Source organism: Pinus tabuliformis, chromosome 4_1, assembly GCF_031772625.1.
Source record: "Pinus tabuliformis cultivar Carrire ecotype Pingquan chromosome 4_1, CPIR1, whole genome shotgun sequence".
NCBI lineage: Eukaryota > Viridiplantae > Streptophyta > Pinopsida > Pinales > Pinaceae > Pinus > Pinus tabuliformis.
Genome location: NC_142303.1, coordinates 760,972,365 through 761,044,453, shown reverse-complemented (window position 1 = coordinate 761,044,453; position 72,089 = coordinate 760,972,365). Strand labels below are relative to the sequence as shown.

General features: G+C 38.5%; 3 protein-coding genes across 4 annotated transcripts; all 3 read right to left on the bottom strand.

Annotated features, from left to right (window-relative positions):
* Positions 1–38,115: 38,115 nt before the first annotated feature.
* Positions 38,116–38,565, bottom strand: LOC149178381 (uncharacterized). The gene is made up of 2 exons (XM_089423644.1): positions 38,289–38,565; positions 38,116–38,229 (listed from the first exon to the last, which is right to left on the bottom strand). Exon 1 carries the CDS (start codon positions 38,499–38,501, stop codon positions 38,292–38,294), a length of 210 nt encoding a protein of 69 aa, XP_089279770.1. The 5' UTR covers positions 38,502–38,565; the 3' UTR covers positions 38,116–38,229; positions 38,289–38,291.
* Positions 38,566–43,324: 4,759 nt separating this feature from the next.
* Positions 43,325–43,760, bottom strand: LOC149178380 (uncharacterized). Its single transcript, XM_089423643.1, has 2 exons — positions 43,510–43,760; positions 43,325–43,405 (listed from the first exon to the last, which is right to left on the bottom strand). Exon 1 carries the CDS (start codon positions 43,720–43,722, stop codon positions 43,513–43,515), a length of 210 nt encoding a protein of 69 aa, XP_089279769.1. The 5' UTR covers positions 43,723–43,760; the 3' UTR covers positions 43,325–43,405; positions 43,510–43,512.
* A 16,597-nt stretch (positions 43,761–60,357) lies between these two features.
* LOC149178379 (uncharacterized) lies at positions 60,358–67,483 on the bottom strand. 2 transcript variants are annotated; one of them, XM_089420327.1, is made up of 2 exons: positions 66,889–67,483; positions 60,358–65,317 (listed from the first exon to the last, which is right to left on the bottom strand). In XM_089420327.1, exon 2 carries the CDS (start codon positions 65,256–65,258, stop codon positions 61,002–61,004), a length of 4,257 nt encoding a protein of 1,418 aa, XP_089276453.1. In that variant the 5' UTR covers positions 65,259–65,317; positions 66,889–67,483; the 3' UTR covers positions 60,358–61,001. The 2 variants fall into 2 exon arrangements, with proteins under 2 accessions (XP_089276453.1, XP_089276452.1); XM_089420326.1 differs by having other exon boundaries at positions 66,998–67,483.
* Between the last annotated feature and the right edge of the window lie 4,606 nt (positions 67,484–72,089).

Below are 72,089 nucleotides of genomic sequence, written 5' to 3'. Positions count from 1 at the left end.
CGGAGGAATCGTAATGGATCATTGAATCCACTTGAAGGATCAAGAAATGCCTTGAAGTGACATAGAACAAAGGAGCATGCGAAGTTAAGCTCAGGAGGAAGAGTGCGCAATGAAATCGCAGAAGACCCAGAACCTTTCTAAGAACCCGAACCACAAAGAAAAATTGAAGAAATAGTGTAAAAACCAAGTGAAAGGGACGAACAGAGAAGTGAGGTGCCAGTACACAGCGACCGTTGATCTTATAGATCAATGGTCAAGATCATGTCGCATGGGGTAGTGTTGAAATATCGCATTGGTGAATTTTAACAAAGAAAGGCGATTTAAACACACAAGTGGTATTTCAGACGAGTGAGAAGTGGTGAGTGGTATTGAGGAGTGAACACCCGATCCCACTAGCCAAGCAACACATAGCAGCGAAGGAGAGAGGGAAAACTGCTTTTTCAGGCAGTTGTTCTCCGTGCCTATGGACCATTGGATCCACTAAGTGTAGATCAACGGCGGAAGACTGTCAAGTGACTTTTGGAACGGGGAAGGATCTCGACCGTTGGATCGATTTCCAAATCAACGGTCAATATTTAATTAGAGCTATTGGAACGAGGTTGGAACAGCCCTTTTAAATATGGCGATAGCAATAACGATTTAATCGCAACCGTCGGATCAAAATCCAGATCTAGATTCCTGATTTAATTGGAGATCAGCGTAAGGAAGGAGCAGCGCTTTGGAAATGGTTGAAAGGTGCAGACCCGAAAGCTTATATAGGCGGACTCAATTCCATTTGAGTTCCGGCCTTAAGCTTTGGAGCAACGTTCCGTGTATTTCTTGTGTAATGTGAAGTTCGGAGGAAATGTGAGAAGGCTTATGGAAAAGGTGGACCCGATAAAGTATTGAGGCGCGGTTAATAATATTTGAGATCTGGTAGTGCGTTATCGCATATCGGATGCGATAGAGCCAGTGTTAACGAAAACCCGTGGAGGATCCGATACCCGATTGCAATCAGCGATAAAGGTGTACCTCATAAACTATGCAGAGGCTTTAAAAAGGCAGAAAAGCTAAGTTTATGCCATTTATGTGTATTTCTATGTATAATAGAAATAAAGCGTCGATTGAAGGTTTGGTGGTTAAGTCCGCATTAACCAAAGGTTAAAGAGGGGTTTGTTATATATATGTGGCTGCAATGCTATGAAGGCCTAAAGCGTAGATAAAGCTTAAACTAAAGTTTATAAAGGGTGATTGAGTTCTGATATAAAGGAAAAGGTGAGTTAAGGGTTAGACTTTATTAGTCTATAAATCATTCCGCTTGAAACTATGAAAGGGGCCAAAACCTTAGTAAATGAAGATTGGACTCCTTAGAGAGTTTTGAAATTCCTGGTACAAATGTGTTTATGCATTTTACATGCATATTGTGGGTGTAAGCGGGGGTAACCCTGCATCATTTGGTATCAGAGCAGAATTGTAATCAGAGTGGGGAAAGATTTCCTATGAAAAGGAGTTTGCACACAGAAGAAGGTAATGTGCATAAGTTAATTGATGAATGATAGAGACTACAACAGAAGATTGTAAGGGGAACTTTTGAAGTTCTTGAGAGATTGTAGCAGTTCCAATAGAGGCTTGGAGTAGACAGGAACAGAGGATTCCTTGAAGAAAAGTGAGAGCAAGATTGCTTAGTACAAGTTCTGAAGGAAAGAGGACTTGGAGACCAAACAGAGGACAATCCATTCAAAGTGCAGGAGAATGGGAGAATAAGATCATACATAGATCTTGGAGGTAAGATAGTGTGTTTTGTTTCAAATTGAAATTGAAGATTGTGGTTGCAGATGAAGCATCTCAGCAAAGGACAGCAAGAGAAGCTGTGAGAAGAGAACCAGATGTGTTCTTGAAGGCAGAGTAAGGAAAACACTCTGAAGGAGAAGTGGCAGTGAACCTGAAAAATCCAACAAGAGGTTGGACAGAGAGAGGACAGTTGAAGTGTTCTCAAGAGAGAGTGAAAGATTGCAGAAGCCTAGAAGGAGCAAAGGTGTTGCTCAAGAGGAGGTTCCAGACAGAGGACCCATGCTTACCAAAATACTGAGTGAGGAGAGCTTAGTGAGGTAAGATTGCAACGAGGAGGACTAGCTGTTGCAGAGGCTTGTTGCAGATGAGTGAGGAGCTCATGAATAAAGAGGAGAAGAAGAAGAATATTGATAGTCATAGCAGAGTTTCAAAGAGAAGCCACAACAGAAGATATGAGAAGAAGAATGCCAAAGTAGATGGCAAGAGACTGAATCAAGAGGAGATTTACAAGGAGTTGGCAGAGATAAGAAAAGAACTTGATGTGTTAACAATGCAGCTAGAAGAAAACCAGAGACAAGGTTGGGTATTAAGGAAGAAGCCAGTGGAGTGGCATGAGATGAAGAGAAGGCTACAACAAAAGCAAGTAAAGTGGCTGAGGGAAAAACTCAAGGAGGTTGAGTTGGAAATGGAAGAGTACATTTGTGAACTAGAACTAGGAGAAATTCTGGGAGAAAGTGAAGACTACACTGAAGATAAAGAATGGAGATCAAGTGAAGATCTCATGGACTATTGGGATAGTTCAAAACAGCATGAGGAGATGTTGACTGAAGATGAAGAGGTGATGTATAAGGCCATAAAACCTTGTGTTTTTGAACCTAATGGTTTTGGTGTGCTTGCAGGATGCATAGGAGAGGACACATAGTCTTGTGAAGTTGTCGAAAACATGGAGGAGTATCTTACAGAAGATGAATACTCTGAAGTGAAGCTGAATAGAGCTCTTGAACTGAAGTATGAAGAGCAATGTTTTTTAGGGGATAAAAGGTACTCTAGAGCAGCAGAGTATGATGAAGAAGACCTCTCAAAGGAGGAAAGTATTGAGTTGTTACAAAAGAAAGAACTCATTGAAAAATTAATAATTGGAGCTCTTACAAGACAAGAACCATTCCTTGTGAAGGAAGGAGATGAAGTTGACCCTGAGGAGTTGAATCACGTAAAAGATTCATAGCAGCAAGGAAATGTGATGACTAAAGAGTCGAGTAAGATCGCCAGGTATTATGGTTTTAAAATTAATAATTTGTGGATGATTGCAGGTACATCACATGAGGATGAACAAACTTTAGAGTTTGTCAGAGAGAAGGAGCAGAATCTGAAATCTGTTCAAATCAAGACTAAGATGGCAAGATCTCAGAACCAGAAGGAGGCAAAAGAGTCACTTGGGAGTAGGCAGCAGAATGTTATAATTGTCATAAAGGAGGAAGATGGAAGTCTTATTCCATTGAAGACTGAAGAAATGTTGTCCCAAAGAAATGATCCAATGAATGTCATTGGGGAAGGACAAAGATTGTTTGAAGATGATATGGAGATTCTTAAAGAACAAGAGGGTAAGGATGAAAGGGAGGCAGTAAGAATAAAACAATTTCAAAGAAGAGTTAACCAACAGCAGGCTAAGGAAGAAGAAGTTCACTACTGTGAACAAAAGCAGGGAGGTGTCATTGAAACAGATGATGTGGAGGAGAGGCTAATTGACAGTCTCATGAATTCTTTTGAGAATTCAAAACAACATACTGATGTGTTGACAGAGGAGAAAGAAACAGAGCAGCAAACTGAATTGTTGCCAAAGGAAAATAAGGCACTGAAGCCTTATATTTTTTTTTAACAAATGTTTTTTGAATGCAAGTTTAATTGTAGATGCTAGAGGAAATTTGGCACAGATGAGCAGCGAAATAAAGATGAAAGAAGAGGATTCTGTGGAAGAATTTAATCCATGGAATAGAGATGCTCAATTGCTGGAGAGAATGCTGGAAAGTCAGAATTCAATGCAGAAATTAGATGTTGCAGAGGGAGATATCCTTAAAGATATTCAGGAAGTTTGGGTGGAGGCAATGTCTACAATGGTAGCAAGAGAAAAAGTAGAAGAAAATAAACAACAATTTGAAGAGTTAGTAGACAGCAACAACAACCTGAAGCAGAGAGAAAGAGGTAACAGTGAATGGAAGAATATGGACCAACCCAAAGATATGCTAGAGATGGAGATTGAAGAGTTATGGCAGTTAATGATGAAGCAGTCCATATGGAGGAAAATGATAGCAGCAGGAAGGATGATCAATCAGAACTTGAACCTGATTGACAAAGAGAGGAAGATGAAATAGAAGACAATAGAAATACAGTAGCAACAAAGGTGCAAGACACTTGGGCAACTACAAACTAAAGTTTGGGACCCTGGAGGTTTTGTATCAACACATGAAGACACATGATCAGAAGATCATGAATATTTTCTACTTTGGGAGTCTGATGCAGGAGCATTCAACCCAAGGAAAGTCATTGTATTTTAGTAGACATAGAGGGGTCATGTATTTTATAGAAGTTAGTGTACTAAGTGTTGAATTAATGTAATATTTAGGCTTTTGAGTGGGTAGAATAGGAATTAATTAGATGTGTGAGGTTGTTTGTAAATGCTATCGAATAAAGGAGAACATGAGTGGTTAATAATGATGAGAGAGTTAGAAGTCAATTATAACTCTCTAGGTAGTTTCATGATTCGAGGGACTAGAAAGAGTTGTTAGGAATTAAATGAAGTTAGAAGTGGACATAGAGGATTTAGGAGTCAGTTTAGTAGATTTAGGATTGGAACCAGAATTAGTTCAAAAGAGCCTTTCTGGTATAAATGTAAGCCTACAGGCAGAGTGAAAAAAAAAAGAGGCCACTGATATCGAAGAGTAGGCCTGAGAGAAAGAGAGTCTCGACATGTAATCAGTTGTTCATATTTATATATATACAGAGGTTATTCCAAAACTGTGTAAATGTGTGAAATAAGTATGTAATGATTGATTTATGTGTGAATTCGTAGGTTCTGTAATAGAGGTTGCAGGCAGAGTTCTGAAAAACTACGCAGAGGAGAAGAACAATTCGGAGGAATCGTAATGGATCATTGAATCCACTTGAAGGATCAAGAAATTATCTAAAGTGACATCGATCAAAGGAGCATGCGAAGTTAAGCTCAGGAGGAAGAGTGCGCAATGAAATAGTAGAAGACCCAGAACCTTTCGAAGAAACCCGAACCACAGAGAAAAATTGAAGAAACAGTGTAAAAACCAAGTGAAAGGGACGAACGGAGAAGTGAGGTGCTAGTACACAACAACCGTTGGATCTTATAGATCAACGGTCCAGATCCTGTCGCATGGCATAGTGTTGAAATATAACATCGGTGAATTTTAACAAAGAAAGGTAGTTTAAACACATAAGTGGTATTTCGAACAAGTGAGAAGTGATAAGTGGTATTGAGGAGTAAACACTCGATCCCACAAGCCGAGCGACACATAGCAGTGAAGGAGAGAGGGAAAACCGCATTTTCGGGCGGTTATTCTTCGTGCCTGTTGTCTATCCGAAGTCATCGTGGACTATTGGATCTACTAAGTGTAGATCAAAGGCGGAAGACCATCAAGAAACTTTTGGAACGGGGAAGGATCTCGGCCATTGGATTGATCACCAAACCAATGGTCAAGATTTAATCGAAGCTATTGGAACAAGGTTGGAATGACCCTTTTAAATTTGGTGATAGCGATAGCGATTTAATCATATCCGTCGGATCAGAAGCCAGATCTACGGTCCTGATTTAATCGGATATTGGTGGAAGGAAGGAGCAGCGCTTCGGAAATGGTTGAAAGGTGCAGACCTGAAAGCTTATAGAGGTGGACTCAATTCCATTTGAGTTCTGGCCTTAAGCTTTGGAGCAACGTTCCATGTATTTCCTATGTAATTTGAAGTTTAGAGGAAATGCGAGAAGGCATATGGAAAATCCGAACCCGATAAAGTATTGAGGCACGGTTAATAATATTTGAGATCCGGTAGTGTGTTATCACATATCGAATGCGATAGAGCCAGTGTTAATGAAAACCCGCGGAGGAGCCAATACCCGATTGCGATCAGCGATAAAGATGTACCTCGAAAACTGTGCAAAGGCTTTAAAAAGGCGGAAAAGGTAAGTTTATTCCGTTTATGTGTATTTCTATGTATAATAGAAATAAAGCATCGATTTAAGGTTTGGTGGTTAAGTCCGCATTAACCAAAGGTTAGATGGGTTTGTTATATATATACGGCAACAATGCTATGAAGGCCTAAAGCGCGAATAAAGCTTAAACTAAAGTTTATAAGGGGTGATTGAGTTCCGATATAAAGGAAAAGGTGAGTTAAGGGTTAGACTTTATTAGTCTATAAATCATTCCACTTGAGACTATGAAAGAGGCCAAAACCTTAGTAAATGAAGATTGGACTCCTTAGAGAGTTTTGAAATTCCTAGGACAAATGTGTTTATGCATTTTACATGAATACTGTGGGTGTAAGCAGGGGTAACCCTTCATCAAGTTCCATGGCGGAGCTTTGTCTCCAAATACCATTTCATGGGGATTGTGCCTAAAGTATGGCAAAACAAGTGTACCCACTCCGGCTACGGCTGCGTTCCATAAGCTTTAGTCCACTTCGCTAGACGGTCGCGCGGATCATTTCTCCCATTGTATTTTTCATTCAATCGAATGTTAGGTCGACCAAACCACAATCTCATCATTCTTTTGTAGTCATGCCATCCATCAAATCTATCCTTTTGTGTACCCCACCATCATGCAGGCGTAGCACACAGTGCCAAATCTAACACTTGGAAGCGATGATGCTCAGGGACTTCACGCTCAAATTCATCCAAAAACTTATCCATGTCAGTTAAACCATCATAATAAGGTAAATTCCTTAATTCCAACGAAACGCAGCGCACCGATTTAGTCTTCATGTTGCAAAGCAGTGTAGATACTTCAAGGACCGATTCTACCAATGCTCCAAATATTCATCTAAATCAACGGTGCAGGAACTCTCTCAGTCCCATGCAATCTGTCCATCAGTTGTTGAATTGATCCAGTCTTGTTCTCGTGCTGTTATTTTGTAGATCTAATCTAATTCATCCTCACTTTCTTCATAATCACGGACCAGTTTAGTGTAGTGCACCCCTTCTGCCAGGTCCAATGGCACTATAACTCGAAGCGATTTCTTTTCAAATGAAATTGTCCTCTTCTTCAAGTTGATGACTCCATTCATTTCAATGGCCCAATCAATTCTGAGGAGCGCGTGGTACGAATTACTATCATCAACGATCTCTATTACTCCAAAATCAGCTAGCGTGCTCGCACCTTCTATATCCATTGTTACTCCATGTAGTTGTCCAATGGGGAAGATCTTCTGTAGGTTTTCCATTCTAAGCTAGATCAGAGACCACTACAACGCGGGTCTCCCCATTCTCTCCCAGGTTTGTTTTGGAAAAAAATTTGCATCCGACCCTAGATCCAAGATAACCTGGTCCATCTCATAATCTCCTATCTGCGCGGTGAGCCTCATCTCACGCCATGTTCTTGCCTTATGTTTTCCAATTTTTCTAACTAGGTGGTGTCCATCGGGGGTATTTTCTTTGCCAGCGCATTTGTTTATTAACTCCTGCAGGCCTTTCACAGCTTTGTTATCACGCAGTAGTTTCATACAGGTCTCCAAGAATGTGGTAAGCATAGAGATATCAACCTTTGTAGGTGTGTTGGTTTATGGTACTTTGTTATGGCTTCCTAAGGTGGAGGCTTCAATGAAGCTTCTCTTGGCTTCCAAAAAAATTTTCCTTAGTGCGCGCCAAATCAAAACCAACTTCTTTTTTTGGGGCCTTGCGGACCCATCCATCCTCTTCAGGTTGTTTTCCTTTATCATCACCAGTTTGTATTCCGCTTCTCGACACTATGTTCACTCTTTGGTCCTCCTCGCAGGGTTCATCTCTCATCATCTGTAAGTTTTGCGTAGGTTTTTGAGGCTACGACTTTTTCTCCAGCATCTTAGCTATCAGTATTGGGCATTCTTCTATAGTGTGATCAAATTGACTGCATTATTGACATGACAGGCGTGTTTGATTCTGACATTCCTACGCGTAGTGACTGGGTGTTCCTCGGTTATAACAAATACCCTGACCTCGGCCTCTACCAGGTCTTCCTCCTCCTTAGCCTTGTCCTCGTCCCTGATATCCTCCACGCACTCCTCTGGTGCCCTACTCTGGAGGCCGAGTTTCTGCTTGCATTCGGTAGGTAGGCGTTCTTTCCATCATCAGTTCATAGCTGTGACATAGCGCTCATCATGGCCCACTGATTTTCAGAAGTCGCAAAACAATTGTTGTGGTGTATAAACAAAATTTTTAAGCAAATGACAATTATCCGTTGCATGTTTTCCAGCCACCTGAAAAATAGTGCACCATAGCGTATCCCCCATGCTCAATCCTGCTAGAGCTTCTGGTCTCAGGGGAATTGGTCCCCCTCGTGTGATATAGTTTGCAAATACGGGACAGTGGTCTTTATCATGCCCCTGGCTCTTACATTTTAGACACCAGACTTTCGCGCACACCTTTGTCTTAGCCTCCTTATCTTTCTTCAATCTCTACAATTTTAAGCATAGGCTCTGTAACTGAGAATGGATTTTTTGTACCCCCAAGGTCACATTCTGCATAGGCATTGCATGCAACCTCATCGCGATTTCCAGGGCTTATTCCTGAGTTCCTATCTTTTGTTGTGACAAAGAAATCCTTAGCTGGGGTAGAGGCAAGGCTATAAACCACTCATGATGCTAACCATATGTGAGTTTCATGTTAGCTTCGTGGATCACACATTTCAACCTTTGATCTAACTCCTAAGGCGTCTTATCAACCCTCATCATGATCTCCTTAAATCCAACTACTTACTGCGAATCAAACTTAGGATTACTAAAATCTTTGTTTAAAGTAGCCTTAGTCTATGCTAGCGTTGCCACAGGATGATCAGAACAGTACTTAATATACCACGTCAGCGCGCGAACCTAAAGAGTAGTAACTAACTGTGCATTCTTTATGTTGTCATCAGTAATCTGTTGCACTATCCACACAGCATTCGCAATAAACTAGAACAGATCTGTATCCTTACTCCCTATACCTTTGAAAATTAGCAACTCCATTGTGTTCGACATGTTGAACGGTGGTGGTGGTGGTGGAGGTGTGGGTGAAGGTGTATGCGGTGGAGGTGGACGTGGAGTGGATGGATGATGTGTCCATAGAAAACCCTGCCTTATCAACTGGATAGTACTCTGCGGTGAGGCCTGTACCGCTCCCTCGTCGTCGCTCAAAGGAGGTCCAATCAACGAGCTATATTCAGGACTTGATCTTTCTCAATCTCTAAATATTTTCCCACTTCGCGTAGCTTTGAACATCAAGGCAATGGCATAACCCATTTTTCGCATAACAGCATCTTAATCAAGGTATTCAAAGATCTTAATACTTACTTCACGGTCCCTTGAAAAATCTCTGCTCCGCTTCGTTGTAATTGACTGAGGTGTCAACTGCAAATTCTGTAATGAATCCTCCTATAATTCAATCAAGCCAGTGATCAATAGCCCGCATGATTGTCTTCATAGGCTTGTAATCGTCGTACAAGTTCTGGAGTCCACACTATTGGATTGTCAAGCTTCCACCTCCCTTGGTCGTCTGCCAACTTAGCTAACCACTCATATAATTCGATCGAGAAGGTGCAGAAGAAAATTTTGTGAATTTCTGTATACAAATATCTATACAACCACTTCTCCTTTGACAGGTGCGAATTCTTGTTTTCCTACACGGGGAATTCGTGAATCTTTTTGTCCAACCACTTTTCAATTTCCTTCTTGGTCGGATTCCAATGATGCGACGTCACACGTCTCCTTCAAGAAAATCCTGGTCCTGGCAACGGAACCATTTGTTGGCTTAGGGGGTCCTGACCTAGGTTCAGAGTTAGTTGTTCCAACCAACAAATCCCTACACTATTGGCCCTTTCGGCAACAACCCGCATAACGCAGGATGCAATCTCACCCAAAGCAGTATGTGGGGATGCAAGAACCAAGTTTCTACATCTAGAGATGAGTGTGATGTCTTTTAGTGCCCTAGATCTGCCTTCACGCATATCTACAAGCCCCTAGGGCTCGGTACTGCAACTCTATTAAATGGCCTTCAGACCTTCGTGAAGGTCCACGATCAGTCTTTACGAACCCTTAACAGTCTATTTATCCACTTACGTGCATTAGAGAACTACTCTAGACTAGGGCTCGCGTAGATAAGCTCAGGTTATTAATAAACATTAGATAATTCATCAAATTCTTCGCATAATTACATAAACATGCTTGCGTACATCATCTAACAATTATTCAATAGAATCGCGCGTCATTAGATCAATATTTCATAAAAATATCATTTCATCAACGGCATAAGTTATAAACAAAAGTAAACAGCAATACACAATATTTCTCCAGAACAACTTCTTTATTGATTTCCATTTCAGAATATAGACTCAAAACTTCCCTGTGCACTCAGCTGCAAGGGTTCACGCACTCAGTTGCGGACTCTACCTAGGCCTCTGCGCACTCAGCTGCAAAGCCTTTCTCTCCTATCTGACCCACTTCTCTGCGGTAAGACTTCTCTTCTTTTCACCCATTACATCCATCATTACATTAGATCTCTGCCTTAGACTCTCTAAGACACACCTACTTATAGCTTTTTACATATGGGTGGATCTCAAAACCAACTCAATTTTTACATAAACAAGGGGCTAAAACTCCTTTGACTCCTAACCATCTACGTGCTCCACATCCATTAATCCCAGAGACTTTACATCATTTACAACAATTCAATCAAAACTTGGGTTTTTAACCCCAAAACTAACCCAGGAGACCTCATCCCAAAAATGCATGTTGTTCTAAATTGTGATTTTCATTCCGCATATCAGTAGAGTAGAATTATGTCACTTGTTTTTCAGTTTGAAATCTTGAGTAGTTGCAGTTTCTATCAAAATTCTACATGGTAGTTATCAAACAAGATTCTTTGATCCTGAACCAGGTGGCGGTGGAGGCTAAAACACAACGTACATTTTTCTCCATGTGAGCCAATATGCCTTCAAATCGATCTAATTTTTCCTATAGACACCACTCACCCCTTTGCAGACTCACTAATTTATCATGCATTTTCCACTGGTTGCGTTGGAGATCATTCATTAATGATATGATCGTATTTTGATCATTATTTTGTCTCTTACGAGTTGTTCCAAAAGCATATTGAGATTTCCAATATTATTGCCATTTTTTTTATCACATGCAGGGTCATTAAAATCAATTCTACTAACAAGGTTGGGATCTATGGCCTCACTCCGACCATTTCTCTCTAGGTGACATTGGCTTAACTCCTCTCGTTCTCCAACTCCATGCCTTTCTCTACCTCACTGACATGGCATCTTGTATTTCACCAGAAAACAAAAAAGACTCGAATACAAGAACATTATGGGAAAACTAAACTAAAAAAACCTTTTATGTTAAACAGAAAACCAAGCCAACCAAGAACAACAACAACCCACCCTGCGTTGCAGTGTAATGGACCAGGACATATTCCCAAAAGGAATTACCTAAATGAATTTTCACAGGTTGCAAAAGAAAATATATAGGCCCACCAAGAAGGCACTTAAAATGAATATACACAACCATAAAGATAGTCTCTTGGAACTTCTTACTCAGGCCAAACCTTCAAAACTGAAACAAGAAGAGAAATATGCAAATTGTTATGTTACCCAATGATAATAGAGAATAGTGAAACGACTCAATTAAAAAAATGAAATACAACAACAGTGATCAAATGAAGTCGGAAGGCATGCCTAGAATTGTATGAAAACCCTCTTCCAGATTCCTAGTTTGATAATGAGGTAAGGAAAAACACTTCTATGCTCCGACTGGTAACATGTATCTATATACATTTTTTTTAATTCGTTGGCTATACCCTACGTCAATGTAGATCACCTTTGATTTAGCAGTTGTCGTACTTCGACTGAATATATATATATATATATATAAAACCAAAAAAAATCCCTAATTTCAATCTATTTCCCTAATTTAATTTATGTATTTCAAAGAGCTTGCAAAACAATTTTAAAAGGGAAAAAAAAGAATTGTGTAATTAGTAGCTCTAGAAACTCTAACAATGGCTATAATGATTGTCATCATTGATTTTCAAATATCCTCAATCTAACGGCGGAATCTTGATTTGCAAAGATCCACGGTTCTCGTACATTGTGGTGGGGGCACAATCGTGGTTAGGCTACCTTCCTGGAACTCTACTCTCTAACACAAATTCTATCGTTAATTATCAGCAGTTTGATTATGACCCACACTATTGATTTTCAAAGTAGATGGACAAGTCTTGGTGTTAGCAAATTGAACTATAATCAAAATCGAGAATGTGTGTCGAAAAAAGAGTGTGTGGAAGAGGATGTATATGCATGCGTGAGAATGGATGTATGGATAGAAACAAAGACTTTAAAATAGAAAATCACACAAATAATCGAGAAATCAAAAAATACTCTAACAGTTTAACTTATTTTTTCATTTTAAAATTTTACATATTCATTTATGTGGAATAAATTATGTATGAAATAGTGGATATGTGTGGGAGAATGTTGTACGAGAAAATAGTGTATATGAACATAGCTTGAATATCCAAGCATGTGTTCTAGATATATCTACTATTTATTAACCTTGTATAAATAGTGAACTTGTATATGAAATTTTATGGACTTTATAATGTTATGTAAATGAGATGAAAAGTTAAATTGAATATGTAAAAGTTTTATGCCTACACATATTCTCCCTCCGCACACTTAATGTTAATTTCCACGTTATTTAACACAGATATTTCCCCATTGTGCAATAATGTTTTACAAAAACTACTCAACATTGACATATAGTTTGATATTAATAATTGAGTCGATTTCCTCTTCTTCTTTTTTTCCTAGGCAAGAGATTCAAATCTTAAACGAATATTTGCAATGACAAAACTGAACTTGTTTTATCAATTTTCTACTTCCAAGACAGAATATGCATGATAATCTACATGCTCTACTAGTTTCATTTATTTTCATATTTATCGAAACAATTGTAATGGAAAAAGAACAATTAATTCATAATTATTTTATATATATAATCATTGCAAATTTCAATATTGACATAAATACAGATAGTGAAATTAGTAAACAGTAACTAGATTACATGCAATCTGAACAAATTCCATAATTCATGAAATTTGTACAAGTTACAATTGATTCTTTATTACATTTAATGTGATTCTGCCTAAGTAGTCATTCTAGCAGATAGAAATATACGCACATGGATTCTAAGGCAGTGTTCATGAAGTGATCATCCTGATTATGTTACTTCAGAAACGTTTGTTCATATGCAGATGACCTAAGTAAACACAAATCTCAAATTGATTCCTTTACACATACGTACGTATTTTTCCCATTAAATCCTGGAGATTTTGTCTCTCCATTTTCTAATTTCTTACCTTTAATGGCTACTAGCTTTGAGTATTGAATAAACTACAATCGCAAATAGTTCCTTTTTTTTGTATTGCATTATAGAGGTCCCTCAGATTTTTCATCATCCTTGTTCACAACAAGACAATCGCTAAGCAAATGAGACAAAGAGTACTTTAAATTTTCATGCCATAAAGAGTACATCTATAACCTATGAGTTTCTTAGAGACATCAGTTGAACTTGTTGCTTCATTCCTTTTGATGTACTAAAATTTGGCCTTTGATATTGTAAAGGTAATGGGTTTACTTAATGATGTGTATTGTGTCAAGTTTCTTTTTGCAATGCTAAAACAAGAATACTTAAACCTTGTATTTCATTTCACATATGGATTCTTAAAAAGGGTCCATGTTTTGTTGGCCTATGTTCCCTTGTTTATTGTGACTTGGATAACCTTTAGGCAACAGAAATCTGTTACAATTTTTTCTTACTAGCAAAATTCAATAGCCTTTTATTCGCATAAACTCTAAATATATGATGATTTTACCATTACTCTAGTACGAACACTTATTATTTCAATAGTAGTTTCCATTAAGATCTGAAAAAGATATATGTTAATCATGGAATTAAGCCTTAAATAAGTATCAAATATATGCTAATCTGCATTGCAGGAAGTTTATATGTATGGAGGGGTAATGTATGCAGAGGTGTAGAAATGAGGGAACAAATGTTCTCCCGCACATATCCCTCTTGCACACATGCTTATAATCTACTAGAATGGATATTGGTTGCAGAGCCAAGTAGACCTTTTGGATTTGTTTATGACCAGTAAATATTATTAAGCGCTCAAGCGATGTCTTGATTATTTGTCGATTCATCAAATAAATGTCAAAAATACTATTGTATAATATTGATGGATATGATCTTCCTGATTTTTTAACAAGCAATAATCATTACACGGTGCGTTAGAGTAAATATTATGTCCCAATTGCACGTTGATTCACCGAATAAATTCTTATGTTTACTGGGAAGGGAGATTTTGTTAATTGTAGGATTAAGAATTCATTAGAATGATGTCCTAGTTACATTTCGATTCATCGAATAAATGTCAAACAGACATACATTACCAATGATAAAGTTGTTATTAGTCATAAAGTTAAGGCTTAATTAATTGTTTTTATATCTGCTAATATATTCCATAAGATGTTGATTGAATCTATGTAACAATTCGCCAAAACATTGTCACCAAACAAGGAAATGTGCACAAGAAGTGTGTGGAGGGGGTACACACAACGTTTCAATATTCTACAGCAGGTACTAGTTGCGGAGCCTTATGCATCTTCTTGACTTGTTTAGAAGCAGTAAATGCTATTAAGAAAAAAAATAATGTGTTGATTACTCATCAATTCCCCAAATAAATGTCGAAAAATATTATTTTATAATATCAATGGATATGATATTCTTGATATGTTTACAACCAGAAACCATTACACAATACATCAAAGTAAATGTTATTAATAGTACGACTAAGTCTTAATTAATTTTTTAATACTATGTGTGGTGTCGTTTGCACAGCAGTCAATGTCTATCACTACAGATTCTTGAACCTTCGCAACAATTTTTTGCTTCGACACAATTTTGCCACACATGGTTGCCTTGCACAGTAGTCATTTCTCACATGTTTTTCTCCAAAATTCTTTCAATATTTTGTATGCCACCTGTATTCATTACAAATATTTCATTGATTAATGCTCTAATTGCAAATATTACGATTTTATCGGTATATGATGAGTATTTTTAGTTGTTGACGTGTACAAACAATATGGATAACATGCTTCATTTAGTCACTGTAACAATGACGTGTTAATCAAATAAACACCCACACTAATTCTTCGGTTAAACGACATAAAGTTCATCGTATTATGGATTTTGTTAGGTTGCGCTTTCCACCAGCTCTAAACAGTACATTATAAATTCATGGCGAAAACGAATAACTAAGTCTCATGTCACTATTATGTTGTACTGCCATCTATTACTTATTTTGGAAACATAAGCATCTTGCCACATTTGCTTGTTTTGGGCGATAATTCATTACCCTACACCCGATACACACGTAACCCAAAATTTTCATGCCCAAAACCTTAATAAGCCAAAAGCACTAATTAATTTATTGATATGTAGTGTGCAAGAATGTATATGGATGTGTGGATCAATTTTTTTGTTCCTTGATCCGTACACTCGTTTTCCTACACAACACTTATTCCTCACACGCAATGTTGATTTTGATTCTCTAGTAGACTAATTCTCTGCATAAGTATATGGGAACGTTGTGATCACGATATATCAATAGTTAGAATAGCATAGAGACAAGTTGGCCTCCAATCACCTTCAGCTTAGGATATGTGGAAGACGAGTTATTCCCCCAGTTTCGCACCTCCATATAGACATTGTTTCAATTTGTTACGACGGATACTGGCTGCAAATCCCTCGCATCTTCTTGATTTGTCTACAAGTAGTAAATGTTATTCAGCAGTTTATCAATGTGTTGATTACATGTCAATTCACCCAATAAATTTTGAACTTGATATGTTTACAACCAGTCATCATTATACAATATGTTAGAATAAATGTTATTAAGTGTTGAATATATGTTAATAGTAAATTGAGTTAATTTTATTGTGCGGAGTGTGGAGGTGTGGAGAAAGCACAACGAAAATGATATATTAATTATGCAACTTAAATTTCTGGCTATACACTTGCTTTATATATAATATTGCTAAGTGTTTGTCTCGCCTCCATTTTATCCAGATACTTAATCCTCTATCCTTGGTGTTTCGACAGAAACTGATTTTTTTGGGCGTTAATTTCATTGTATGAAGTGTGGAGGTACGATTGTAAAATTTCCATATATCAGGGTTTAGCTTTCATTGTACAAAGGTGTGGGGGTACAAAAGAAGCTTTCATTGTGAGAAGTAAAGAATTGCGGTTTGCGCAAATGATTCTGTTAGGTCACGCTCTTCATCATCTCTAAACTATACATTGTGAATTCGTGCCAAAAGCGAATAACTAAGTCTCATGTCACTAGTGTGGTGTACTACCATCTGTCACATATTTTGGCAACATAACATCTTGTCACATCTGCCTATTTTGGGCATTAATTTCATTGTGCAAAGACTTGTAAATGTACAATTGCAAAGTGTACATATCTTAGGGTTTAGCTTTCAGTTTTTGGAGGTGCGGGGGTACAAAAGATGCTTTCATTATGAGCATAGAAAAATTACAATTTGTGTAAACTATTATGTTGGGCCCCACTCTCTTCCAGTTATAAATGATACACTATGAATTTGTGCCGAAAACAAATAACTAAGTTCCACATCGCTAGTGCATTGTACTATTATCTACCACCTAGTTTGGCAGCATAGGCATCTTGTTGTGTTTGTTTGTTTTGTACGTTCATTTCATTGTGTAGAGAAACCTTTCATTCTGCATAGTGCAAAGGAAGCTTCCATTATGCAAAGTGTGGAGAAAGAACAATGAAATCGATATATTGATTTTGTGTGACTTAGATTTTTGGCTATGCACTTTCTTTATATATAATATTGTTAAATGCTTTCCTGGCTGCTCCATTTAATCCAGCTACTTAATTCTCTATACCTTTAGCAATTTGGGGTAACTTCTATAACGATTGCAAAGTGTGCAAATCTCAAGATTTAGCATTCATTATACAGATTGCAGAGGTGTGAAAGAAGCTTTGATTGTGAGCAGTGTGGAATTATAGCTTGAGGAAAAAATTGCGGGAACAGATCATTCTCAAATAACGAAAAAACACGGACCTAGCACAAAGAGGCAGGGATTATGTTGTTACAGATCTATTACCCTTGTTATTTATTTTTTTGTGTAAATTAGTTGATATATTAGATCACAGAAAATTACATATGGTTACAAAAGGTGTCTACCAATGCCAGAGAAAAAGAGAAAGGCAAGCCAGACAGGACAAAAGACTGTTTACAGACGCATTATGGATCAGTAAAAATATTTCTCTTAAACTGAACTGCCATAACAGAGTAGTGGTTAAACATGGAGAGACCCAGAAAATGGCCAACCATGCAGGGCTGCCAGACATAGCTATAGCCAAAACTTAACAGAGAAGGCCTCTAAATGGCCTGCCATATGGTATGAACATCAAACAACAGAAGAGAAAAACTAAGCAAACAACAAAAATACAAAACTAAAGCACAGAGGGTCGACTATAACTCGCTATGGAAAGCCGCCTCCTTGAAGCCCTTATGATCAATTTTTGTGACTTCATGAGCCGCAGCAACACTTGGACCAACTCCTTCATCCTCCTTGGATGCACTACGAGACTTGTGGCATTTGATGGTGGTGGCTTTGGAGTCATCCTCAGGAATGTCAATATCAACATTAAGCCCCTGGCGAATAGAAAGCTTGAGGAGCCGAATGAAAGCTCCCAGGCTCTATGCCAGCATTCTTAGTTCCTCCGTGAGGGAGTTCATGGTGATTTCCATCTTATCCAACCTTGCAGAAATCTTGGCTGAGGCTATAGAATTCATTTGGTAGGCATCCTTCAAAGCTGCCCCTTGCAAGCTCAGGTTTTAGCTAGCATAGTCTTCATTCGCCATGTTTCGCTCTGAGTTCTGAGGAACTGGGTGGCCCTGGTTGCTGGGGTACCCAGGTCCAAGATCCAGTCAGTCTCCTCACTGATAGTGTAGATTTCCATGTTGCTGGGCTTTATTTACCTCGTCTTGGATCTCTTCAATTAACTATTTGCCTTTCGTTGAGACTGAAGCCTCATAAATCTCTCAAGCTCTTTTCAACTCCCTTGAAGCTCTAGCGCTACGGCTATTGTTGTTTGCCATAACACTATTGTAGGTTCCGACAGTTGATAGTCTGGAGTCTAAAAACCACAGAGTATGCGCAAGGAAAGGCTCTGAGAAATAACTAAGGCAGGTGAAATCCATCTTGGAGTTCTGTGTATTAATAATAGCGGGCATAATGTGAGGGATCGTGATCCTTACTGTTAGGATATTCCGACACATAGGATATAGTTAAGTTCAACTTGGTCTAGTATAGAGTTAGGTTAGAGTTAGGTAAAGTGTGTTTCTTTACCGTTGTACATTTTGTAACTTACAATCTGACGGTCACGATATGTAGTGATCCGACGGTTCACTCTCACCTCGGTATTACCGACACTTGATCCGTGGCTTGACACCCGATTGGTCCATGAGTTCTATTTAAAGCGCATGGAGGGTCATTGTTCGGGTAATCCGTGCATGAGAGAAGCTTATGTAAATTTTCATTCTTTGATTAATAAATTGCCTGTAGTACCCACGTTGGGACAGGCCGTGGACTGTTTCCCTCCTTGCACTTTGAGGGTTTTAACCACGTCAAAAATACTGGTGTATTGATTTGAGATCTGGTTGTGAGCGGTGTCCTTTTGGTGTTCTTTCTGAGGAACTTACCCTGTAAATTCCTACATGGTATCAGAGCTATTTGAGGGCCGCGTCCGTTGGTGATCCAAATCTGAAGCCGGTAGAACTGCATGCGGCTGTCGTTTCCTAGATCTGTTGTTTCTGACTGCTTTCGGGCCGAGAGGACTGCTCTGTTGCGTTCGGAGCATCTGTTCCAGTGAGGAACCCCTTTCATTTCACGCTAAAAGGTTTCTGGTAGCCCTAGCTGCGTCATTTTTCAGATCGGGAGGTATACAGTGTTTTTTTTTGCAGTTTACTGTTATTTTCTCTCTGCTTATTTCGGTCTCAGTTTATTTAGCCTTTTTTTTAACCGTATCTATACCTTTCATTTCTGCGTATGCTCTTTGCCCTGCGACTCTGTGCGATCTGGGCAAATCAGAAACAGAAAGGAAGGATTTTTCTCATGTGTATGCTCTTTTCCCTGCACCTTAGTGTGATCTCGGAAAATCAGAAACATTGAGAAAAATATTTAGTTTTTCGGCTAAAGCTAACTTTGAGATTTTTTTTAAAAATTTCTAGTTTTTTGGCTAAAGCTAACTTCGAGCCGCAAGGTTCGTTTTTCTTTGCATATTCGTGTTGGGTTTTGTGTTTTGTGTTTTGTAGGGAAAAAGAGCTTTCTCAAGGCAAGCACGCAAACCAAGGCCCCCCTCTCTCTCTCTCTCTCTCTCTCTCTCTCTCTCTCTCAAATTTTTTGTATAGATCAATTGGTTCAAAGCTATTTTAAGAGAGTAGAGGTCTTGGGTTCAAGTCTCCATTTTGTGGGGGCGGATCTTTTTTTCATTCCCGCACATTCGCGCACTTTGCCGGCAACGTCAACAATTTTTTTTCAAAAAGCCATAACTTCTTCATCCGGAAGCCTTTTTCAGAGCCGTTTTTTTTAAAACCGCCTATTTTTTCGAGATCTATCCATTGGAACACTTACTTTCAGCATCTTCAGCTTCAATTTTTTTTTTTTTTAATGGAAAGTCCATGCCAAGTCATTCTTGACAGCACTAACTACTTCCAATGGGTAGCCTACATGGAAGATTTACTTAGAAGTAAAGGTCTCTTCAGAATAGCCACAGACCAAGAGAAGAAACCAAAAGATGAAGACAAGGTTGCAAAATGGGAAAATAGACAAGATCAAGCACGTGGTTTGATAGGGATGTCTATTTCTCCTGATCTTAGATTCCACATTGCAGACCTTGAGACTCCTCATGAAGCATTAGAAAAACTCACTAAAGTTTTTGGGATTAAAAATGAAATTAGAGCCCATCAACTTGAAAATGAGCTGCTTACTTTGGATCCTAATAATTTTTCTTGCATTGAAGATTTCTTGTCCAAATTCAAGACCCTTAGATATCTCTTGGAAGGTGTTAAAGTTAAGAAAGAAGATGGTAACCTTATTTATTCCATCCTTACTAAGTTGGGACCAGCCTACTCTGTATTTGTTTCCACTTTCCATTCTACAAGGGAAGCTTTCATTTGTCAAGGAAAAGACTACAAGGCCCCTTCCTTTGACTCCTTTTGTGATTCCTTAATAAGAGAACAAGAAAAACTCTTACACCTTGGTCTTCTTAATCTTGGAAACTCTTCCACGAAAGCGTTAGCCGCCCAGCAGCAACCAAATTCAAAGAATCCTAAGAAGTCATATCCTCAAAAGAATGGTCCTAAACCATCTCAGCCTCAAAATGAAAGATCATTTCAGCAAAATGATAAGACCAATAAAAACAAATGGAAGAAGACTGATAGACATTGTAACTTTTGTAATCGAGATGGCCACTTAGAATCTAAATGCTTTAAGAAGATGGAAGCCTTGGAAGCCGCAATGAAGAAACATAACATCCATGTGGAGCCTACTTCAACTTCAACTTCCGGAATGGCACTTTCTGCATGTCATTGTCAATCATCTCAGTCTGGTTATGCATTAAATGTATCTTCTTCTTCTTCTCATTCTCATGAGTGGCTCATTGATTCTGGAGCCTCTTGTCACATGGCCAAAAACCAAGCCATGTTTTCTTCTTTAAATGATTGTAACACCAAAAATATATATGTTGGTGATGATAGATCTCTTAATGTTGTAGGGACTGGAACTGTTCATCTAGACAATGGTCAGTTTAATGATGTATTATGTGTTCCAACCTTATCCTGCAACCTTCTATCTGTCTATCAGATAACTCATTCAGGTGAAGGTAAAATTGTTGAATTTTCACCTCATGATGTTGTAATCAAGGATCTAAAAGATCCTAAACAGATTCTAGCTACTGGTCTTGCTGATGATTCCAAAAGGTTGTATAAGTTTCACAACTTTGGGTCATCAAATCTTCCCTCAGTATTTATTGCTCATAATGATGAAGTGAGCAAACTTTGGCATGAGCGATTTGGTCACTTAAACTATCGCTCCCTTCAGCATCTATGTAAAGAAAATATGGTGACAGGTCTTCCTATGGTATCTTGCAGAGATGGTGTTTGTTCCGGATGTGTACTCGGAAAACATCATCGGGACAGTTTTGACAAACGTGCCTCTTGGCACGCCTCAGCCCCTTTACAGCTTGTGCACAGTGATTTATGTGGTCCTCTTCCTGTTGCTTCATTCTCTGGCTGCAAGTACTTCTTAACTTTCATTGATGATTTCTCCAGACGCACTTGGGTATACTTCTTAAAACTCAAGAGCGAAGTATTTAACACCTTTTTGGCCTTCAAAGCCTTTGTTGAAAAACAATCTGGACATCAAATTCTTAAGCTAAGAACTGATAATGGTGGAGAATATGTTAAAAACACATTCATCAACTTTTGCACCGAAAATGGAATTCAAATGCAACATACTGTTCCATACACTCCACAACAAAATGGTGTAGCTGAAAGGAAAAATCGCACCTTAAAGGAAATGGCTAATTGTATGCTGCAATCTAAAGGACTCAGTCTTAGTTTTTGGGCCGAAGCAATTAATTGTGCAAATTATATAATCAATCGCACTCCTACTAAGGTTCTAGAGAATATCACTCCAGAAGAAGCTTGGAGTTCCATTAAACCAGATGTAAGTCACTTTCGTGTGTTTGGAAGTGAAGCATGGGCCCATATTCCAGATGAAAAGCATAAAGCTTTAGAACCTAAGAGTGAGAAATGTACTTTTGTTGGATATTCTGAAGATGTAAAAGGTTATAGACTTATTCCATTTAAGTCCAAAAATGTTATCATTAGAAGAGATGTAAAGTTTGATGAAAATAAATCAGCCTGCGAGCCTAGTCCGGCGGATGTGCCACCTCTTTCTATCTCTTCTACTTTTGAAAACATTTCTTCTTCAGATGATGAAAGCGAGGATGATAATCCTCCCCCACCTTCTCAGGATCCTCAACTTCCACGATGGGTCCGTGCTACTCGGGATGCAGCAGGTGATCTTGCCGGTGATCCTACAGATCAGCGACGTACACGTTCTCAATTTGAAAGAGCCTCTTCTTTACTGGCTCAAGCTCCAGTAAATCATGATCCTGACACTTTTGCAGAAGCTTCAGGCCATCCACATTGGGAAGCAGCTATGAATGAAGAATATCATTCATTGATGACAAATGATACATGGGATCTTGTTCCTCTACCAAAGGGACGCAAACTTGTTAGATGTAAATGGGTTTACAGAACCAAGTATGGACCAGATGGGAAAGTTGATAAACATAAAGCTCGTCTCGTTGCTAAGGGCTTTTCACAGGTTGAAGGCATTGACTACACTGAAACCTTCTCCCCTGTTGCCAAAATGAACTCTATCCGCCTTGTTCTTTCCCTTGCTGCCTCTTTAAAATGGGAAGTCCATCAGATGGATGTTAAATTTGCCTTCTTGCATGGGGACTTGCAGGAAGAAATCTATATGGAACAACCCATTGGCTTCATACAAACAGACTCTAGCCTTGTTTGTCGACTTAAGAAATCCCTTTATGGCCTCAAGCAAGCTCCTCGGGCTTGGTATGCCAAAATGGATAGCTTTCTTTTAGAATCTGGCTTTTCTAGGTGTCATTCTGACAATACTGTCTACACCAAGAAAGTGGGCAACTCTCTCATCATCCTTGTTCTTTATGTTGATGATCTTATTCTTACTGGTAGTGATCCCAACCTTATAAACCATGTGAAGTCCAGCCTTAAAAAGAAATTTGAAATGACAGACTTAGGACACTTACACTATTTTCTCGGTCTTCAAGTCTTGCAATCCCAGGAGGGTATTTTCCTTTCCCAGTCCAAGTATGCTTGTGATATTCTTCGTCATTTTCACATGGAAGACTGTAAGCCAGCCCCTTCTCCCTTTCAGTCTGGAGTCAAACTTTCAGTCTCTTGTACTTCTCCTGAAGTTGATGCTACCTTATACCGTCAACTTGTCGGAAAACTCTTGTATTTAACCCATACTCGTCCTGATCTTTCCTTTGTTGTTGGCCTTGTTGCTCGTTTTATGCAAAACCCCCGTGAAAGTCATTGGAAAGCAGCTAAAAGAATACTTCGTTATGTTCGAGGTACAGTACAGTTTGGGATTCATTACAGTGCCAAAGCAGCTCCTCTGTTAGTTGGTTTCACTGATTCTGATTGGGCTGGTGACCCTGATGATCGGAAGTCTACTGCCGGTTATGTCTTCACTCTTGGTTCAGGACCTATTACATGGGCTTGTAAGAAACAGGCTGCCATTTCTCTTTCGTCAGCAGAAGCAGAGTATCGTGGTGCCGTGGAAGCTAGTAAGGAAGCCTTGTGGCTTCGTCAGATCCTATCAGAGTTTGGCTTTGAGCAGCAGCATCCAACCACACTTTGGTGTGATAATCAAAGTGCCATTCAGCTATGCAAAGATCCAGTCCAGCATCAGCGCAGCAAACACATTGAACTACACATGCACTTCATCAGAAAGCTCATTCATGACCATGTTCTTGAAGTGCAATATTGTCCAACAGATGATCAGGTTGCAGACATCTTCACAAAGGCTCTCACAGAGGCGAAGTTCACTAAACTTCGATATATGCTTGGAGTTCAGGAAGTTGTCACTAAGGGGGGATAGGCTCTAGTGCCTCCTTCCTTCTCCTATTGTGTCATATTTGTAAATCCTTCAATCCTATCCCAAGTTGTTCTTAAGGGGGGATGTTAGGATATTCCGACACATAGGATATAGTTAAGTTCAACTTGGTCTAGTATAGAGTTAGGTTAGAGTTAGGTAAAGTGTGTTTCTTTACCGTTGTACATTTTGTAACTTACAATCCGACGGTCACGATATGTAGTGATCCGACGGTTCACTCTCACCTCGGTATTACCGACACTTGATCCGTGGCTTGACACCCGATTGGTCCATGAGTTCTATTTAAAGCGCATGGAGGGTCATTGTTCGGGTAATCCGTGCATGAGAGAAGCTTATGTAAATTTTCATTCTTTGATTAATAAATTGCCTGTAGTACCCACGTTGGGACAGGCCGTGGACTGTTTCCCTCCTTGCACTTTGAGGGTTTTAACCACGTCAAAAATACTGGTGTATTGATTTGAGATCTGGTTGTGAGCGGTGTCCTTTTGGTGTTCTTTCTGAGGAACTTACCCTGTAAATTCCTACACTTACCGAAGCCTCCGCAATTTCTAGGTACCTGACAACCTGCGTCCATAGCCAGTGATCGACTGCCTTCTCATTATTACAATCGATTACACTCAAAATACCACGCTTGTTACTGAGGATACGAGGCCACGTGTACTCTGATTTGTGATATGTGAATTGACCTCTGCCTCTGTGGTGGATCTTCCACCTCTCCCGTGGTGAACCATAAGACTCCCACCCGTGGTGCCATTTCTAGGCATGATGGATTAGGTAGTGATCACTTATGTCTGGCCACATAAATCATTGATTAGCGGCCCCATGTATGTCGTCCTGCTCACCTGGCATACCTGTGAGGTCGTGCCTGGAGATTTGTAAGCATTTGTTCCTAAGATTTTCACACGCGATGTTCTGCCAACAGGTGTCCATGCTATCATTTCGATGATCGACCGCGTGGTTTGCAAGGCTATCCACCAAAGCATTTGAATTTCTCCTGATTGCCTGCAAAACCGCCCCATCTAGAACATAAAGATGTTTAGCTATGAGCTCAGTTACCATGGCTAGTCACCAGTTCTTTGTTACCTTCTCGGCCCGCGAACTAGTTTGTAATTTCCTCGTTGCATTGATAGCTAGGAGTGAGTCTCCTTCCACAACTGTTGCCCCCTTCCCCAAGCGGATTAGGATTATTAAACCTTGCTCTAGAGCCGCAAATTCGGCTTCGTTATTGGTAGCTTCTCCCAGAGAATTGCTGAAGATGTGGAGAATTTCGCCTTTGTAGTTGCATATTACCCCTCCAAGGCTGGCAAGGCCAGGGTTGCCCCGAGAGGCCCCATCAAATTTTAACTTGTGAAATCCCGGTAGAGGAGGTTGCCAGGAGAGTGAAGAGGAGCCGGGCTGAGGTCGCTGAGCCAGAGAAATGGGGTCCGTTGCTGCAATTATACCGAAGATCTTCAGAATTCGCCTGTCATTTGCAGATGGCCTGATCTCTTGTTCTGCTTTACACCTGGTAAGGGTTGTCTCATGCATATTTTGCATGATATTAGTTTTAATAGTTTCTAGCTGCCTGGAATCACTTTGATAAATTCTTTTGTTTCTCTCTTTCCAAGTAGAGTAGACTATAAAACCAGGACTTAACTTCCATAGGATGTTGACAGAGTTGCATTTTGAATAATTTGTTCTCTAGTTGGTTATGATATCTTGTATAAATTTTCTAATTATGTCTGTTTGATTAAAGATTTCCTCCATCCAAACCCAAATTTTATTGGTCCATTCACAAATGTTGAGGAGATGATTCATCATTTCCTCTTCCTTTCCACTGAGGGGGCATTGGGATGGACCGATACATCCTTTTTTACGCAGGTTCTCCCAAGTGAGGATCCTACGATTCATTAAGATCCATAAGAAGGTTTTTATCTTCAGCCAGATGGTGGTGTCCCATACATTGTTGTGCCAATCCACTTTCTCTGCCTAATCCCTATTTTCTAGATAAAGTCTGGCTTCCTTTAGGTTGAATGAGCCACCATCCAGCTTGCCCCATCTCAGTTGATCCTTATCCTGAGAGTAACGGATCTTCCTTTTATCCAAACAAGAGTGCAAGGATAAGAGAAGGTTATCTATTCCATTCACATGTGGGGTAGTGTTTATGTCCCAATGCCTCCAGTGCTGATCCTCAATATTGTTTCTCCAGTATTGGTTCACCGTTAGTTTTCCTTACGCCTGGTACCTGTGTTGTAAGGGTTGAAAGTTAGGATTTTCAAGCTTGGGAAGTTGCTACCAAGAATCTTCCCAAAAGAGAGTTGTGTTGCCATTATGTATTTCCCAGAAGCAGTATTGTTGTATGATGTTTCTATTGGCCTTATCCATGTTCCATATGGGGGAACCTACTGGAGGGTCAGTCATCCGAATGAGATCCTGAGGGCTCCAATCTTCAGCATACTTGGCTTTCCATAGCCTGGCCCAGGGTGTTTGTTGTTATTTAACCCATTTCCACCATATTTTTTCTCCACAGGCTTTGTTTACTGTGTCCGGGTCTTGAAGTCCTAAGCCACCCAGGATTTTGGGTTTAAAGAGTTTTTACCAAGCAATAAGAGCCCATTTCTATTTGTCCGAATTTCCATTCCATAAGAAAGTTCTTTGAATGTTTCTAATCTTCTGGAGTACTCCTTTGGGGGCCGGAATGATGGAGAGCATATACTAAGGGATGGCTTGTAGGACAGCCTTAGTTAGGACAAGTCGACCAGCAAAGTTAAGGGCTCTATTGGTCCTGTGTTTACTTCAAACTTCAAGGTTAGACAGCAGTTTCTACCAGTGGGTCTTTTGCCAGGGTTTATCAGTCAAAGGGATTCCTAGATACTTAAAGGAAATATTTGCCTTCTGAACCCAAGGATAGCAGTGAGATTCTTCTGGATTGCTAAGTGAGTATTGAAAAAGAAAATGGAGGATTTGTCCAGATTAAGATCCATACCGGCAGTTTTACTGAAGAGATTAAGAATATCTTTGAATCCTTTTGCTTCTCGAATCGTTGGGGTTCCATAGAGCATGGCGTCGTCCACACACTGTTGATGAGTTGTGGTTGGGCATGGTGGCAGGGGTTGGAGGCCCTATGTGATGTTTTTCTCCTTTGCAGTTTTTATGATGTGACTCAGGCCTTCCATTAAAATGACAAAAAGAAAAGGGGAAATGGGATCCCCTTGACGAATACCTCGAGAGGGGGCAAAGGGGAAGGTGGGAGCTCCATTGACTAGGATCGAAAATCTGGGGGATTTGATTAGGGCTAGAATCCAGTTGATCTAGCATTGAGAAAATCCAAATGCTTCTAGAATGGCTTCCAAATACCTCCAACTGACTTTATCATAGGCTTTTGAAAGGTCCGACGGGATGATCATACCTGCCTTTTTCCAGGATTGAAGAGTGTGAACCATTTCCTGGGCGAGCAGGACATTATCCATGATCTGTCTACCTTCCATGTAACCAAATTTCTCCTCTGAGATTATTCCACGAAGAATTGGCTTCAGTCTATTGGCCATTACTTTGGAGATAATCTTGTAAAGAACATTGCATAGAGCAATTGGCCGAAATTTTGAAGGTGTACTTGCGGCCTCCTCTTTGGGAATAAGGGCGATGAAGGTAGAGTTAATGTATTTGAGGATGGATGAAGATTTTCAAGAGTCTTCCACCACTTCCCACACTTCCATACGCACATTTTCCCAACAAGCTTTATAAAAATCAATGGTAAAACCATCCGGCCCTGGAGCTTTTCCACTAGGAATTTATTTCACTGCTTCTTCCACCTCCTCCAATGAAACAGGGCGATCTAAAGATTTATTCTGATCTTCGGTTATTAACCTTGGAATGGAGGCCATGACTTCCCTTAAAGCCATTTCCCTGTCTGTACTGGGTTCCGTTGCTATGTGGCTAAAGTGATTAGTGAGGAGGGAGGAGATATCCTGATGAGATTGGAAGGGGGTGCCATGTTCATCCTTCAGCCGGGTTATTTTGTTGGCACACCTATAATCTATAGCCAACCGATGGAAAAACTTGGTGTTTTTCCCCTTATTTAAGCCATTGAATGCAAGATTTTTGTCACCAGAGTATTTCCTCCTGCTGACCTCTTTCATTCCACTTCTGCTTGAGACTTTGCTCTATGCTTATGGCGTCCTGGGTGATGTTCCCTTGGAGTCATTCTGTATGGATTTGTTCCAACTGTTCCTCCAGGGCCTGTTTGTCTTTGAAGATGTTTCCAAAGACCTCTTGGTTCCAGGATTTGAGTCGTGATTTGAGGTGCTTTAATTTGGCTTGGAACCTGTACATTTTGGTGCCTCTGGTGTCCAATGGCTCATGCCACCAGTGTTTGATTTTGGATGTGAAATCCGGGTGACTTAACGAAAAATTCTCAAACCTAAAAGGTCTGTTTTGGGGGGTACCAACGATGGTTGCATCTATGGTGATGGGCCAGTGATCCAAGCCTCCACAGGGAATGATATCCGATTCTACAGTTACCCCCTCAAGGAGGGTGACTTCTGTAATGAGAAAGCGGTCAAGTCTAGAGGCAATCTGCCTGTCTCCTCCTCTTTTGTTATTCCAAGTATATAATCCATTTTTGGGGAAGATATCCACCAGATTTTCTTTTCTGATAAAGCTGTTGAATGCCTCTACATCTCGGTTTAGCATTCTTATTCCTCCTTTCTTTTTTGTTAGCGAGGTTATCATGTTAAAATATCCTCCATAGATAGCTTTAGCCATGGGATGTCTATGCTACAAATTGGAGAGGCGATCTAACATTATCAGTTTGTCCTCTAGTCTTTGGGGGCTGTAAATATTAGCACACAGGTAAGTATTTGAATCCCCTATGATTTGCATTTCCAGGGAGATGAAGGATCTGGCAGCCTCTTCATTTATGAGATGGAGGAATTGGGGACTCCAAAGCGTGGCCAGGCCTCCCTCCATTCCATTCCATTCCACTTCCATGTATTCCACACTTTTTCCTAAATTTTTGCTTATCCCTTTCATTTTCTGGCTGGAGCATTTGGTTTCTTGCAAAAAAATCATATCCGGATTTTCATTTTTGACTTTCTTTCTTAAAAGCTTTTTTCTCCTTTGGTTGTTCAGCCCTCTGGTATTCCATGAAATAATCTTCATAATTAACAGGGTTTTTAAGATGGAAGCATGAAAGCCTCAAGGGTTTTCATCTTACTTGAGTTAAGGAGTGTTGAGCCCTGAAACTACATCTCTTCTACACACTTTTCTAGACTATTTCCCCTCACCAGTGCCTCACAAGTTATCAAAAATCATTACATATTGATTCTAAGAGTGCATTTAAGTGGTTTTCTAACTATATTTTTGTGTTTTCTATTTGACTTATATTTTTCTCATCAGCTGCGGAATGCAGCCACTTTCCGCAGCTGACTCGACTTTCCACAACTATTTTGTTGATCTCTAGGTTACAGGTGTCATCAAGCAAAACGAGGCACGTGGGCAGTTCAGAAATGATCTCGACATGGACTAGGTCCTATTGGTTTAGCCAGATTCGTAAAGGAAAGCCTTGGTCAAATGGTGGTCAAACGAGGAGTTCTACGGCAAGTAGGTCTCTGTTTTTCAACTCGTGAAGGGTCTGAGACCGTTCCTAGATCCATGGCTACATTTTGACAGCTGTAGACTGCCCCCACGACGTAAATCCAACAGCCACCTTTTGGTAGATTGAATGATCTTGGCAACCATCATGCTAAGCTCACAGATGCTGTCTTTTTACGTGTCCTCCGCTGAAGGTGTTTCATAGGAAAACTGTTATGTAATTTCCTTTATAAATAACGCGTTTGCAAACGCATGTAGCTAGTTAGTTTTTTTGTGGATGTAATCTTGTTGTTAAGTTTATGTATTGTCCCATGACACTGGCCCTGTTGTGGTAATGAGAGGATCCTTCCTTTGTTTTGCAATATAATAAGACTCTGTTTTATATGACTGTGTGAGCATAATCTCGGATTGACAGCGTGTTAACCAAGGCCGTGCAGAGGGCCCTTACTGGCTAAGGTTTCGTTCTTTTATTTCTGTAAAGTTTTCATATGCTGTTGTTTTATTTCCATTGTAGATATCTCGTAGTTTGTTCACTTGTGTATATTTCACATTTCAGTTATGGTGTTAATGTTTCATTCATGTACATGATTTTCTAAGCGTTGTATATTTCTGAACATTGATCAGTGTGTTTCAGCTTAGGATAGGCCTGGGCATTTTCATACAATTTTTGTAGTAACTAGTGACATGAGATTGACCTCTCTGCTGACTTTGTTTTTCTTAGCTTTCAATTTCAGTTATGCTTTGATTTCAGTCTTATTCATTTGTTGTTGATAGTTAGTTTAGATATCAAATTCTTCATGTCATTTAACGTTATCTCCAGAGCCATGGCTTAACCCTGAAAAGCTACTTGGCGAGCTATCGGATTTTGAGTGAAGTGATTTGATTCTTCATGTTATTGACATTATCTCCAGAGCCATGGCTTAACCCGGAAAAGCTACTTGGTGAGCTATCAGAATATAAGTGAAGAGACTTGATTTTATTTTCATTTGCAAGTAGATAATTTAGATATCAATTCCTCATGTTATTGATGTTATCTCCAGAGCCATGGCTTAACCCCGAAAAGCTACTTGGAGAGCTATAGGACTATAAATGAAGTGAATTGGTTTTACTTTTATTAGTTTGCAGTTTTTGATTTGTTTGAGTGCAATAGCTTACTTTTATTTCTGTATTTAGATGAGCAGCAGAGATAGAGATTTCATGATCAGTAGTTCATCATTTGTTTGATTCAAATAGATGCACATTTACATTCTTGTTCAAGTATTAATTTCATCAGTAGCATGTTTTGAGATCCTCTGAAGTGTTAAGTTCTGGAAGTCATCATAAAGGACATAATTGCCTTAAAATCTATACCCATACTTGCCTTCTAAAGTATTCTTAAAACTTAGGAATAGGATTTCCATTTGCATTAGAAGACAAACCAAGATAAAACCCCCAAAAAAAGATAAAATTGAAAACAATAAAAAGTAAGAAAGAGGTTGTCTTGCACATATATTGCGCCACACTTCATCAGTTTACGACTCCCGAATTGATAATTAATGTAGCAATTTAGGACATACTAAATTGATGCTGTTGCCGAGGAAGTGTAACTAGGTAGCCGATCTCTTACAAAAAAAAAAAGGGAAAATTTGATAACTTCTTGAAGTATGCTCTCCTCTTGCACCTAGTGTGATTTGGAGGATTAGAAAAGAGAGTTATTAGTTCAATAATTTCTTGGTTATGCTCTCTTCTTGCACCTAGTGTGACCTGGAAGATCAAAAGAGAATTATTAGCCCGACTTAAAAATTAAAAAAGAAATAATAATAAAAAAATGGCATGCATAGAGAAAGAGATTCTAGGGGAAGGTTTATAGCTAGGGCCAAAAGTTCGATTCTCACAACTCCAGCTACTCCAAGGCATAGACAAGATACACCTCCATCATCTCCGACTCATACTCCCAGCCTTAGGATTCCTGGAATTCAAGGGGCAGCAGCCGAATTAGGAGATTCTCCCACACTATCTACTAAATCTGATCTAGGAGAAGAACCTTTCTTCACTTCTACAGGGGAACATATTGTAATCAAAGAAGTAGAATCACCTAAAGAAGAGGAGGGAGAAACTCTTCCTCGTTCACCATTAATAGAAGAACCAGAAGACTCTCAGGAAACTATCATGACAGAGGAAGTAGTAGATGGGTTTGGAGGAGGGGGTATAGGTAGAGGAAGAGGAAATAATTGAGGAGGTAGAGGTAACAATGGGGGAAATAGGGATGGAGATAACTCATTTGGATTCCCTATAGCCGATGAGGAAACTCATACAACAATGAAAAACATTTCACCATTTTTCCTCCCAAACTTTTATGGGTTGCGAAGTGAGGATCCTGAAACATTTCTATTTGAGTTTGAAGGCCAAACCTATGACTATATGGAAGACTCTCAAAAACTCAAACTATTTCCTTCAACATTGAAAGGAGCTGCTTTGAAATGGTTCATGGGATTAGTCACTCAATCTATTAGGACTTGGAATGATATGAAACAAACATTTTTGGATAGATACCTGGATTATTGTATGCCCACCAATCATAAGGATGAGGTATTCAAGATGGTACAAAGAGAAGATGAAAATTTGGAGGATTTACTTGAAAGATTTCAATACAACTTAAAGAGAGCAAAAATGAGTAATTTAGATGAGGAAACCTTTAAAGCCATTAGAGATGAATGGATAGATATTTGAAACATGATGGGGAAGGGAGACATTTCTCAACTTCCACTTCATGACATAGCAGAACTATGTGTCCATCTCTCAAGGGGAAAATCTAAAACTGGAAAAGGGTCAAGAGATCCTTCCCTTATTAGAGCAAACAAATCTACAACTGGATCAGTAAGTAGGCCAGAGATTGGCAATATGCTTGATGAGTTCAAAACTGATATTCTAGGGAGCCTTAGTGAACAACTAGACACCCTTAAAATACAAAACAAGTAGAAAGCACAAGCGGATGCCTTGGCCATAATTTGTCCAAAATGTAGAAAGAAACATGCTCTAAGGGAATGTCCCTTGGAATCTGCAAAAGTTGTAGAAACATGTATGATTTTCTCAGAAAGTCATGAGACAAAGGATTTTCCTTCAATCCCTGGGCTCAAAGCCGTCTTTCAGGAAGATCCAAATTCAGTAGAGTCCCTTTGTTTTGTTTCAAGAAGACTGTGGCAAGGGCAAAAAAATTAGGGATTTAACAATCCTATGAATTTTCAGCTCCCGCCAAATTGGAATTCTTGGCAACAACCTTGGCCTCAACCTCAAAATCCATACCAATCATGGGCACAAGGGATGCAAAATCCTTATGGGAGATTTTCTCAATTCTATCAATATCCTCCATCTTTTCCAAATCAACAAATTCCACAAATTCCAAATCAAAACCCAAAACTTTCATTGTCATTCCCACAACAACAACCTTCTCAACAAAATCCAAATTCTCAACTCTTGCTTCCATTTCAACAAAAGACAAATCAACTACCAGCCCAGCCATTACCAAATCCCAAAAACAAAAATCCTCAGAATGCTTACATGGTAGAAGGACAACAATTTCCTACCTATATGATTGTTCCTCTTAATGATGTTCAACTCAGATCTGGTAGAGTTTTAGAAAAACCTTCTATAGATGTTCAAGAGAAAGGTACCTCTGAGGAGGTCTTAAAGTCAATAAGGGTTCAGAGGAAGCATCTCCTCAAAACCCAATCATTCAAAAGGAAAAAGAAAAAGAGTCAACTCCCACAACTCCTATAGTTGAGCAACCTGCATCTTCATCCACACCTCCTTTCCCTGAAAGATTACAAATTGAAAAAGGGGTGGAAAAACAAATCTTGTTGCCTGACTATGATTTTCTAGATGAATTAAAGAATGTCTGTATCAAGATTCCCTTGCTACAAGCCATTAGAGAGATTCCTATTCTAGCGAAAACAATAAAGGAGTTGAGTCTTAAAAGACCAGGAAGGAAACAAAGAGATACAAGAAGAATCCACCTGGTAGAAAAAATTGCAGATATCATGATGGGAAAATTACCATGCAGAAGTATGTAGATCCAGGTAGTCCAATTTTCAAGACACATATAAATGGGATATAAATTCCAAACACTTCGATTGACTTAGGGGCTACTATCAACATTATGAGTAAACAGACTATGGAACAACTTAAACTTCCTAATCTTCTTTTTACACCCACCTTACTGCAACTTGCAGATATATCAATAATCAAACTAGATGGTGTACTAGAAGATATTTCAGTCTCCTTAGATTCTTGGGAATAGCCAGTAGATTTCATGATTTTGACTCCCAAGAGTAATTTAGGAGGACAGTCACTCATCTTAGGAAGACCTTGGCTAGCCACATCTGATGCTTTCATTAGTTATAGATCTAGAGATATGTACATTTCTGATGGTAGTTCAACAAAGAAATTCAATTTGTATCCTCCAGCAAAGGCAATTACAGAAGTAGAAGATAATGAATGGGTCGACGATGAAGATATTATACAACCTGTCTTTACTGTCTTTGAAATTAGTGAAGATAGTCAAATTTTGAACACATTAGAAAATTTTGAAACATCTTCAGAATATGACCACACACAATTTCAATTAGATTCTGATATTGAATATCTATCATCAAGACAAATGTCTCTCTACTCTACCTATTGGTAGCTCTTCCTGTTGGTAGCTCTACCATTGAGATTTTTCCAGGAAAAACATTGAATATCAACAAAAATTTGGAAAAGTCACAACAAGAAGAGCAAACCAGAATCTTGCAAAAACATTCTACTGCATTTGCATGGGAGTATACTGATATGAAAGGTATTGACCCTAAGACTTTCATCCATCATATCTATATCAAGGAAAACAGTAGACCAATCAGATAACCTCAGAGAATGATGAATCCAAATCTTAGGGAGATAGTGAAAGAAAAGCTCCAAAAACTACTCCATGTAAATTTCATTTACCAAATTTCAGATAGCCGATGGGTTTCTCCTTTGGTTATAGTATCCAAAAAGAATGGTAAATGGTGGGTATGCATTGATTACAGGGAATTGAATAAAGCAACTGGTGAGCTCCAGTATTGCAGCAATAATGCTACAACTCCTAGGACTCCCTTCTTTACTTTTATCAACCCGGTAGTTCGTAACAAACTTGGAAGCGACGGTGTTGTATGCACAAGTACTAGCTCTTGCCGCAGCTGTCACTTGGTCAGCTGGCACAAGTCCGCTAGGGGCTCAAGCCAACTTCTATGGGCTCTGAGAAGAATATTTTTAACCGATGGATGAAAGCTACTTTAAAGAAGGCTGATCTACTTGCAGAAAGACGGTGAAAACTAAAAGAAAACGCAAACCCTAGCAAACCCTAATTCTACCAGCTAACTCTACTGATGCCAAGAAGATGATGCAAACTACTGAAGGAAATGCCATTGACCTCTAGGAAGGTAAATACATGTACCTAAGCTACTTCTACAGTAACATCTGAAATAAACATCTTTTTTGTATTTTTGAATAAGTTGCCAGAGTTATTATGCATATGATTTGATTGTTTTTGGGCTGTGCAGAGGTGGATATGCAAGAAGAAATGCATGGGAAAGGTCAAGAAGATTCAGAGAGGGCCTAAGGGGTCCCTAACACCCTTCCATAAAGTATCACCAAGTTTGGCTGTCGGGAAACCTCATTCGTGAGCCTCTACAGGAAGTCTGCAGGGGTTCTACAGGATGTCTGCGATTTTCTGCAGGATGTCTGGAATTTTCTACAGGATGTTCAGAGATGAGGTTTTTGGTGGATGAATGGAGAGGAAAGGTGAAGGAGTGAGTGTGGAGGTATGGTGAAGGTTGGAGATGGTCTAGAACTCGGTGGATGGAGTTGTGGACAGGTGTGGATGGCGGTATTTGGCTCAAAGAAGACTAAAGCAATGTTACACACAAAACTAGGGTTATGGGAGCGAATGGCGAACAAGAGGCAAGGATTCTAAGCAGAGGGTGGAGTGGATGGTGCTGATGGCGAATGAACAGATGAAGGAGTGGTACAGGTACTCTACAAGGTGTTGTTTCCCAGCTGATCCAACGAAGACTTGTAAATTCAAAATCCTAATTATGATGACCTAAATCTGCTAGCTGCCAATGAAGAGAATGAACAGAAGTGTGACCTGCATTGAAACCATATATTTTAACTCATGCAACTAAGCAAATGGAAGTTTGAGTTTGCAACCAACTTATACACATGAAACTCAAACACTAGTGATTGCATGGCACGGCAAAATTAGTGTTTTTGTGGGCAGCAAAGTTATCCTGATCCCATCTCCAGATCCTACTGAAGGAGAGGTGAAACCAGAGATGTTTGATGGCCCTTTTCTTGAAGTTTTTTTCCTCTTAAAAAATCAACAAAATATGAGCATTCAAAATTCTATCTAACCATTTACAGTGACCTATTTAATCAGCAAACTTTAACCTACTTAACAGAAATGTTTTTACAAATGCATAAAGAACAACTAGCAATACATAGAGGAGGCCTTAGCACTCAGGTTGGGCCCAACCCCAAGAGCTGCAAGCTCCTATAAAAGACTCAGATCTGATACCAAGTAGAGCTGCTTATCATTATTCAAAAATAACCATCATAAGAAAGTTGTACAGCAGTAGCTACAATAAAACAGGCTGAGCAAAATGGCAGCACTATAGTGCAAAAATAACAATGGTTCCAAAAGTAAAGTACGAAGGCTGAGGCCTTCCTATTTGTACAATACGAGGGAGCTAGCAGCCCTCCTAGATTCAAGGGACTCGACTGTCCCAACTGCTAGTGAACAGTTACTCCTCCAAAATCTGCTTGGCTGCCTTTAAAACTCAGTTTGGTGGCCTGTGGAGCTCGGTGTTGAGGGTGGAGATTTCGAGGAAGGCCATTTAATGCCAGAGACAACCTCCCTAAGAATCCTCACCTCAAGCTTGGCTATCATCTGACCCATGATTGCTTGGTTTTGCTCCATAATTTGTCCAAAAATCTTGAAATCACCATGTATTAGTCTCCTAGGTAGAGTGACCACCCTTATTCGTTCAAATAACATAAACATACTAGGAAAACATGCATAATATATGAAAAATGGAGGATTGAACAAGGATAATTAGGCAAAATGAGCCCAATAGGTTACCCAATTTGGGGGCTCATTAACAACTTTGAAAGATCACTTTCCTTTGCCTTTTACCGAACAAGTATTAGATACATTAGCAAGCAAAAGAACTTTTCATTTCTGGATGGTTTTAGTGGTTATAATCAAATTCAGGTAGCACCTGAAGATCAGGATAAGACCACATTTACCTGTCCATGGGGGGCTTTTGCTTATTGAGTGTTGTTAAGATTAGGTATGTTCTATGCTAGAGAAATTTATTTAACTTTTCACAGTTAGCAATCACATCAACATTATGATAAACTACAGATAGAACATAAATATAAAACGCAGAAGACAAGCCAAGGCAAGAGGACACAAGATATGGCGCGAGCCAGGGACAAACCCCACAATGTGTGGGGAAACCCTTTGATCAAATCTTCTTTTATCTTCAAAGTTCAGCAGAGAAAGAGAGAGAGAGAGATAGTACAATTACAACAGAAGTCAACACTTTGACTTGTCTGGATCTAAGCATAAATCATCTCGTATAACAATGATATCAGTTGAATACATTCTGCTTCAACTGATTCTCCAAGGTGGCTCCTTCCCCTGTCATCGTGCTGCATTTGATTCTCTGTTGTACCACTGCATGCAGCACCATGCTGCACTAATCATGATTATCATCATGCCGCCCATGTCCATGATCTTATCCATCATCATGCTGCCAATGTCCATGATCTTATCCATCATCATGCTGCCCATGTCCATGGTCTTATCCATCATCATGCTATCTATGTCCATGGTCTTATCCATCATCATGTTGTTGGGATTATCATCCTTGTTGCACCTCTGAGATACCTGTTCATATCAAGAATACTAGATCTGAATACTGTGACGACTATTTCCACTATATGTCTCCTTTTACATGTATGCTGAGAAGCTCTTGATCAATATAAAACCTACTTCATCATTATGGTTATGACAGTAACACATACATCTGTGAGACTCATAATTTTCATTGTGCAACTTGAGTTATGTTTTTCATTGCTTCTAAACTATCACAGGGACACCACCGAGTTTTACCTTGATTGATTGCGGCTTTGTTCCAGCGGCCTCATTACCTTACTGCGGTGACCTATAGTTCCCTGCAGCTCTTCCTTATTACTGCGGCTACCCTGCGTCTTCATATACATGACTGTAGCTTCTTCATTTCCAGCGGCTTCGTCGTTTTCACTTGACTGCGGCTGTCACGGTTATAATTTCCGTATATAGCATATATATGTATAATGGCCATACCTATTCCCGACTTCACATAGAATTCCCATACTTGTATAGCGTATATATATAGTGTATATGTGACCTTCACTGACTGTATGTAACTTCGGTTCTTCTTCAGCGGTTCCATATACCTGACTACAGCTTGGCTTCATATGCCTTGGCTCTTTTCGGCCCACATATCTATGGCTCCTTAATCCCTATTGTCTGCGGCTGATCTTTATTCCCTTTTGTGACTACAGCTCCACGCCTTAGTTGCGGCTTCGCCTCCTCGTGACCACGGTTATGACTACGGCATGTGTTTAGGGCATCACATTGACTATATTTGCCACTTCATGCACAAAATAAATGCACATTTATGCCTCTTCTGCTCTATCTTGTAAAGAAAATAAAACTTTCTTATCTTCCTACGATTCCACATGTTGATGACCATCACCTCACACCTTCATACTCCAATGGGCATGTGCCTCGAAAAGTTCCAAAATATTTGACAATATAAGACCAGTTATCCGAAGTATACATGCACTCCCACCGCTATCAGAAAGATGGCATACAGGCCGAAGAATATGAAAGAGTGAACCAGAATAGATATACCACTTGTACGAAAGTTGTTGAACTCCACGATACGACTGCTCCCAGGAAGCTGAAACAAGAGCCCCGGCGTCAACAATACGAATAACAACACTCCGATAAGAACAGGCCCCCAGACTGCCATTTCTCTAATTGAACCCCTGTGCAGTGAAATCGAACAGACCCAGAAGTATATTGATAGGACCAGTAGTCCTCAATTCTACGCGTATAGATGACAGTGTATAGAGTTCATTGTTGTGCGTAGTTACTCCATTGTCAACATTCATTGCTATGCATTAGAACTAGGGCATCATAGGCCAGCAAATATTCTCATGGTGTCTCTCTCCTACTCCAGAAACCCAAGACGTGGATAGGAGGAGATCACCTCAAGAATGTGTGAGTATAAATGATATCAAATCCTCATCTATTTATACCAAAACAAGGATGATGAATAGACACGTCGGTTGGGCTTCTAGAGCCTACATAAGAGTTGGTCAGCTTGACTATAATTACATAAACAAAATAAATTCATATCTCCATAAATACTTATCGGAATCGGATGATCTTTGGATCAATCCTACACCTCTCAACGAGAGGGATCCAATAAAAATATCAGCTACCATAAATAATCTGACCCACATGGAGTTTGGCCCTAGTTGCCAATTTAACACTCCCTCTCAACTAGGGAGAACTCCATCCGCTGATCCATGTGTACGACTGTACTATCTCTACCATCAGTGCCCTGCACTGTTCTGCCCAACTCTGCTCAGCCCTGCTGGCTCTGCTCTACTCTGCTCAGCTCTACTGTCTCTGCGCAGCTCTGCTGGCTCTGCTCTGCTCTCCTCAGCTCTCCTCAGCTCTACTGGCTTTGCTCAGCTCTGCTCAACTCTGCTGGCTCGGCTCTGCTCTACTCAGCACTGTTGGCTCTGCTAGCTTTGCTCTGCTCAGCTCTACTGGCTCTGCTCTGCTCAGCTCAGCTCTGCTAGCTTTGCTCTGTTGGCTCTGCTCTACTCTGCTCATCTCCGCTGAACTATGAAGAAGAAGAATTGATCGAGAATGAGCCATATCATTCTCCACTGACCTGAAGTCAGTCTCAGAGTGCATACCACTAGTCCCAGACCAGTCTCAACTGACCCGAAGTCAGCTTCATAGTAAGTACCACTCCTACCACTGGTCCCAGACCAGTATCGCAGTCTCAGAGAGTGTAGCACTGGTCCCAGACCAGTCTCAACCGACCCGAAGTTAGCGTCATAGTATGTACCACTCTCACTGGTCCCAGACCAGTATTGCACTGACACGAAGTCAGTCTCGGAGTATGTACCACTGGTCCCAGACCAGTGTCAGCCGACCCGAAGTCAGCGTAATAGCATGTACAACTCCTACCACTGGTCCCAGACCAGTATCATTGATCCCAGATCAATGGAGGACATCCTAGCGTAGGGAGTATGGTAGATACAACGATGCGTCCATCGGTATTACTATGGTCCCTAACTTCATTTCCCTTCTCATTGATCAGATGAAAGGTACTTCCCATGAGTCCCATACTGCATGGGTAGGAAGCCTCGACAGGAGAACTTAATCAATCCTGTCCTCACAGGAGAACACATCAATCCTGCTACAATCGCCATGGAGAACACATCAATCCAGGCCTCACAGGAGAACACATCAATCCTGCTACAATCGCCATGGAGAACACATCAATCCAGGCCTCACAGGAGAACTAATCATCCTGCTACACAAGAGAGCGAATCATCTTGTCCCACAAGAGAGCGAATCATCTTGTTTCAGTGCGCACCACCAGGGGAGGGTGAGTCACCCTGTGGTCATATGTTGCTCCAATAGAACTACAAGCCCCCCAAAGCTCCTAGAGCTCAATGTATGCAGCATGCAGGACCCTTTTACAAAGGTCTCTCGACGACTCCAAGTCATTCGGGAAAATCACAAATTTGATCTTTCCTCAGGGCTCTGTCCTATACATCATCTCAGTGTGATGGAGCCTCCTTGATCATCGACTTACCATATCCCAGATAAGGTAGTAATTTATGTCTATCTGTTGGAGCAATTGTCAAATACGGGATTCCTCAATAATCGAATCCCATCTCTGGTTGTCACAGAGATTCACAGTGGTATTCATCATGTGTACAAACAGCTCACTAAAGAGCTTCAGCAACCAGACTGCCTCACAGAAGGCGATACTATCAGCAATGTATTCTGCCTTGGTGGTGCTCAGAGTCACCGACTTCTGCTTCCTGCTCATCCAGGATATCAAGGCAGATTCCAAACAGCACTGAGAAGTGCTCTAATGATCCTCCATACTTCCTGCCCACTCATCATTCGAATAATCATGTGGTTTCATATTTCCGGCAGTGTATCTCAATTCATGAGAGATTGTGCCCTGAAGATATCTTAGAAGATTCTTGGCACCAATCTAGTGAGGCTCAACCAAATATGAACTCACCATGCTAACTGCAACACAGATGTCCGGACGGAGGTTCTCCAAGAACATCAACGCGAATGAGTTTATGAAACTCAGAGGCATTTCCCAAATCTGGTCCGACATTATTACCATATAACTTCTGAAAGTTAAGATCCTCGAGGCAGTAACAAGCTTGCATCTTATCTTCCCACATTCAGAATCCAACTCCCTCTGTCTCCTATAAATGAGAGGGTCTGCACCTATCAGACATAGGTGCCGGTACGAGAGGTTTATCATCCACAACCTTCGAGTAATGGTTTGGATCGGTTTCACTCCTAGTGAATCTCAGCTGCATTAGACAGCTATCAATCCTCTCATATTATGCCTGAGGTGTTTTTCTTTAAGCCATAGAGGGCTTTCTTCCATCTGTATACATGAGATTCCTTGATCATGATTCTCAAACTCCTCGGGTTGTTCCAAACCTATGAACCTGCTGTATGAGGGGAATGGTACCCTTATAATATTTTCCTTTGGTACATTTCAGACATGTACCTTCATGCTTCCTTTTGAATTCAGGCATCCTAGTCACCATTTGACTCACAGACCTCTAGAGCTGAGTCAATGGACATGGTCCCTAGTGGACTTCCTGCAACTTGATACAACCCTAAACTCAAAAACATCTTTAAAAGATCTATTTTCAAACACGTACCTTTCCATCAATAAGTGCCACCCTGCAACCTTTGACTTCCATTTCTGAAATGGGCATCAGGTTCGATCAGGTACATAAAAGAGATTTTGGGGTTCCTTGCTTTCGTGGAAGAGTCGACCATTTCCTTGATGACCTGCATTACCAGTCATTCTTTTGATCATGGAAGATGTCCCAGGAATGATTGTTATCTTCATCAAGAGATGTGTCTCTGCCATTCGGACACTCCTTCGCATAACGGCCGAACTTATTTCAACAAGGCATCCGCCTTTCCTTCCACCCTTAGATCCGAACTTCCTAATGAAGTGATCTTAAGATGGACCATCAAAATCTTCCGCTGCGCCATTCTGATAACATTCTTTGCTTTGAATTCATCCTCGGTGAATTATGAGGAACCCATTGATCCTTCTGTCTTGTCCCAACTGTCTTCGGTGATTGCTATTTCACTCTTGCTTGGGCATTGTCTTCACCTCAGCTCTGATACCATGTTAATATTAGGTATGTTCTATGCTAGAGCAATTTATTTAAATTTTCACAGTTAGCAATCACATCAGCGTTATGATAAACTGCAGATAGAACATAAATATAAAACGCAGAAGACAAGCCAAGGCAAGAGGACACAAGATATGGCGCGAGCCAGGGACAAACCCCACAATGTGTGGGGAAACCCTTTGATCAAATCTTCTTTTATCTTAAAAGTTCAGCAGAGAAAGAGAGAGAGAGAGATAGTACAATTACAACAGAAGTCAACACTTTGACTTGTCTGGATCTAAGCATAGATCATCTCGTATAAAAATGATATCAGTTGAAGACATTCTGCTTCAACTGATTCTCCAAGGTGGCTCCTTCCCCTGTCATCGTGCTGCATTTGATTCTCTGTTGTACCACTGCATGCAGCACCATGCTGCACTAATCATGATTATCATCATGCTGCCCATGTCCATGATCTTATCCATCATCATGCTGCCCATGTCCATGATCTTATCCATCATCATGTTGTCCATGTCCATGGTCTTATCCATCATCATGCTGTTGGGATTATCATCCTTGTTGCACCTCTGAGATACCTGTTCATATCAAGAATACTAGATCTGAATACTGTGACGACTATTTCCATTGTATGTCTCCTTTTACATGTATGCTGAGAAGCTCTTGATCAATATAAAACCTACTTCATCATTATGGTTATGACAGTAACACATACATCTGTGAGACTCGTAATTTTCATTGTGCAACCTGAGTTATGTTTTTCATTGCTTCTAAACTATCACAGGGACACCACCGAGTTTTACCTTGATTGATTGCGGCTTCATTCCAGCGGCCTCATTACCTTACTGCGGTGACCTGTAGTTCCCTGCAGCTCTTCCTTATTACTGTGGCTACCCTGCGTCTTCATATACATGACTGTAGCTTCTTCATTTCCAGCGGCTTCATCGTTTTCACTTGACTGCGGCTGTCATGGTTATAATTTCTGTATATAGCATATATATGTATAATGGCCATACCTATTCCCGACTTCACATAGAATTCCCATACTTGTATAGCGTATATATATAGTGTATATGTGACCTTCACTGACTGTATGTAACTTCGGTTCTTCTTCAACGGTTCCATATACCTGACTACAGCTTGGCTTCATATGCCTTGGCTCTTTTCGGCCCACATATCTATGTCTCCTTAATCCCTATTGTCTGCGGCTGATCTTTATTCCCTTTTGTGACTACAGCTCCATGCCTTAGTTGCGGCTTCGCCTCCTCGTGACCACGGTTATGACTACGGCATGTGTTTAGGGCATCACATTGACTATCTCTGCCACTTCATGCACAAAATAAATGCACATTTATGCCTCTTCTGCTCTATCTTGTAAAGAAAATAAAACTTTCCTATCTTCCTACGATTCCACATGTTGATGACCATCACCTCACACCTTCATACTCCAATGGGCATGTGCCTCGAAAAGTTCCAAAATATTTGACAATATCCAATGGGCATGTGCCTCGAAAAGTTCCAAAATATTTGACAATATAAGACCAGTTATCCGAAGTATACATGCACTCCCACCGCTATCAGAAAGATGGCATACAGGCCGAAGAATATGAAAGAGTGAACCAGAATAGATATACCACTTGTACGAAAGTTGTTGAACTCCACGGTACGACTGCTCCCAGGAATCTGAAACAAGAGCCCCGGCGTCAACAATACGAATAACAAAACTCCGATAAGAATAGGCCCCCAGTCTGCCATTTCTCTAATTGAACCCCTGTGCAGTGAAATCGAACAGACCCAGAAGTATATTGATAGGACCAGTAGTCCTCTGTTATACGCGTATAGATGACAGTGTATAGAGTTCATTGTTGTGCGTAGTTACTCCATTGTCAACATTCATTGCTATGCATTAGAACTAGGGCATCATAGGCCAGCAAATATTCTCATGGTGTCTCTCTCCTACTCCAGAAACCCAAGACGTGGATAGGAGGAGATCACCTCAAGAATGTGTGAGTATAAATGATATCAAATCCTCATCTATTTATACCAAAACAAGGATGATGAATAGACACGTCGGTTGGGCTTCTAGAGCCTACATAAGAGCTAGTTGGCTTGACTATAATTACATAAACAAAATAAATTCATATCTCCATAAATAATTATCGGAATCGGATAATCTTTGGATCAATCCTACACCTCTCGACGAGAGGGATCCAATAAAAATATCAGCTGCCATAAATAAGCCGACCCACATGGAGTTTGGCCCTAGTTGCCAATTTAACAAGTGCTTCCTTTTGGATTATGTAATGCACCCACAACATTCCAAAGAGCAGTACTAGGAATTTTTTCTGATCTAATCCATGATTGTGTAGAGGTATATATGGATGATTTTACAGTTTATGGTAATTCGTTTGAAGAGGCATTAGAAAATTTGGAAAAAATCCTCATAAGATGTAAAGAAACAAACCTTTCACTAAGCCATGAAAAATTCTTTATGATTTTTACTGAAGGTATTGTTTTAAGACATCATATTTCGGGGGATGGGATTAAAGTTGATAGATCAAAAGTTGAAGTCATCTCCAAGTTACCTATTCCAAATTATCAAAAAGATGTTAGAAATTTTCTGGGATTTATTGGATATTATAGAAGACTTATAGAAAACTTCACCAAAATAGCATTTCCACTCTTCAAACTGCTTACAAAAGACTGTGAATTCAAATGGGGTCCTGATTGCCAATCAGCATTTGAAACTTTGAAAACAAGAATATCTAAAGCGCCTATCTTTAGAGGACCAAATTGGAAACTCCAGTTCCATATTTCTACAGATGCTTCAGATACAGCTCTAGGGGTTGTATTGGGACAGAAAGATTTAGTTCCTTATGCCATTTACTATACCAGTAAAAATTTAACTCCTACTGAGTTGAACTATACTGTGACTGAAAAAGAGTTCTTAGTTGTTGTTCATGCAATCAATAAGTTTAGACATTATATAACAGGCTATGAAACTTTTATTCATACTGATCATTCTGCAATTAGATATCTAATGAACAAACCCATTACTAATGGCAGGGTTACAAGGTGGCTCCTACTTTTACAAGAATTCAATATTATTGTGTTAGATAGACCAAGGAAACAAAACATAGTAGCTGATTTCTTGTCTAGGATTCATAATACTAAAGAAGATTCTCCTGTAGAGGACAAGTTTCCTGATGAATACTTATTTGCAGTAACTACTAAAACTCCTTGGTGTACAGATATAGCTAACTATTTGGTTATAGGGAAACTACCTCCACATTTATTTCCTGGTGAAAGAAGAAAGATTATTTATGAGAGTTCAAAATATTCATGAATTTCTAACGAATTGTTTAAAACAGGGCCAGATCTTGTGATCAGAAGATGTGTTAGAGAAGATGAGATGTCACGATGAACCATGTGGCGAACACTTTGCTAACAAAATGACAGCCTATAAAATCCTCTCTTTAGGATATTATTGACCATCCCTCTTCAAAGATGCAAATAGTATGTCAGAAGATGTGACAGCTGCCAAAGAGTATGGAAACCTACCCTCTCAAATGAAATGCCATTACAACCATAGGTACTCATCGAACCCTTTGAAAAATGGGCTTTAGATTTCATTGGACCTATTAACCCACCATCTAAACAAAGAAAGTATATATTGGTATGTACTGATTATATCACTAAATGGGTAGAAGCCGAAGCATTATTTTCTGCTACTGAGCATTCAGTTGTTAGTTTTCTTTATGAGGATATTTTTACTCGCTTTGGTGTTCCAAGAGAAATTGTGACAGATCAGGGAGGTCAATTCACATTGGAGAAGTTGATGGAAGAGTACAAGATCAAGCACAGAAAATCTACTCCTTACCATCTACAAGCAAATGGTCAAGTGGAGTCTACAAACAAAGTTCTTGAAGGAATCATTACCAAGACTGTTCATCTACACTGAAAAGATTGGGCAGAAAGGCTTCCTGAAGCCTTATGGGCCTACAAAACTACATGGAGGAATACAATAGGACATTCTCCCTATGAATTTGTTTATAGAAAAGAAGTTATGCTCCCCATTGAGTTCCAAGTTAGAACCTTCAAGATGGTAGTTCAATTGGGAATGGATCTATCAGAAGCCCAAAAGCATAGAATGGAGCAGTTGAATGAGCTAGATGAGATCGGACAAAAAGAAATCCTAAGAACTGATCTAGTTCAATATCAAAGAGCTAAGTGGCATGACAAATACATCAAGGAGAAAAAGTTTCAAGAAGGAGATTGGGCATTGCTATTTGATTCCAAGTTTAAATATTTCAAAGGTAAATTTTAGACTCATTGGCTTGGGCCATATGAGATTGACAAAGTCTTTAGCAATAGAGCGGTAAGAATCAAAACCATTGATAAACATCAAACCCCTCTTATTGTGAATGGCCATAGATTAAAGATCTATCATAAGCCACTCTCAGAGGAGGAATTTGTCAAAAACTTTCAAGATAATTCTGCAATAAGGTTGGTGAAGAATAATCATTCTTATCCACCAGCCTAGTCTTTGTTCTTTCTGTTAAAAAAAAAAAAAATTGTATAAGGCTGAAAAACCAATTACTGATTGGCAGTATTATACAGAAAATACAGGGCGAAAATCAGAAACTTCTGACGCCCTATATTTTCCAAAAAAAATATTTCCTCATTTTATTCATAGTTTCACTTCATTTCACCATCACATTTCTCCAATAAAATTCCTTTTATGATCAGTTTTCATATATCATTCACTCAGTCAACATTCATTTCCATCCATCTCCTTTCAGTCATATGTTCACTGTGTCAGTTTCCGCAGCTGAATTCAGTTTCCGCAGCTAAAAATTTATTCCGTAGTTAGTTGATTGATTCTGCAGCTAACACTCTGTTATTCAGCACTGACAGTCAGATGTTAGCCAAATAATGATGGGAACCAAATGCAGGTATGACAAAGGAAAATATGTTGAAGATATAAAACACCTAAAGTACCAACAGGAAGCAGCCAATCAAAGGTCAGTGAGCGGAAGTGGTAAAATTCTAAGGTAAGCAAAATTCATTTCAAATAGCATTTTAAAGCACATTCTATATAGTTATGAAACCACGGCTCCATTATGTGTAATGATTATCATTGATAGCTTTCATAACCGCTCCATGGCCTTTACATGATTCCTCCACGAACCTTGCATTAATTTTTAACAACCTCATGATCCGCCTCCGAATTTAACTCGTGTTTATTTGTACGTTGGCATTCCACCTGCTGAACCGGGTAATTATGAGAACGTAATCTATTTGATCACGGCTCTTCCCCGCCGCACAAATCCGCAGTCATTTTGAGAACATGCTCACGCCTATTCCACAGCCTTCTATCTCAAAAGTCGAGCTCACTCTACTTCTATACTATCCCATTGAGGTTGTGTTTGTTATTTCTGGCTTGTTTACATCCCCGTGAACTCATTCTCATCTTTTGTTTACAACTACTGGTTTTTCTCCACAAACCTTCTCCATTCCCCACTAACACAGTCATTTCACCTCCGTCAATCCATTACTCACACATACGTATTTTAAGGCAGGAGGAAGGAATGGGTCCTTTGCTAAGAGCAGAACCGGAAGGGCCTAAATTCATGGAGGGGTATCCACAATTGAAAAGCATACTAAGGAAGGCACGGTGGCTACAGTTCATCCAGAAATTCAGAGGTTACAATAAAGAAGTTAGGAAGACATTTGCGAGGTTTTTTAATGGCGTGGAAGTTGAGGTTGGAGATCTTAAATTTTTAGTCACAGAGGCATCTATCGCAGCAGCAATGGAACTCCCACAAGAGGGGGAATGGTGGTTCAAAAACAAAAGCTTTGATGAGAGGGCCTGGAGGATTATCCTACACAATCTAGGTATGGATATAACCATTTTCAAATGTGGAATCCTTGTCTCTGCTTTAGAGGAAAAGTGGACTAGTCTATTATTGATAATCCAGAAGTTTATTACATGTGAATGACGGTTTGGGTCCAAGTATATGTACCACACTCGGTTGCTAATGAATTTTCTAGAAAATCAAACCATCAATTTTCCTTACTTCTTATTGAATAGCCTGAAAAAGATGTCCATAATTGTACAAAATAATCTGGAGGACATAGAACCCCACCTGTACCATCACAGCCTTGTAAAAATTTTGATTGAAAAACAGTTGAAGGAAAAGAAGGACACTTGGGAACAGTTTTTGGTTAGAAACTTCTTTCAGGATCCACCTGAAACACCCGAGAGCAGCTCAGCAAGGAAAAGTAGGAGAAGGAAAACAAGTGTGAAAATTCAGGACACTCCTACTAACATAGCTAAAGAAACTAATAAGGAAAAGAAGCTGTCTGAAAGTAGGAAGGAAAGAACTGAGGTTAGGATGCAAAGAAAACTCAAGGGGAAAAGAAATATTGAAGTTGTATATCGAACCCCAGAACCTTCCTCAGAAGAGGACCAAATGCTCTCTGAAAGACTAGTTTATGTTCAGGAACAATCAGTTGCAACAAATAGAAAAGGGAAAGAAAAACAGAGTGTGGAGAAAGGAGACACTAGCTCACAGAATCTAAGGAGGAGCTCCAGACTTAAAGGAAAACTGAGTAAAGTACAAACTAAAGGGCCCCACTTCATTGATTTAAGAGGGGAAACACCGGAACAGCCTCCAGCAATCCCTCCTAGTCGTAGCCCACACCATACTCCTATTCCTCAACCAAATTTTGAGATCAGTCCTTCTCAACCAAATTTTGAGATCAGTCCTTCTCAATCAGATTTTGGGGACAGCCCAAGAAAGACTACACTTGAGATAGATCCAACCCAGCAAGAAATGTATTATTATATTGAGTCGTTGGAGAAGACTGCCACAGATCAAGGCACTTCATCTGCCCAGCCTAATACAGCCCAGGAATCTCTAATCCAATCACTAAAACAGGAATTTTTTGAACTGGAGGTCCTAAATAGACACATCAAAAGAGAAAATGAAACATTGAAAGAACAGAGTAGGTTGGATAAGATTATTCATGACAACACCATGTTGCATCTTGGGTTGTGGCAGAAGAAAAATAGAAAATTGAAGAAAAAGAGCAGGAGGTTGAGCAGAGCTCTCATCAACCTCAAATTCAAGTGCCTAATGAGGAAGCCTAGGATGACAGTGGTACCAAGAAAGAAGAAAATAAGGTTGGATGTGTTAGCAGAGGTCTCAGAACACATGAACTGAAGGGAGGATGATCACAGTTTTGGTTGCATGAGGACATGCAACACCTTCATAGTGGGGGTATGTTGAGCCTTGAAACTACATCTCTTCTACGCACTTTTCTAGACTTTTTCCCCTCACAAGCTATCAAAAATCATTACATATTGATTCCGAGGGTGCATTTAAGTGGTTTTCTAACTATATTTTGTGTTTGCTATTTGACTTATATTTTGCTCATCGGCTGCAAAATGCAGCCACTTTCCGCAGCTGACTCGACTTTCTGCAGTTGTTTCTGTTGATCTCTAGGTTACAGGTGTCATCAAGCAAAACGAGGCACGTGGGCAGTTCAGAAATGATCTGGACATGGACCAAGTCCTATTGGTTTAGCCAAATTCGTAAAGGAAATCCTTGGTCAAACGGTGGTCAAACGAGGAGTTCTACGGCAAGCAAGTCTCTGTTTTTCAACACGTGAAGGGTCCGAGACCGTTCCTAGATCCATGGTTACATTTTGACAGCTGTAGACTGCCCCCACGACGTAAATCCAACAGCCACCTTTTGGTAGATTGAATGATCTTGGCAACCATCATGCTAAGCTCACGGATGCTGTCTTTTTACGTGTCCTCCGCTGAAGGTGTTTCATAGGAAAATTGTTATGTAATTTCCTTTATAATTAACGCGTTTGCAAACGCATGTAGCTAGTTAGTTTTTTTGTGGATGTAATATTGCTATTAAGTTTATGTACTATGCCGTGACACTGGCCTTGCTGTGGTAACGAAAGGATCCTTCCTCTGTTTTATATGACTGTGTGAGCATAATCTCAGATTGACAGCGTGTTAACCAAGGCCGTGCAGAGGGCCCCTGCTGGCTAAGGTTTCGTTCTTTTATTTCTCTAAAGTTTTCATATGTTGTTGTTTTATTTCCATTGTAGATATCTCGTAGTTTGTTCACTTGTGTATATTTCACATTTCAGTTATGGTGTTAACTTTTCATTCCTGTACATGATTTTCCAAGCGTTGTATATTTTTGCTAACATTGATCAGTGTGTTTCAGCTTAGGATAGGCGTGGGCATTTTCATACAATTTTTGTAGTAACTAGTGACATGAGATTGACCTCTCTGCTGACTTTGTTTTTCTTAGCTTTCAATTTCAGTTATGCTTTGGTTTCAGTGTTATTCATTTGTTGTTGATAGTTAGTTTAGATATCAAATTCTTCATGTCATTTAACGTTATCTCCAAAGTCATGGCTTAACCCCGAAAAGCTACTTGGCGAGCTATCGGATTTTGAGTGAAGTGATTTGATTCTTCATTTTATTAACGTTATCTCCAAAGCCATGGCTTAACCCGGAAACGCTACTTGGCGAGCTATCGGACTATAAGTGAAGAGACTTGATTTTATTTTCATTTGCAAGTAGATAATTTAGATATCAATTCTTCATGTTATTGACGTTATCTCCAGAGCCATGGCTTAACCCCGAAAATCTACTTGGCGAGCTATTGGACTATAAATGAAGTGAATTGGTTTTACTTTTATTAGTTTGCAGTTTTTGATTTGTTTGAGTGCAATAGCTTAACTTTTATTTCTATATTTAGATGAGCAGCAGAGATAGAGATTTCATGATCATTAGTTCGCCATTTGTTTGATTCAAATAGCTGCACATTTACATTCTTGTTCAAGTATTAATTTCATTAGTAGCATGTTTTGAGATCCTCTGAAGTGTTAAGTTCTAAAAGTCATCATAAAGGACATAATTGCCTTAAAATCTATACCCATACTTGCCTTCTAAATTATTCTTAAAACTTAGGAATAGGATTTCGCATTAGGAGACAAACCAAGATAAAACCCCCAAAAACAAGATAAAATTGAAAACAATAAAAAGTGAGAAAGAGGGTCTTGCACATATAGTACGCCACACTTCATCAGTTTACGACTCTCGGATTGATAATTAATGTAGCAATTTAGGACATACTAAATTGACTAAACAAGGAGCATCTGACCTAACTCCTGAAGTGCCTCATTGTTTGTTCATCGGCCTCTCTTCTTCCTATGTTTGGCATTGGTATTAGATTGATGTAGTCCTAGGGCTTTGACTCCCAGACCCTTTGTTGCGCCAAAGCCTCTTTTCTGCACATTTTGTTCTACATCTTTCCTTGCTAGGAATAGAGAGTTCACTCTGTCTACTTCCTCCTCTGGGATATGTTCAATTCCTTTTTGTTTCCATTGCTCTACCATGGTGATGAGATCCATACCCTCCCTTTCTATAATGTCACTAAGTTCCATATCCTATGTTCCTATTTCACTGACTAACATTTCCGCATCTCTTTCTAAGTCCTTTGTTAACTCCTGAAATTGTAGGGATTCGAATGTCTGATTGGGAGTGGGATCTTGTGCTTTCTGTGCTTGATCTTCCTAGATTTCCTGCATTAGGTCTGGTACCTGGGGGGCTTTAGCTGCTTCTGTGTCGGGCCCAAGAACTTCAAAGGCATTGACTATGCTTTTGATGGAGTTGCTGGTTTTGGGTTAGTATTTCCTATTGGCCCTATGTCTTCCATTTGGACGGATAAAACCTTCTTGATGCTTGCTTGTGTTTTCTTTGGCTTTCTCGTTTGGCCTGTTCATTGGGCATTCCCTTATCAGGTGACCATGTTCGTGGTATTTTCAGCACTGAAATGGAATTTTTTCATAATCTATGGCTTGAAAAAATGCTTCATCTCTAAATTCTAACCATAGCCCCTCATGGAGGGCACCTAAGACATCCATTTCAACACAGATTCTTGCGCAAGATGTGTACCTTTTTTGCAGGGTTGCTTCCAAGGCTTTGATGAAAGTTCCCAATTTGTTGCCTATTTGTTCCAGCACTGTTGGTCTCCAGTAATCAATAGGGAGAGAGAATAGGTGAATCCAAACAGGAACATGCTTGAAGGTCTCCTGTTCAGGTGCAAATTTGGGTTTCCATGGTCTCATATATAAACTTGCTGAGGCATAAAAGTACGGTCCACCATCAAAAATGTGATCCCTGTCTTCCAAGTTCGCAAAGACTACAGTGAAAAAACCTTTGGCACCCAAGTGTAGCCTGACATCCCCTTTTGGTTTCCACTGTTGTTTGATCCATAAGCATAGGGCCTTTTCCGTAGGCTAGAAGCCCATGAACTTACAGATCACCGCATGTGTGACATATGGTCTCTGTGAGCTTGCATTTCAAGGTCGTTGATAATGACCTGCAGACTGCCTATCGTTTTGGGCTTGCAGTGCCCAAGGTTCTCTTGTTTTCTAATTTTAGTGGCTGATCCCTCCAGATCTGTGTCGTACTGGGGCAGGGCTTCAGTATCCCCAGTCTTTTTGTTTCTTTCTTCTGTTTCTTGTGGTGCCTGCTCGAGATTGGGATTCCCCTTGTTTTTTCCTTCTGGAATCCCTATATCATTGATTCTTTTTTGACTTTGGGTTTCCTTGGTTTGCCCACCCATCTTTTTCTTCTTGCTTAGCTCATCCTTTCCTGCATTTCCAGAGCCGGATATCTGCACCCCTTCCAGTGGGGCCTTTCCTTTTTCCATCATTGCCTACTTGTATGAGGGAGCCCCATTGGACCCCGCTCTCCTCATCTGTTGGGCAAAGGAAAGCCCATGCCTTCTGAGCTCTGCACACAGGGCACTGCCCTCCGCTAGAGTTCGTGACAGAAGCTTGAATGCCAAGCTGAACCCTAGTACCAGTTGCTCAGAGCTGCGCCGCCATTGCTCGAACTCCTTGTTAGGTTTTTTTTTCAAGTCGAATACCATATAAGGATGAATATCCATAATTACCCTCGTTATTTATTGAATTATGGTTTAATTGTCTAAAAAATGATGATGTGAATTAATAGAGACAAATTTTACAACATAAATTCAAATCTCAATAAATATAGAATTTTGAATTTTAAAATAATGTTATATATAATATTTAATTTAACAATATTAACAAAAAAAAATTATGTGGTTCATGGACCTTGGAGATCGGTAATCGCTATGTTCATGAAATATTTGTACCGAACAGATCCATTTGAAGGGGCCACTTCTTATCGCCTCAACCACAAAACCTGATCCCAAGAGTGTCGAGAGAATTGAACTCGTGACCTCTCAATAGAAAAGGTGCTTTAAAGAAGGGAACTCGACAAATTTAGCTAACATTTGGGGCTATAATATTAACAATCTATTATATTATCAATTAATTATTATTATTATTTAAGTAAGGCACTTTGCATTACGTCAAATGAAGATTGCATTAGGCCAAGAATTTTCTACTACTGGTTTGTTCGAAGGGAAACCAAACTAGTGACGTAATTTCAGAGTCTTAAGGTTGCTAAGACCTCGTCTAACTATAGCATATTGTACATAAAAACTTCTAAAAACAAGTCGATTGTGCCAGAGTTTGAAATACATTGACATGAGAAGACAAAAAGGACTACTAGTGCTGCAAATCATAACAACTATTGGGCACAATTTCTAGGCATTTGTGCTAGCTAATCACTACCCTGCTCTGAGGAGAAGGAGATGTTGGTTGATCGCCTAGCTAGAATGGTCAACTTGCAGTCTATACCATCTACTTTTTCCTCCATCTCTACCAATATGATAGAATTCCCCTGTTCAGTCCTCTTGTACGTCCCCATGTAGCCTACTATATTCAAATGGTGATTAACCTTGTGTCGGCTTTGTGCCATGATCGATGAAGTGATAGGAGCACACATAATGTGCCAAGTATAGTGGGAGTTTCAACCCTCTTTCATGTGAGCTTGAATCATATCAAGGTGTGGGAATCCTTATTCATGAGCGCCCTCCTTCAAGGAATCAATTAATTAATCTTATTTTTTGTTTGCTAAGTTGTATGAGTCCTTTGATGACTACACGCTTAACTTTTGGCATGAGAAACTGCGACTCAAGGGAATTTTAGCCATCAAAATCACTCGCAGATCACACTAGTGTTGGGCCACAACAGCCCTTAACATAGTTGGATTTTTGTCCACGGAGTTTCAAACCAGCGATCTTCACATCACAGAGTGTCTTAATAGTATACCCATCACCATCTATTCTACGCCCCATGAACTTTAATTAATCTTATTTTAATTATATATAATCAATCATTTGATTAATTACAACCTCAAAATATATAATAAAATTAATATGAACTTATATAGTAATGCAAATTATATATCACAAAATTATATAATAATATAAACTATACAAAGTAATTTAAAGATTTAAGACTTTAAAAACGTAAAAATAAGCTCCCTTTAATATGAAGTTGAATTTAAATCATATTAATTAGAGAGATAGATATATTTTTGAAATTATTATTGTAAAAAACTATTTTACTCAATAAATTTAAATATATAGAGAGAAAAAAAAATAACTATGTTATAAATAAATAGCCTTGAGGGTTAGCTTAATTGGTTGAGTTCTCGTTTCTAAATACCTTGTCATTGGGAAGTCACGGGGTCAATTCTCCTTGACACCCTTGGGGTTAGGCTATGCTAGTTTGGCCGTTGGGATCTGATCCCTTAGGTTAATCAATTTAAAATGGTTATAAACACATTTTTTTTTTTTTAAATTATACTTTAAATGACAATATTTCTCTAAATTGTATAGAAAATAAATTAGACATCAAATTTATCAAAGAGGAAATGAAAAAATTAATTGAGTTGAATTGTGAACATAATAAATGAGTCTTGAATCTTATAATTACCACTAGTTAGATAATGAATATAATAAAATAGCCTTGCATCTTATAATTATTGATATAAAAGAATAAAAAGATGAGGATAAGTTAGAAATAATAAAAGAAGAACTTAAAAACAAGTCACAAATTGAAACAATTTATCTCATAGAAGCCAGAAAGTTAGAAAAATTACTCAAGCATAAAGATAGATTGATCTCTATTAGGGTAAGTTGTAGTGACCACAAATTTGACATACTCAGTAAATTTTCAAGTCTATAAGGGACAGGAATCTTTATAAATAAGGACCTTGTCCTATCAAACCAATTACAATTAAAGAAGGATCTTCAAAAGATAAAGAGAGTCAAAAAGGAATAAAAATAGGCAATCATTAGAAATAGGAAAGTTATTATTAGGGATGAGATCAAAACAAAAGTATTAAATAGGAATTTGGAACACTTTGAATCCTCTTTTGTCATTGTTGTGGCTTTCCATGGCATAAAGGTCCTATGTTAAGTCGGATCTTGAGTGAATTGATATAATTTTTTCAGTTGAAACTTGGGAGCATGATGAGACTAAGGTCCCTCACATAGATGGATTCATTTTTTGGTCCTTTTGGAATAAGAAATCCTCTCACAAAGGAATTGGAGGAATAGATTGTTAAAAAAAAAAAATATATATATATATATAATAATAATAAAATGTCTCTCCTCACTCGGCTTTATAAAATGAATCTTCAATCAATACATTTGGATCAAAATATTTGGCATTAATGCTAAGAGGATTTATATTACAATTTATAATTTCACACCTATCAACTCTACCTTTTATAAGAAAAACAATCTAGATAAGAATTTCCCTTATAATACCTTAGAACATGATATTCATACTGTAAGGAATGAAGGCGACATCTTCTTGTTAGGAGGCCTTCATGTTAGAACCACATCTAACCAAGATATTCTTCCAAGTAGTGATTCCAACCCTAATCATATTTAGCTAGATGAGGACTTCGATTTAACTAGTAGATTCAAAAGAAACCCTGAAGACTTGACTGAAATTTTATTTGGTATTTAATTAGTCAAACTTTGTAATTCTTAAGACCTTACAACTTGCAATGGCCTAATCAAGTGGCCAAACTCCAACTAGAAGACTTGTATTCATGGGCTTGCCAATAGTGTCATGGATTATGTGATATCTTAAATCCATGTTTCCAACCAAATTTTATACTTTGACCTCTTAAACGACCATGAATTGGACTTCAATCATAGACCTTTAACCTTAACTCTAAACTTTTCCATGTAGATTTACCACATGCAAGAGAATTGTGAGAATCAAAACCACCTACATTTCTAGGAGAGCAAAATAGATCTCTTCTTAAAATATTTAAATGGAGATTTACACATTTTAACATATAAAGATAACTTTGAAAACCTTTATCGTAGTTTTACTACAACCCTCTATGCTACCATTAGCAAGTTCTCTACCTAGATGCCATATAAAAAGAATGATAGAACTACCAACCTTGGATGATAATGATTACAAAATCGATTAGGGATGCTTCTAACAAAACCTTAAAATTTGATAAGATAAATATGCACAAATCTGTTATAAAAAGAAAATAACAAAATCAAATAAGAAAAAGAATTTATTACACCTTTCAAATATGACCCTAGAAATTTTTGGAGGAAAATTTTGATTCATAAGATTAAAGAAAAAAAATTGATTCCCTTGAAGAACTGGAATGTTTACCTTAAATACCTTTATGAAATCCCTGACACTATGGACATCATTTTAAATGCCCTTATCAAGGATGATATATTTTCTTTAGAAGACATTGAGTTTGGTGCTAAGCAACTCGCTAATGGAAAAGCCAAGGATATTGAAAGTTACTAAACTGAAAATTTTAAAATAAGACGACCTATCATCATCTCGCACATACACAAGCTCTTCAATTTAGTAGTGAAGTAAGGTTTCCCTAAGCCTTGGACAAAAAGCCTTAGTGTACCTATCTTTAAAAGTGGGGATAAAAACATTCCCTCTAACAGGACCATTATGATTAGCCACATTTTATCCAAGCTATACAAATTTCTTTTGGAAAAATAGGTTAGCCTTTGGCTTGAAAGCCATGGTAAAAGAGCTAAATGTCAAGTTGGGTTTAGGAGATATCATTTAACTATGGACCATTTTGTTACTCGTATAATAATTGAAAAAAATGCCACAATAATAAAATTGATCTCTTATGTTGTTTTGTTGGCTTTAGAAAAGATTTTGACACCCTTCCTAAGACAGTTATGGAAGCAGACAGAAGAGATAATGGTTCCTCTATAGTTGAGGGTTGTCGTGACAAAGGCTATACGAGAATATTATTGCCAAGCTTAGGACCACTAAGGGTTAGTCAGAAGAAATTAATACAGTATCAAAGTCAAGCAAGGGTATCCCTTATCGCCTACCCTTTTTGGCATATACATTGATTAGCTTGAAGAGTATTTGGAAGATGCAAGTTGTGTTGGCCCCATGCTCACAAGTATAGTCATAATTGCTCTCTTATACTGACAATATTGTTCTTTTCGCAAGGTGTCATTACAATTTTGGAAAGTCACTAAGAATCCTCCAAACCTTTTGCTCCAAAATGTGCATCACTATTAATATTGACAAAACTAAAGCCTTCATAATTAAATCCAAAAAGACCACCTATGATACTTTCATTTATGATACAACTTGAAGTGCATACCTTTCCTCAAGTTTTGCACTCAAAAAAGAAGTTTGATCCCTCCTGGCGCTTGATGTGATTATTCCAATATTTTATTTGTTAATGATATGTATCACAGAAGTCTAAAATCAAAAATATTTTCATCATTTTAAATATGCTAAATATGTCTAATATTAATTTGGTCAATTTAACTTTAACTTTGCTTAGTTACCTCAGTTTGTTAAGATAATGATGAAATAAAAATTTCAAGTGCAAAGTGACAATGTAACAATATTGAACGATAGAAAATGTGAATAATAAGAATATAGTGAATTACAAACAACCTTCTTTGTTTTTCCCTCGTATTTCCCTCATACAAAATATATGGGAATCGATATCTATCATAAGCTCAATTGGAATTATAGCAGTGATAAAAAGATATTGGAATTTGGAAAGCTTACAATGGGCTTGAAAACAATTATATGGGATAAAAAAACTCATTGAAATCCTCATCACTATTATCATTTTATATGAATGTGAGATTTGGTTTGAAGTATATTCAAAGAGTCATGTGAAAGATTTAACATATCCAAAAGCATTTTATAACCTTTAACCTCATGATTTAAGAAAATATTCCCTACCCTATCCTCCTGAAGCAAGTCTTTTTCCTTTAAAAATCATGGCTATGACTAGGTATCTTAAGTACAAGAAAAAGTTATACAACATGGTCAAGGTGTTTCATAATATTGGTTCTAACTCTAGCCAAACCCGCCTTTTGGCTCAAGTGAGGATGGCATAACCATGCCCAGGCTTGGCTAGACCATTGGGGGATAAAAGAAGAGATCATCTTGCAGAACAAGATAATATTAAAAATATTATTACTTTCAAATTTAAAGAGAAATTGTGAAACAATAAAGAGCTAGAGGAAAAAAGGAAACTAGGATATTTAAGTAGTGATCAACCACAATCTCGAGAACCAAAAATTTATTTATGTCTTCACTAGTGTTAAGAACAAAATGAACATTCCTAAGAACAAAATTAATTCTCATGAACTTCATAATCATATTGGGTGTCGGTCAATTCCCAAAATGTCGTAAGACTAAAGAGTTTGTCACTTGCACGATCCTCAGAAGGTTGAAGATAAAAAGCACTCTCCTAGATTGCCCACCTTATGCTTACAATAGATCTAATTCTCAAAATATTTGCCACACTACCAACCATTTTGATCTTTGAAATCAACAAAACTATAGTGATCTAAAACACTTCTCTCACTTCTTTTCAATTAATCTCTTACCTTCTTAACATCCAACAGCCATATAAATCTCAATAACATTAACATCATTATCATCAACATACATACTTACTTGTAATGAAAATTCATCGCTAAAACTACATTTAACAAGGTTTACAACCAATTTATTAAAAAAAATCATATATTTTAAAAAACATATTCATACTCATAATCATGAGAAAATCATGAGGGTTAAAACTGTTTTAACTAATAAACTTATGATTGTACATTCCCAAGAAGATCATTTCTAACACTATTATTAACTAAGATCCTTTCTAACGCTATTTTTAACTAATGAACTAGTAAAGGGAATACGAATTCCCTCATTAGTGGTTTGATGTAAAAGTGCCATAGCACTTGCAGGCTTTTTCCTTACGAATTCCCTCATTAGTGGTTTGATGTAAAAGCGCCACAGCACTCGCAGTTTTTTAATAGATAAAATGGTAAAGGGATCATGCATTTATGACTGATTATTGTAAAGGGATGTTTGTGTTTTTTTCTGTGAAAGGCCACAGCACTCGCAGTTTTTTAAATAAAAAGCCCATGAATTCACCAACCACAACTAAAATAATATTCTATAAAATTTAACTTTGTTTTTGCATTTTAATTTTCCTTTACTGTTTTAGATTGTAAAAACTTTTTCCAAGACAATGGGCTTCATCATTTACCAAAAATCAATAAATAGTCTGTTAATGCGAAATATGAATCATTTTCGTCTCTGCTGTTTGGTTCCAGCTGAATTATTATTAGTTTATTACTATCTAATATCTAATTTTATTGTTATTGACCTGTTAATACTGTGTTTATGGAATATTGTTTTTATTATTTTAAAACATATAAAATAGGTAACCAAGATTTCAAAAAATACAAGGCACCGAGTCATTGGGTATTCATAAACAATATTCATGCTCTTGGGAGCAAGTCTTTTAAATTCTGCTAACTTCCTGATATCATAAGTGTTAATTAATGAGAAAGAAATTTAGTTTGTGTTTATAAAACTCAAGGCTCTATGGTTATTTCACAATTATTAAGTATTCAAAACAAAGCAAAGTAATTGAACCAACAAAACCAGTCATGTCTATTAGAAAAAATGTGAGAAACCAATAAAACTAATCCATTTTTTTAAGCTATACTTCAATCACTTACTTAAGTATCAGGAATTTACTATTGTATTGCCACTGTTGCTTCTCAAGTTCCTGGAGATATCTTCCTTCTATCAGGAATTTACTATTCTATGATGTGTTCGTTATAGGATAGAGCATGTCTCACTCTATAAAAGTGACTTGAAATCTTGGTGCTTGCGTTTATCAAATGATGCCAAAAAGGAGATAAAAATGAATCAATATTGAACAGGCCAACGCTAACATTTGTGAATTTTCATGAATAATAAAAGTGAAGTGAAATTTTGTTGCTTGCTTTATCAAATGATCCCAAAAGGAAATAAAAGTGAATCAATATTGAACATGCCAATGCTGAGATCTGTAAATTTTCATGAATAGCAAAGCAATCTGCAAGGTAGATTCCATATACAAATTAAATAATGATTAATAGTTAAGAACAAGGTAAGAGAGTACAGTAAGGCATGTGAAGCTCGTAGCGACACATGAAAACAGGAAAGAAGATGGGGTGAGCCTTGGAAGACAGACTTTCCATGGGGATTTGTCCAAACTACTGGTTATTGATGTCACGTCCAAAAGATTTTCAATGCCTCCGAAGCAAACAAAATTGAAGAAGTAACAAGTAGAGATCCAAATGTCCAGATTTTATCAGTGCCACAACCTGTAACATTGCTTCTGTTGCAGTCTGATTAACTGTACAATGCCGCCAAAGGGCAGAAAGGCCACTGGACTCTTCCTGAAAAGGCAGAAAAAAAAGGCATTACTTGCAATGTTTCCAACTTTCCATAATAAATACATAAGTTTCAGTAGCCCATCCTCCGAATCAAAGCATGCATAACCAATTCTAACCAGTATTCTACAAGAATGAGGAAGTCATCATAAATGTCAAAGGGAAAGAAAAGTGATCATTTAACATACCAGGCCAGGCACACATAATGGATGACAGGACTCCTACACAAAAATAAACAGCCTTTTATCTCCATTGTGGTTGTTGCTTCAGTCCAGTTCTGTATGTATCCCAACCTCCTTCAGGTTCCTTTCTCTTCAAAGATTATGTTGCCTCAGATGGCCGGAAAACTCGGTGCTCCTCCAGAGAAAAATGATTCCCAAAAAGAGTTGCCTGCCTCAAAGGCATCCTCTCATCTCTGGCATCTAAATTCTTGAGCTCTGGGCCTGGATCAGCTTTGTACATATCCCATGCTCTTTCACCTTCCTTCTTGGTTGAGTCAGAGGGTTCTACTGATTGACGTAAGACTCTCATGTGGGGGTCAAGAGAAAATAGATTCCCAAAAGCTGGTACCTGCCGCACAGTGGTTCGCTCCTCTCGAACATCTGCGTCCCCAAGCTCTGGGCCTGAATTCAAATCGAAGCTAGGGCCTGCATTCAAATCCAAGTTGGGTCTAGCCCAGATCCCATTACTGCTTACCGGTGCACCAATTTCAGTAAATCCTGTCAAATAAGGAGGTCGGGGATGAGAAGGAAGCATTGCACCAGAGGTCAGGAACTGAGTAGCCAACGGGGAATATGAAGCAGAGCCTGACGAATCTATGAAAGATGCAGAAGCTGGAAAAGAAGTAGAGGTATATCCAAAGGGATATCCAGCATATGGAAAAGCATGTGGGGATGGAGATGTGTAAGGAAGAGCTGCGGCTGAAGCAGATGACGAGAGCTCAGCTGGCGGCCTGCACAAATCAGGGTGGAATGGTGGAATACCGTGCCCTTGCCCCATATTGAAGTATGCAGGGGTAAAAGACCCTGTAAAATGAGTTTCTTGCTTAACTGGTGCAAAAGGAGTGATTGCAGGTGAAGGAAACGTGCTGCCAGGCTGATTCCAAGGTGGTAAATTGATCACTTCACCAGCCATTTTCAAACCTGCAACTGGAGCATAGCCAGAGCTCCACCAGTTCGTACGGGAATCAACAGGATCAACTGCCACTGAATCATCCAGACATATCCCAGCATTCAAATCAAAGTCATGTTTAACGGTCTTACTTCCACCAGAAGAGCTTTGCGCTTCGTTATTTATAATCTCCGAAGCCAAAGCTACATCATTTTCTTCACCGTCATCAACGCGGTTTAGATCCAGATCGAGCCTTGAACCTGATGAATGATGAGCAGGATGGCTCACAGGATTGCTTACCTCTTCTTCTAGATCACCATCTGCAATGTTAAGATCAAAATCAACGAAATGCCGAGTTGATTTTGAGGTGGATGGCCCATCAGTAACTGTACTCTCAATTGCATTTTGGCACCTTTCTGGAGTTTTTCGCGGCTCAGCTGGACGGAAAGCACTAGTTGCTGCAGAACCCTTCCAACCCAGCTCACCTTTACCCTGAAGAGAAGGTATAAAAGAACTCCTTGATGAGATCACAGGATGAGAGGCAACCGGAGTGATGGGAATCGAAGCAATCGGGTATGAGAGTGTAGTAGGAGTTTCATGTGGACTATCTTCCAAATGAATTCCCTCATTCAAGTCAAACTTGAGCCTTCCCGGTGCTTCAGGAACAATAGATAGTTCAGCTTGGAGATTACTATGATTGGCCTTTTCAGAGTCATCAGGCACAGTAGGCTGAACAAGTTGTGCATCCAAACCCTCAGCACCCGCAGTTGATTGCCCTCTGACAAGACAAGCCTTTGTCTGATCTGTTTCTTTGACTTCAGCATCACTCAAATTCTCCTCTTTCACTCCTCCAAAGCTCTTGTTGTCACCGTCGTCATCATTTTCACCGTCCATGTTCCACTCTCTGGATTTTGGTGTGTGTTCATCTGCCATTTTGGATTCAGGGTGATCTGTGGATGAAACAATCATCTCATGACTTGTGCTTGCTTCCAAATTATTCTCTTTCTCAAGTGAGACTTTCCCATAGCTTTCCATCTCTTCTTCTACTTCCTTTGCCACCTGCATAGCAACCTCAAGTGCATCTTCACCTGGAAACCTGTACACGGACTCCCTTGCAATGTCATTATTCATTTCAGCCCTTTCCTCACCTCCTGGATTTCCATACCTTTCATCAATGGAGGAAGAAATGTTCACTGAAGTAGCAGCATCGCTCTTGGACTGTATGGACAGGTTGGATGGATTTTTCTTGTCTTCCAATCCAATCTCTCTAAGAGTACTGCAATCTTTAGAGTCTGCTGCACCATTATTGTTTTCATCCAAGGAATTGCCTGGAGGCGAAGATGCAAGCACTGTATTCTGTGATTCACTAGATTTTCTATCATTCAGAGGCAGGCCAGAACTTCCTTCAAGCTGTTTGTCACAGGGCTTTGGTTCCAAACAGCGTCCTTCACTCGATCTCATGCTTTCATCTGATTGACCAAGATCAGAATTCTGTGCTGCAGTCATTTCCAAATCGGGCACTCCATCAGAGCTAGGTCTGATATATTCAGAATTTTCCAGGACATCCTTCGCATCTGGATCTGGAGCACCTTCCATTCTCCCTGAGTTTTCAGTGATATCACTCATTGGCGAATTTTCAGAATCTGTCAAACAACTCGTCTTCATATCCTGGTGTCTAATTTCAACGCTTTTAGAGTTCTTTTTCTCCAATGTTGCTAAAGCGGCATCTGCTTCAAGCCTCATGTTTTCATCTGCAGCAATAGATGCTAGGAGACTGATGCCAGCGTTAACATCCTCCGTGCCACATCCATTGAATTTCTCACTAGTCTGTTTCAAAGACTCCCGAGTCCTATTATTTATTGGCTGGCCCTCTAGATGGTGACAACTCTTCTTAAATTCAAGAGTGCAACATTCAGTGGAACTGAAAGAAAGATGTGATTCTGATGAATGGCATTCCATTTCAGTTCTTTGTTTGGGCATATCTACATGTTTTTCAGTATCATCTTGTCTCTGAGCTGAAGCCTTCATGCTCGAAGTATCTGTACAAGTATTCTGCAACCTACTCTTTATCTCCCTTGAATCCAGGTTCCTGTCTGTAATATTTGCAGATGAATCTCTGCTAGAGGGTACGACAACATCCGCAAAAGAATTGCCCATAGAACTTCTTGCAGTATTAGGAAGCCTGAGGATGAGTTTCTGGTTGTTGCTGCATCCCTCAGCTTTTGAAGACTCATTTGATATTTTGTCAGAGGCAACTGCTGTGACCATTTTTTTCTCTATACTTGCACTCGTACTCCTGACTAGTGGCTTCCCAGATCCAGCTTCCTTGGAACCAGTATTGACTCCTGCCGCTACAGATATTCCTTTACCAGATGTATTGGACCTAGAATTCCCTGTCTTCGTGTTCGCGGCATTATTCATCGAAAACTTTGAGTCTTCTTTCCAATTGGAAACTGTATTTTTCATTGGTCCAGTTGACCGTGCAGGGCCATTGCTTAATGTTTGGTTGGAATTGCTGCTCCTCTCATCTGGGAAGGAGGCACTTTCAATTTCTGCATGCGCGCTGTTACTGGACGGAATCCTGTTAGGACTTTCTTTTGTCGAGACACCACTTTTTTTCAATGAAATTGCAACTTCCCCCATGCTTGAACTATTATTAGTGGTGGTAGTCTTTCCAGTGTTCCCAAATGTCCCAGAGTTTCTCACATTTGCATCTACAGGGCCTCCATTTTTAAAAATATTATGAGGATCCTTGTGCATTGTCAGTTTGGAGGGCCGACAATTCTCCTGTTTCGATGCAGTCTCAGCTTCTTCTGACTGCTTAATTTCTGCGCCAACTCTTTTCTTCCAAGCTTCTATGAGCTTCTTTGCCTTTCTATGAATTTTTGAGTTCGTGTGATTTCTCAAAATCTTCACCGACCTTGGGGCATTGCTGGATTTCAAAGCATCAAAGTCCACAGGCAACTTCTCCAGAGCCTGGAGCAAAATAAAAATAAGGTCATCTATGGATCTATCGCATTCATTTGAAATTCCACCATCTCCGGGTTTTCCTTTATGGGCTTCTTGCAGCCACTGATTCAACAGGGGCAGCCCACCAAGTTGCACAAACCTGTTCAAACAATCATGCCTTACTGTATAAGCAATCACAGTTGCAAGGGAGGTCCTTCTGGATGTCACCTCCTTCAACTTCCTAGAATTTTTATTAAGGTCTTGTTGCATAAGGAAATACAATCGATCAACCCCCGCACAGTTGACCAGACCCCCATCCTTGTCAACAAGGCTGCTAATTTCTGGATCCTCCTTGGGAGTTCTTCTTTTAGAGGATAAATCTACACTCTTATCGCTCCTGTCTCGCTTTCTAGATCTACCTGATACCGAGTAGGCCGGGCTGGGAGGGTGTTCAGGGTTGGATTTAGATCTGCTTAGAGGACTTGCCGACCGCCCTCCAGTTTGCACAGATGCCTGCATTTCAGGTTCTCTTCCTTCGTTTCTCCAACTAGCAATTTGTGAATTCCAGATCCTAGTATCTGAGACAACACAAAGCCCAAATTTCAATTAGCTAAACCATTAAACCGACCGACCTTTCATTCAGTCAGGACCAACCCAGTAAGGCCCTTGACGACTGACTTCTAGAATCTTTACAGAGTAAATAAACCAAATCTCAATATTGAACAAAAATACACGAAAGAGAAAACCCTGACGAAGAATAATTGCAATACAGGCAGATTTAAAATCAAATCACAGCCTCAGATACCCCAAAAAATTATACTGAAGGTTGCGCCTTTAAATCAACAAAGCCTATTCATATATTTTTCCTTTCCCTTCAAATAGGAATGCTTCAATTAAAAGGGCTGAATACAAACCTTGTAACTTTTAAAACCATGCATAATATATACAAAATCTTACGCAATACAGGAGGACTCTCTAGCCAAGCCATGTAAGAAATCTTACGCAATACAGGAGGACTCTCTAGCCAAGCCATGTAAGAACTTGAGCCTTTATTTGTATGCACACAGCCTATATAATTTTGCCAAATTCAGATACCCAGCAAAGCAAAATTTATTATGCCAATATCAGAAAAGAGAAAACAACAGAACAAAGCTAACAGACGCCGAAAATATAGCCATGCAACAGCCTGGAAAATACTGGGCAATTTAATCTGGTCTAGAACTGTGCTTAAGACCATACATGCATAAGATCCCAAATCTGTCAGCAGCCAGTCTAGACCTTAGGCCATGGTGAGAACGCGGATGCGTAATAAATATGGAGTCAATTTGATCCCTGAGCTTCTTCACAAAAGAAAAACAAAATAACATCTTAAGAGAGCTCATTGCCAGAGATCCATGGAAAACAAACCAGTCAAGACATTCTAATCCTATGCGGATCTGATTGATGTCTTGTGACCGAAACCCAGATGCAAATCTACATCTAAAACACCTAAAGCGATGCTAGAAAAACAAGAAAACGTCCAGGAACAAAATTGGATCGGGATATCACAGAAGAACCGCTTCGGAATCTCTGCGGGGGGAAAGTCATCTGCTTCAAGGGTCAAATAAGCCGGTCTTGGGACTTTATCAAAATCTCTATAGGATTCCTTGCAATGGTTTTTGCCTGCTCTCTGAGGCAGCAGTATAGTACTATCTACACATGGGTCTGATCTGATTTCTACAACTCTGATCCATAGGTTCTCGCTCAGATATTTACAGCAATAAAGATCAGCTCTGGAAAACCCCCTGAAGCACAGATCATAGACACAAAAATCAGAGCGTGTAGATGAAACAGAAAGCCAAGGCACAAAACCTGCAACAGGACACGTGAGATCAGCTCCCAATAGGCATGTTATGTGGGTATTTCACCGTTAGGCATAAATTCCATGGCAGCCATGAAACAGAAGCACCCAGATAGAAAATCAACCAAAAACACCACTGAGCAAACAAGATAGCAGGCATCCGCAAGGCAACAACCCATGAAAATCAACACACAAGCACTAAAAGTTCATAGAAACGCAGAAAATCACGAGGCAATCAATATGAAACCTGGCCAAACATTCAGGATAACAGAAACCCATAAGGCAAATCGCTAAATAACCAACACCCACCTAGATCCCCAGGCCTGAAACCTTCAAAAAACAATTGCAAAAGACACACCAAATCCAGAGCAGAATCACCATTTACAGCCCGGAATCATTGAAGGCATGAAGTAATCACCATGCTATAAGCAGCCTTGGCTTCCAGCGATGGCGATGACTGTGATGAAGCCCAAAATTTGTGCCTTGTCGCTGATGTCGTTGAAGAAGAAGAGTATCCAAAATCACCCACTGATCTAAAACTCATCCCTCAGAAGCCTCCCAGACTGATCCCTAAAAAGGGTTCCTTTGAGGAGTGGGTAGGGTTTCCTCGCTCCTAAAAAAAGGGATTTTGGATCCCAAATCCAAACACAAATCTCAATGGCCCAAACTCCCAATTTCCTCCTCCTCGTAATTAATTATTGTGACTGTTGTAGCAGTTTATACCCAGAGAGAGCTTCCCTTGGCTTTTTCCCATGCTAATCTCAAATAAAATGAAAAAAATCTGTGTCAGCGTTCTTCTCCACCTTCCCAGACATACATCTGATTAATGCATGCCTGCAGCAGCCCAACTTTCGGAAAAAACACACCAGAATCTGAATATTTAGGCACTCAGATTTTTTTATTTTATTTTTTGCCCCCATGGGACCCGGAATTTGATTGACCTCGTTAAGGTTGAAGCATCCATTTTTCTTACTTCCATTCAATGCAAAATCCTATTTTGCTTGCCTGGGTCACAATCATAGACTCCTTGGATGATTGAGATAAAAGCCCATCATGCCATGCCATGGCGTGCTCCAACATCCAACAAACCCATGCGGATGAAAGTAAACTAGCAAATTTTATCTTTTTTTGGAGCATCAATAAGAACCTGCATTCCTTTGGTCCTAGATCTTAGTGCATATTGTATTAATGGAACATAGTCACTTGCATAAATTTTGGTTTTCACTGTGGGAACAAAGTAATTACTATATTAATATAATAATATAATAATCTATTTTGAAATTAAAAATATTATATTTAAAAAAAAATTAATAATTAAAAAAATATATATATTATTTTATAAAATTTTATAAATTATAAAGTTTATTAAAATTGAAAATATATAATTAAAAAAAAAAAAAAAAAAATTGTTTATTTATTAATGTGTTTTTAATTTTTTAGAACAGATGAGAGAACCCAATGCATAATACATACTTATTTTTATGAATAGAAAAGAAAATAATAGTAACATACACTATCATTGTTTTAAATGTGACATATCTTAGAACTCAAACAAAATTGTGAAAAAAATGTAATATGTTTTTTCAAAAATGACATATAGAGAGGCTCCATAGACTTGTAAATATTGGTTGCAGTGGGTAAACCTAACCAGCTATATCAATTTTGATGACTAGCTATTATTACCTAAATGAGGCTCATGTCATTAGGTCAACTTTGGTTCATTGTCATTATAACTCTTACACTAGTGACAAGAATTCACACTCATCTATATTAAGTAACTTAAGTAACTTATTATTTAGTAAAAATCTAGATGTATGTATACACACACATGAAAGGGGTCACTTTTGGGGTTTTCTACCCTTCAAGTCATACCACAATGGGTCACAGTGCAAGTCTTACCTCTCAACCATTTATTCAAATCACCTTTTAGTCAACTATCATAGGTTCAATGTTAATGTATTAATGCCATGTTATTATAGGTCTATAGTTTAGTGTCTCTAGACATGGGTTAAGAAGAAACTCCTTTTTGAGACTATGGTCACCCCTATTGTATTATATGATTGTGACATTTGGGATTGCAACATCTCTAAAGAATCATGCAAGAAGATAAAGCAAATCCAATAGTTTTTTTGTATCTTATAATCTCAAAATCAAAGAGGAGAATTCATATCCTCTACTCCTCATAAAAGTAAGTCTATCATATCGTCCTCATAAAATTAAGTCTTTCCCCCATTTAGAGTACAATTATAGACTAGATACAAATATATAAGAACAAGAAAAGCAATATGGAAGACAATAGGTTTCCAAAGATTGCTATAATGTCTAACTAAAACCATCCATGACTTAAGTGGGATTGGCATAAAGATGTTAGGCCTTGGCTTAATCATTGAGGAATAAAGGAAGAGGTTACTTTGCAAAATAACAAAATTATTAAAAATATTATTACATCTAAATTTAAGGAAAAGTTGTGGTAAGAAAAAGAATTAGAGGATAAAAAAAATTAAGATATTATAGAGAGGTGATCAACCCTAATCTAAAAGATCAAAAAAATTATTTTTTTAAACCACTTAATTAAGAAAATCAACATTGTTAAGAACAAACTCTCATAAACTTTGAATGATAATGGGGCTATTCCTAAAACACTACAACATAAAAGAATTTATCATTTTTAAAACACTAAAAAAATTGAAAATGAAAAACACTTTTCCCCTTACACTCACATATTAAATTACAATTTCAAAATATTTATTATAATGCCTACTTTCTAAATTTTTCTAAACTCATCAAATTTACACTTATTTTAAACATTTTCCAATATAAAAATAAAATTTTAAAACAAACCAAAATAAATCCTTACTTTAGTAAAAATAAATATGAACCACCCTAATCTAAAATAATATATATTTAAAAATTTGAAATTAGAAAAATGTTCTTAAAACTGTGTAATTCAACATCCCATAAAACAAACTAAGTTAAAAGATGCCTGGATAAATAAGTTTTTGGGTAATAAAAAATTCCAATCAATTTTTTTAACATATGGATTTCAATTCAAAACCCGATTTAAAGGGTAAATATTTTATTTTTAGATTTTTTTTAAATTTATAAAAATCTAATTAAAAAATCGTTTTTTACTTAGATTCATTTTAATTTTTAAAATATTCCTTATATTATTAATTTTTTTGATTTATTTAATAAACATAATTATGATGATTTGACAACATTTTTTTAGTTTTTTTTGGTGTAAAGAAATAAAATGTCAAGAACTCAATTATAACTTGTTTTCTTAAAATCTTATAAACCATATACATTATATCATCATTATCATCAAAATTATATTATTTAAAATAATTTAATATTTTGAAAAAAAATATTTAAAATATTAAAAGTCAATTACTAATATTTATAATTTTAATAATTCTTATAAAATTTTAAATAAATTTATTAAAAAACAAAAATCATAATTTATTTAAAATACCTTATAAAATTAGATTTTACAAAATTCAAACTCCCTTTATAATTTGACAAAATCCAACCCATTTTTGATAAAAAAAATTATTTCACTTTGCTACACAATTAGCATATTGCAGTTAAAAATCCCCCAGTAAATTAGAATTAGCATATTCCACTTAAAACTCCCCCATATGAGTTAAACCCTCCGGTTATGTACTTTGACTTTAACCAGTTCCAGCCAGCATGGGAATGAGTTTGACCTGGCAGCATCTTCAGAATGAGAGGATGTCTCTTGTACATGACGAACTGTGTACATGTCAGCACGCACGCCATACGGCGCACCTATACGCGTACGTACGGTACACGTATACAGTGGGTCGGTTTGTATACTCTGACCAATCTTCTCAAAGTCCCACTGGCGGACAGGAGCTGTCGTCATCGCCGACCGCACAGGTTCGAAGTCAGGCAGGTACCGGCCGGTCGCGTGGGCCCAGCTGCGCCAAATTTCCGGTCAACAACCTTGCCCTTGAACCTCGCCGAGAATCGCACGGTCCCCGGTTCCCGGCCGGTTGAGGATCCTGAGTCCTGACCCTGATGTGACTCCGACGTTGCCACTCCCCGACAAAAAGTTACTCCGCCCGCCGCCGGCGACGATTTTCGATCCTCCGCCGGCAGGATCGCAACCGTCTTTATTGTTGTTCGTTTAACCGATAATTCAGGGTGACTGGTATTTACTGCCGTGTAAAAGGTGTCAGTAAATACTAATTTTAGTAACTCAATTTACTGATAGCCTAAGTCAGGTAAATTGGTACGGAAAAAACAGCATGGTTCAGCGCCTTTTATATTAAAGGGATGGAATTTAAGAATTTGCCCACTCGCAGTACCCCACCAACTTCGATGGAATAAGCAGTCTTAAATTGAATGGACTTTATTTCATTATTTTTATTTTTTTATTTTTTTTAAATAATAACCTCCACGTACATCATAAACTCCCTAAGGGTTTGAGTTGAGGCCATGTTCCCACCAAGGGGCCACTTTGCTTTCTCCATGGGTCCCAATGATGTTTGAAATAACAACTTCAAAATAGTCCAAAACATTTTATCATGATGTGGGATAGTTGCGTCATTTTTTGTGTTAATGTTACAATAGTATCTTTGTGGGCATTCCTAGTCAAAGAGATATGAATTCATATTAAATTTTATATAGAAATATTAATATTAATTTATATAAATTAAGGTTGGAATTTCAAAACTAATGTGTTTGATATATTTTATATCCAATGAAAGTTTTTAATTGTTGTTAATATTAAAAAGAAATTTGAATGAAAATAATTAATTGTGGTTAATATTTAGAAAAATAAATAAATATATTTGATAGATAAATTATCTTATTACAAACAATTTATTTACAAATTCTAATTTTAATTTAAATATAATCATCTAATAAATATGTATATATTAATTTTTCATTGATTATTTATTAGATATATATAATTAGTCTAGATTTATCTCAATTCCGCTTCTATCTAGTGCCAAGAGGAATCAAATCCCTCTCTCAAAAATGAGGTTTACATAGCCTTACAACATATCTTCTATACCTAGTTAGAGAGCACCTTTGCATGTAATTATTAATTATGGGAACTGCATACTTTATGAAATTTTAGGTAGTTTAAGATAAGATAGCAAATATTTATGGTCAAAATTTTAATCAATCAAATATAAATATACTTAAAAAAAATTGTCAACTTGAAAAAGAATTTTAACTTTACAACATCTCTTATTAATCATTGGTGCCAGTACAATTAGTGGAATTTTGTGTAGTTTAAGATAAGTCTAAATTTTCAGCAATCAAATATAAATATAAATATTGTTTTAAATATAAATATAAATATTTTTTTAAATATTGATTTGAAAACGAATTTTTAGTAATTACAATGTTTTTTTTAATTATGAATTTGAAAAAGATCTTTTATTAAAAATAATTAAGATTGTCCATTTCTTAACTTATTGTATTAATATATAATTATTATCTGTATTTATCAAGTTTTGAGCAAAATGCAA

Bases quoted from the DNA above. Each gene is read 5' to 3' on its own strand.
- LOC149178381 (XM_089423644.1), bottom strand. From the start codon at position 38,501: ATGGCAGTCTGGGGGCCTGTTCTTATCGGAGTGTTGTTATTCGTATTG.
- LOC149178380 (XM_089423643.1), bottom strand. From the start codon at position 43,722: ATGGCAGACTGGGGGCCTATTCTTATCGGAGTTTTGTTATTCGTATTG.
- LOC149178379 (XM_089420327.1), bottom strand. From the start codon at position 65,258: ATGCAGGCATCTGTGCAAACTGGAGGGCGGTCGGCAAGTCCTCTAAGC.